The sequence below is a fragment of the Alligator sinensis genome, unplaced genomic scaffold (assembly GCF_000455745.1).
Source record: "Alligator sinensis unplaced genomic scaffold, ASM45574v1 scaffold550_1, whole genome shotgun sequence".
NCBI classification, from domain to species: domain Eukaryota; kingdom Metazoa; phylum Chordata; order Crocodylia; family Alligatoridae; genus Alligator; species Alligator sinensis.
Window position 1 is genome coordinate 2849677 of NW_005841980.1, and position 61825 is coordinate 2911501.

General features: G+C 57.6%; 3 protein-coding genes across 5 annotated transcripts in view; 1 reads left to right on the forward strand and 2 right to left on the reverse strand.

The window, feature by feature from the left end:
- Positions 1-769, reverse strand: part of SLC6A7 (solute carrier family 6 member 7) — a 21503-nt gene extending 20734 nt beyond the window's left edge. The window contains exon 1 of the mRNA XM_006021159.2: positions 737-769. Coding sequence (XP_006021221.1) covers positions 737-769 — 33 coding nt within the window. The remainder of the gene's footprint in view (positions 1-736) is intronic.
- Positions 770-10260: 9491 nt separating this feature from the next.
- On the reverse strand, positions 10261-29501 carry CDX1 (caudal type homeobox 1). Its single transcript, XM_025200937.1, has 4 exons — positions 29099-29501; positions 26368-26373; positions 11335-11480; positions 10261-10464 (listed from the first exon to the last, which is right to left on the reverse strand). The coding sequence occupies exons 1-4, from the start codon at positions 29499-29501 to the stop codon at positions 10261-10263; spliced, it is 759 nt and encodes a 252-aa protein (XP_025056722.1).
- Positions 29502-40688: 11187 nt separating this feature from the next.
- PDGFRB (platelet derived growth factor receptor beta) overlaps positions 40689-61825 on the forward strand; it is a 45375-nt gene continuing 24238 nt past the window's right edge. The window contains exons 1-2 of one of the 3 annotated variants that reach the window (XM_006021161.3): positions 40689-40856; positions 60953-61038. In XM_006021161.3, coding sequence (XP_006021223.1) covers positions 60987-61038 — 52 coding nt within the window. In that variant the 5' untranslated portion in view covers positions 40689-40856; positions 60953-60986. Of the gene's footprint in view, positions 40857-48433; positions 48902-56446; positions 56609-60952; positions 61039-61825 lie in introns of those variants that run through there. The other 2 variants (XM_014518757.2, XM_014518756.2) reach the window with 2 other exon arrangements.

Consider the following 61825-nt stretch of genomic DNA (forward strand, 5'->3'; position numbering starts at 1 on the left):
CGAATCTTTCCCTTGTCTACAGGCCAGGCCCAGCCCCGGACTTGTCACCCGGGAACTGTGAGGTCAAGGGGGTGAACCCCGTTCCCGGGAGCCTGCCTTGAGGATGGCGAGGGAAGGCTCAGTAGGGTTAGGGGTGGGGAGAGGAGGCAGGAGGTGGAAGGGTGGAAACAGGAGAGGAGGCAAGGCAGAGGGCCTAGCTTCCTGCCCACCGCGAGGTCTGCAGCTCCACTTGGCTGGATCCGGCCCTCGGCCACCCTATCCCAGTCCTCGGCCACCCCGTCCGCGCACCAAGGGCACCCACGTTCCCCCGAGCCCCCAGCATGAATCATCCTGCTGCTGACACCTGCTCTCTCGGGAAAGCGTCGGGGCGGCACAGCCAGCGGGCAAGCACGGACCCAGCCAATTAGCCGTGCGGGGATGTTTACCCAACTCGCTAATTAAAGCAAGCGAGAAGAGCTCGTTATGAAATGACACCCACCCCGCCACCCACTCTCTTCATCTACTGCTGATCCAGCCTCTTCTCCCCACTCAGCGCTTTGCCCGGACTCTCCAGGGCCACGAGCCAGGGGCTCGGCTCCCAGGGACTGACCCCTGCCCTCCCCAGGGGGAGACGCGGACAAAGCCCCTCCACCTGCCCAGTGTGCAATGGGAAGGCATCGGCATGCAAGTCAGCCCCTTACACCCCCTTATCTCCCCCTGCCCTCTTTGCATGCCAGCCACAAGCTGCAGCCCTCACCTTGCGGAGATGATGCTCCTGGACCGGCTTCATCCCGGAATCCTGTTGCTATGAGCTCCCCGCGCGCTGACACTTTAGCCGGCTCCCGGCGACCGTCTCTACGGTGATGGGGAGGGAGGAAGGGAGCACCCCGGGAATAGAGAAGGAAGGATGTGTCCCCCCTCCACCCTCTCGTTGCGTGGCTCACTCCTTGCCTGGGTGCTCCTGGCAGACAGAGGCGATGTTAAGCCTGTGCAGAGCGAGGCAGAAGGAGAGGAGGTGCTGGGGAAGTGGGGGGGGCCGTGGCAGCCAGCAGCAGGGCTGGCTCTGAGTTGGGAGCTGCCGTGCAGTTTGAGCAGGCAGTGGGAAGGGGATGGCAATCCAAAGAGCTTCTGCTAAGCGGGGGTCAGTGCCCCCTGCCCTCCTGCAAGGGAGCCACAGGCTCACCTGGCTCCGGTGAGCTCCGGCAGGGCTTGGGGTCTGGCATTAATGCAGCGAGGAGATGAGGAGGAGATCGGCTGTACCACATGTGCCATGAGCTCGCTGCAGCTGGAGCTCTCCCTGGCACGGACCCCGGGAGCCAGGCGTCTTCGGGGGTTGTCGCCACGCGGGAGGGCTCAGGCTGGGAGCAGCAGCTGCGATGCAGGTCCGGCGCGAGGGAGCCTGTGAGCCTGGGGTCTGGCGTGGTGATGAGGGGGGAGGCCTGGGGCCTGAATAACAGCTGCAGCTCGGGGTGACATGGGTGAGCAGAGCTGCACGGGGTGGCCAAGCCAGGCAGGACACTTGCAAGTCTTGTCTGGACAGACCTGCAAGAACCAAGACAGGTAGCAAGGCCCTGGGTCATTCTCCAGCCTCTCCTGCAATTAGGGTCACCGGGGACCTGCTTGCTCTTTCAGCCGGTCTGCGCCCAGCCCTGGAGAAGACCCCTGCACCTCTCCATGCGACCCGCAAGGAGCAGGGTCCGAGCAGGGGGAAGCCCAGCTCTGCAGAGGAGACACGTGAGTGCCCAACGCCGGCTGGACAGCTTCCTAGTAGCACACAGGAGAGTGTGGAGCAACAGCTGATGCCTTGGCCCCCGAAGGGAAGGGCTGGGACAAAGCTGACCCAGACTGCGCAGCAGACCCCTTGCACGGACCCTGCCGGGCTTCTCCGTGCCCAGAGACGATGCTGCCGGTTGCATTGCTGGCTCCAGAGAAGGGGCAGCAGGAAGCCACACAGGCTAAGACCCAGCTCTTGGATGGCCCCCCCCTTCCTGGAGTCCCAGTGACGCCTCCTGACACCAGCACAGCCCTTGGCCCGTGCCTGGCATCCCTGCTTCCCCTGCTGATGGATCCCATGTGGAGAAGCTGGGATCTTGTGGGATCCTGGGAGGCAGGGCTGGGGAGGAGGGGAGGATCCGCCAGGCCCTTATTGCAGGGGAAGAGGGTCCTTGCTTTCCTCCCTGCCCCTGAGTGTGCCTTCAGCTCCCTGTGGGGCACAACCCAGGCAACCAAGCGGCTGAATTGAGGGATCCTGCAAACAGCCAGGACCCCCGAGCTCCCATTCACGGTCTGATAAGGAGCCTGGTGGCAGGACTGAGCCCCTGGGACCATGCCAAGGCAGGGCTGAGTCCGTGACACCTGCAGCCTCTGCCACCCATCAGTGCGGAGAAGCCTTGTCTGCAGCCTGCAGCATCTGTTTTGGGGCAATGCTCCAGGGATGCACTGAGGCTCGGAGAGGCCCCCACCAGGGTGGGAAGCACCCATGAGGGTGAGACATTCCCCGGTGAAGACGTCCCCGGAGCAAGGGAGTGTGTTTGGAGGGGCTGGCCCAGGGGATGCCCACCGCTCTGGCCTCGCTGGCATGGTGCTCAGGGGCCAGACTCCGCATGTGGCTGCAAGGGGAGGACCATGCACCAGACCCGGTGAGCCTGCAAGACCCCAGGGCAGCCTGCCACGGTGGGGGATGCCACCCAGCCCATTCACTGCTCCCAAATGATGAGAGCAGAGCAGCCAAGCGGGTCAGACACGCCGTGTGCAGTACCCGCAAGGGAGCTCTTGGCTGCCGTCTGCTCCGATCCCTCCAGAGGCTCCGTCTTCCTCTGCAGGGACTCGGATCCGAGGCCTGTTCCTAGCAAGCGCTGCCAACCCAGCATGTGGCTGCAGCAAAATCCCAGCCAGCTGCTGCTCGGCGGCCAGGCCAGGGCTGTGCGGCACCTGGACTGGACCTCCACTCTGTTTGCAGGGCACAGGAAGCCAGTGGCTTGTGCTCAGGGGATGTCGGCCCCTCAGCCCTTCCCAGCTTCTGGGTGAACTCCCCGCGCTGGACACTTTCCCTCTGGGCAGCTCCTAGTGTTGTTTAGGCCCTTCTTGCCCAGGGGGTAAAGTGGAGGGGGGCATCTCAGCTGCATGAGTGTTAAGGCCTGTCTGCATTATGGGGCTGCTGCCCCTATAGCTTTGCCGATCTGGCTACGTGGTGGAGGGCAGCAGGAGGCTTTTCCTGCTGGCCTTGATAAATCTTTTCCCTATATGAGAAGTCACAGTGGCAGAAGGGCTCCCGGCTGCCAAGGGTCAATGACTGTAGGACCCCGCCAAGTGTCCCCACCCTCCCTTGCATGAACATCTGGGGATGGCAACAAGGCCAGAGGTGACAGGGATGCACAGTGCACGCGTGTCCTGCCCATTGCTCGCGGCTGTGGGCTGAGATCCTCCGTGAAGGTCAGCGCAGCTGTTCCCCACACCCACTCAGCCAAGTGGCTTGTCACCTGTCCCCACGAGGGCACTATCTCTGCCACCCATTGTCATCACAGCCCCACCCTTCCTATTCACCCTTCCTGCCCCCATGCTTTGTTTGCATTTCAGGGACACGAGAACACGGGAGGGAAGAAGCTGCCACGTGGTTATGAAAACTACCCCCGCGCAAGGTCACCAGAGCACGTACCTCACTGCAAACAAAGCCACATCATCTGTACTGACATCAAGCTACGGTCTCATACTCGACACGGGGAAATCTTCCTGGCAGAACTACACCTAGGCAATTATATGGCTATGGTTGCACTGATATAAATCCCAATGTGGACTCTGGTTTGGAAACAAGAACGCCTTTTAGCTTACGTTGCTTTGAAAGCAGTATCATTATGCAGGAAAAGTCTGAAGTGTCTGAGGATAAAAGAGCCCACTCACAAGTTATGTCCACATTACCTGCAGTGAGAAAATGCTACCTAAATTGATCTGCCAGGAGATTGGCCAGCTCCCAGGACATGCGACTCCATCAGCAGAGGTCCGGCATAGCACTGTCGCCCCTATGGCAGGAGCTGGAGCAGTTCGAGAGCTTGGATGCACTATCTTGCATCCATGTTCAAAGGTCAGTAGAGGTGGACTTGATACATTCAGTCTGAGATGAGAGGGGGGAAATGATCATAATAACCAAGGAGAACCAAAGCAAAGCCTGTGTGAGAGAGAGCACAGTGTGTGCAGCTCTTCTCTACCAGGCGACAGCAGCTCCTCCAAGAGCAAATGGCTGCTAAACACTGCATGCCAAGCCGGAGAGGATGGAGGAAGCAATGCATCTAAATCCATCACCCGTCCTTGTCAGAGCTGCATCCCCTACGCCCCCGGCCCCCCGCAAGCGCTCGATGCTAGGAAGCATAAGCAAGAGCATGGCTATCACAGCGGGTGGGGAAAGGGGTCGGTTCCTCTCAGCTTGCCAGCAGAGCTGGATGGGTCAGGTTGCAGTTGCGACGGGCTGGATGCAGGGCTGAGCTGAGCTCGTGGCAATGGTTTGCTCAGCTAGGCAATCCCAGCCAACTCCCCCGCTCCCAATTTTTCCAGGGGGGCTGGCACACAGCAAAACCTCTGGGGTTCACCACTATGTTTTTCCAAGGCAATCTTTGCCTTAGGGCAGCCGGGAGCCCCAGATGGACAGCAGCTTCCCAAAGACAGAGACCGTGGTCTCACTTAGACAGCAGGAAACATCATTTAGGACACCGGCGGATGGCTGAGCTCTGCGGGGGTGGAAAGGCAAGTGCTCCTCGTCCCAGCTCCGGAGGATGAGCTGTGAGACAGGGGTGGGCAGCCTGCCAGGCCAAATGAACTCAGCCTGGTCAGAAGCCAGGTTACTCATGACCCAAATTCCACCAATTGCCCACCGAATTGCCACCCACATCCCGGCTTCGTGGGCCAGATGAAATCGCTGAGCAGACTAGATCCAGCTGCAGGTCACAGGATGCCAACCGCTGCTCTAAGGCCTCAGGGGCATAAGCCACCATAGCCAAGACCCATCCCTTACCGTCAGCTGTGGAGGGGCAAGGAAGGATGGACAATGGGCCGTGTCCATCCTGGACTTGCTGGGACCCTCTGCCCCACCCACACCCTCGGCTAGGGGGACTCTGTGGTTATTACTGACCGCTCTCCAGCAAACGGAGAGTTTCAGCCTCCTCTGCAACCCCACTAAGGAGCCAACGTGGGAGTTGGAGCCACCCTTAGAGAAGGCACAAGGTCAAATTCTCTGCCCCAAAGAGCTGAAAATCTAGCGAGAGCATCCAAAGCACCTGGGTGTCTGCCTCAGCTGTCCCAGCAGCTGGAGGGGAGCCTCCTGTTTGGAGATGTGGGTCCACGCCTCGGTCTCTGCTTTGCAAGGAGGCCGATCCAGCACCGGTTCTGTTGTGCGGACGGCTGCATTCAGGGCTATTTGTTGGCTTGGGGATGCCTGGGCTAAAGCCAGGCCCCTGGCAGCAGTGAGGTGTTGAGATTGAGGCGACACTGAGAAGAGCACAGAGGAGCTCCTGTTGCTCTGAAGCCTGCAATGCGGAAATACACGTAGGCATTCACACACATGCACGAGTGCATGCATACATGTGCACTTGGGCATAGGGGAGCCCCGCTACTCCAAGCCAATCCAGAGCTCCATCTGCATCCAGCAGCGCACGGAGCTGGGAGCACCTGTCCCCTGACACTGGTCTAACCATCACTGTGACCAGCACGTGGCACCTGGACGGGGGACAGCCTTGGGCGGGAGAGCTCAGCTCCAGGCAGTGAATCAAATTGCTCCCCATTGACCAGTCCTGCCCCAGCCCACGAGCCCAACAGGTGCATTGCCAGCCCAGGTAAGGCGGGGGAGCTCGGGCGTGCGGGTGCATTTACCGCCAGTTCCCGACAGCGCCTGCTGCTGCTGACATGCACCACGGCAGGGACCCAAGGGCGCAGCTCGCAGCCCCATGGACTTTTACCCTGCTGTGCAAACAGGCCGGGCCTGATACAGTATCAGCCGGAATTTCATCCTGTCAGCGCGGTGGCGCGGGCACCCCGGAGCAGATGCATCTTGTCTCCCTCCCCGCGCTCGCCTCACCCCTTCCTTCCCAGCCCTGGGCCCCCTCCATCAGGACCCTTGGCTCATGCTCAGCACATGGGCACACACACATGCATGCCCACCAATGCACACGCACGGCCTAACACCCCCCTCGTGCATGCAGCCCCTCATCTGCCCCATGCTCACGTTAGTGACCCAGGCAATCCAGCTGAGGAGGTGTCTGTGCCTCCCCGTGACAGGGGCTGGTCCACGTGGACAGGATTGCTTACACCCTTCCGGACTCGACCCTTGCAGCTGTGAAGAGCTGGGCTCCCTCCTGCCCCTCAGCCTGCAGTCTCCCCTGTGTGCCTGCTGCATTGACCCCCTGATATCCACATCTCCGGCCCGAAAACCTCTCTCCTTTCTACCCCAGCTCCCTCCCTGCCTCCTGTCTGCCCACCACAATGATGTGTCTTTGCACCTCTGCCCACCCGACCCGCCGGCTTGAGCATGACTCACGTGTCCCTGCCCCTCTCCTTCCCTCTGGCTGCAGATGGAGAGGGGCATCAGCCACCTGGAGCAGGATTTTCACTTGGTGCCAGCCTAACTTTGGCCTTGACCCCAGGCTGAGCAGAGCCAAACTATAGGCAACCCCATCCCACAGCCGGGCCCCGAATTCACCCCTTCCCTCTTTCCATCCGCTCTGCTTGCAGGAGACCCAGAGGATCTCCTCAGCCTGGGATCGTCTGGGCACACGTGGTAGCCATGTGCTAGCGACACTGGACCAGCTGAGAGGGACTGTGTGAGGCAATGTGGCAGAAGAAACAGAAAATAGGAGGGGGACCAGGTCTTGTTCCTGCACCTACAACTTGGGTACCTCCAGTGCCAGGCTGCGCTTGCATTCGCCATCCCTCTCCATGCCGCCGGGCACCACTGCCAGCTGTTCACGCACTATCTTGCATCCCTTTGCGCTGTTTGCTCTTGGCCAGGAGAGTATTTGGCCTGCTCACAGCCACAAACTGAGATTAGGCTCTAGGAAATGCCTCTCGGAGGCTGCCAGCCTTGTTCTTTGACCCCCTCTAGCTCAAGCCCCTGCCTCACTTCTGCCCCAGACGCTGCACACTGACAGCCCAGGGTAAAGCGGCCTGGCTCAGGGGACCGGGGAGGGAGTGCCCAGCTGGGAGAGACATCCCCAAGCCATAACGGAGCCATGTGATTCTTGCCAATGCAGAGAGAAGCTAAGTCCCGGTGCACCTTTTCCCACACCTACGTGCAAGAGGTGCAAGGCACCCACCGGGTGACCCCTTATGGGCTCGGGGCATGCAGCCTATGCTCTTAGGTGAACCAAGTGTTACCCCCTGTGATAGAGGAACGCTGTGCTAAAGACACAGCCAGCTGGGCTGGAGGCAGAAAGTCTCTAACAATTAAAGAAATTTTTTTGCAAAAATCTAGTTGCTTTAATAAAAGATATCACCTCCATCATGAATCCTGATTGGAAAACGATTGCATTCAAACCCACCGAACCTGCAGTCAATCAGCAACTTCATAATCAGCCAACATATCGGACCACGGACCCCTGGGTGGGTATTGCCACGCACAGCAGCCCTGTGTTGGGAGCTCCTTCAAGGCACCTGACCTGGAATGAAACTTCCTGCTCATCTGTGCTGAGAGCCGGCGGCAGAGGAGTTAAGGCAGGTCTCGAGAAGCGTAAGTGCGAGTCCAGCTCTAGACTGGTGCCAGTCTGGCTCCCTGGGGCAAGCTGGTTGTGCAAAGCCGCCGGCCCTGATGCTAGGTGCTGCTGCCTAAGGAAGCCGACCTACCCTAGCCACCTAGGTCAGAGAGGACCGTTGACCGAGCCATTTGAGTCTATGGAGAGCAACGCCTTCCTCACATGTGGGTTTCTTGCCAATCTTTATTTTAAAGATTTCTTTAAAAAAGATACCACATCATATATACAAAAAACTGAGCCAAAACCCTGAGCAAACATCCCTAAAGGGCCTTCACCTCTGGAAGCGGCAGGGAGAGAGACACGTCTACCTCTGGGATGGGATGAAGAGCTCATATCTTGCCAGGCAGAAGCTTCTCAATGCTCAGAGGTAGGAGAGGTGCTCTTTGAAGCCCTCACGGAGATCTCGGTCTCCTGCTTGACCCCTTTGCTTTCTGGGCTGGAAGGTCAGGGCCACCGTTGTGGCATTCACCACCACCTCTTGGAGGGGGAGAAGCAGCCCCCAGCCTCCTGCCACCCCCAACAGATGTGTGGATGTGTTAGAGGGCTACAAAGCGGGTCTCCACCAGTCCTTCCTCTGTTGGAGCTTGTCCCCTCTGAACTGCAAGCCAGAAGCCTCCACCAACCCAAAGGATGACCACAGAGGACTTCACACTAGGTTTTCCACTGAAATCAGGGTGTGGCAGGGCAGGACAGATTTGGAGAGCCCATCTCCTTCTGCATTAGACCTCAGGCATTGCGCCCAAAAAGGCCGCTACATTTTTACCTCCATGCTCAAGCCCATAGTCACAGCAATCGCTCAGGAACATACAACGCAGCCCAGGTAGCATTGTTAACTATTGTTGGCTCCTCTCCTTCCTAAGGGTTGCTCCAAGTTACACTGACTGCCGGGGTTTCAAGAGGGCAAAATGACAGCTACCAATGCAGGGATCCCCTCACCAAGCTGGCAGGTGGAAGCAGGGGGAAGCGGAGCCCATCAGGTCAGTTGTGGACCCGCAAGGGTTGTCCCCAGCCTGGATGGCCGCCCTGTGACTCTATGCCCAGGTTCCTCCCGACACACAAGTCCACTCCAGACCTCGGTCTTAATGGTTTAATAAAGACCCAGACCACAGCGTGGGTGAGTGGCAGGATCTGGGGGCTTTGCAGCAAGCAACGGGGGGGCTTAGAAAAAGAAAGCCATGATTTTTGGGGACGCGCCACTTGTGCAACACAGTCACAGAGCATCGTGCGTGCAGAGGCTATTGCTGTGCTCTTCTCCGTGCGACATGAATGCCCTCTTGGGTCCCAGGCTGGTTATGCATAGACGAAATGCAGCAGCTGTGGATGCCGCCATTGTCACTGCCAAGCCCTGAAAAAGTGCCACCCAAGTCCCAGCACTTCCCTGTGGCACTTCATTTCCCCCGCAAGCTGGCAGAGCTCTGGGAGGGTGGCAGAGCTCTGTGGCCTCGACCAGCTTCAGGATCACAATGGGAAGTGGCCGATGGGTCAATCCCAGCCTTGCATCACAGCCCTGCTCTGAACTTGCCCGGGCGCATGGGTGCCAGCTGTGACTCCCCCAGCCCCCACATCGGTGGGTCATTCTGCCCTGCCGTTAAACCCTGTCCCAGTTACAAATGTTCTTCTGTATATCTAATTCTCCTGGAAGTTCAGGCTGCTCTGATGGGAGGGCGTTTGTAGCTGGTGTGTAGAAACCTCTGCATTGAAAGGCCCCGTTAGGCATAAATGAGCTACCAATGGCACACTCCCTTCCCCTCCAGCTCACACCCACAGCGGGTGGTTTCCACGTGGAGAACAGCGTGCAATCCCCTCCTCGCATGGCTGGAGGACCCAGGCTTCGTGCCTTCACCGCTGAGACCTTGTTTCACTGGAGCACGAGTGCAATGAGTCTGCTGAGAGACGGGGAGCCCTCACGGAGACTGCGAGTCACAGTGTACAACTGAGCACCCTTGCCATGTCCTCAGGAGGATGCCCAGCCTGGGGTAGCATAGGCAGGGCGGTGTGGGTGGGAGCCTGTAGATGGGCAGGGAGGGTGAGGACCACGGGCCATGGGGGGAGCCGTGTGTTGCAGGGGGCAGATAGGGTGGAAAGGAGGGCTTCTGGTCCCCCTCCAGGCACCAGCACAGGGCTTGTCCCATCAATCCTGCCCTTCCCTCCAAACCCCAGCTGGGTTCCCAGGGCCAAGGAAGGCTGCTTCCCTGGGATTTTCGGTCCAGCCCTTTCAGGGGCGCTTTCACCCAGGGGACAGGCAGCGCCGCTGATAGGGGAGCGGCTGTCCTAATGGAGACCCCCGACCTTCCCTCCCACCTGCCACGCTACCCTGCTGTCTTGCTTCTTCGTTATATAAATATGGGCGGCCGGATCAGGCTGTGTTTCCTAAAACAGAGCAACAGTCACTAACCTACTGGGTCTATACAGAGAACTGAGCCCACAAAACTTCTGCAGCGGGGACGACGGCTGGCTCAGGCCCCGCCGCGGCATGCCTTGGTGAAGGGGTGGTCGCTCTCGAGCACCGTTTGGCCGCAGGGGGCTGGCGTCTGAGTCTGGAGCAGCCGGGTTAAGGCAGGAACTCTTCCTTGATAGCCAGCGGCGACGACGAGATCAGGCCGGTGGTGCTGCTACAGATGCCGGCGATGGGGCCCGGGGTGCCGACCGCCGGCGGGGGGGGCGTCGTGGTGCTGGCGGGCTGCGTTTGCTGCTGCATCTTCTTCTTGTTCACCTTCCTCTCCTTGGCTCGCCGGTTCTGGAACCAGATTTTCACCTGGGGAGACAAGAGAGCGATGGATAAGATGAGCAGCGGGTAGCGGGGAAAGGGGTTGGTGGAGCCCCGACGGGACACAAAAGTCACGGCAGGGCAGGATGGGGGTATGGGCAGATGGAGGGGGGCAGTGTGAAGGGTTGGTATTTGCATAAGGACCGTGGACCGGGTCAGCCCCTAGGTCCACCCTGCCCAGTCTCTGCGCCCCATAGTGAGCGGGGTCTGGGCAGGGTTTTTCCCCTGCTCCTCTCTCCCTTGCAGCTCTGCATTTAGGGTCTCAGAAACTGTGATTCAGTGGCCGTGCCCCTCGCTTCCCTGCTTAATAGCGACCAATAGCCTGAGTCCAACCCCTTTGGGAAACCCTCAGTTTCCCCCTACATCTGGTGGCAACAAGTGCCACCCTTTAATGACACACCGAGTGAAAAAGGACTTTCTCGTGTTTGTTTTAAACTTACGACCTGCTCGTTTCATGTTGTGACCCCTCCTTCGTGTCTGGTGAGAGTCAGTAAGACATCCCTAGTGACTTGGTCTTCACCATTAAACCCTTCTGTTGTCCCCGCTGGAGCGTCTCTTTTCTAAACTGAACAAGCCTGGCCTCAGGGCGGCTGCCTCCGCTCCCAACTTCCCACGCATCCTTCCCACCGAGCTCTCGCCCGCTCCCCACCTGGTGTCCCAGCTCTCACAGCATCACCCGAGGGCACGGCTCCAGAAAAAGGAGCCGGTCCATACGGGTCCCCCAAGGGCCTGACCACTGGGAGCAGCCAGGTTGAACATCCCAGGCACAGACCTCCACCGCCCCTCAGCTGTCTGCACTCTTCCCAGCCCACGTCAAGTCCAGCCTGGGCCGGAGGATCCCTTTGCCCCGGCACTGACCTGCCGTTCGGTGAGCCCCAAGGCAGCCGCCAGCTCTGCCTTGCGCCGGATGGTGATGTAGCGGCTGAAATGAAACTCCTTCTCCAGCTCCAAGCGCTGGTGGTCCGAGTACACCACGCGGTACTTGTCTTTCGTTCGGGTCTTGCCTAGTGGAGAGAGCAGGGAGAAGGATGCTGTTGGCTGGAGTGGGGGCATGGAGACAGAAGTGGGTGCAGAGAGGCTGGAGAGAGTCTGAGCAATGCTGCTGGCAGAGAGGCTGGTGCATAGGCCATGTGAGGGGGGGATGAGAGGCTCCTTGGGGGAGGAGGAGATGGTGGGTTTGCAATCTCGATCTTGGAAAGACGGGCATGGGGAAGAGGCAGGAGCTGTGTTCTTCCCTGGCACACAGACTAGGACCTGACCCATGGGCATGAGATCAAATCTCAGGGGAAAGTTCCTAACTCCCAAAGCAGGACAATGAGCAATGCTGCCTGGCCAAGTTGGGAAGTCCCCTTCACTGGAGGCTTCCAAGAGGGCTTTGGGATAACATGTCCTGCATCTCTGCAGGGGGCTGGGCTGGGGTCCCTCCAAGCCCCGTGGCAGGGGAGCATTGCTACGGACCCCAGCGTGCTGCTGGAGGAAATGCCAGCTACCCACGACACAAGGGGATATGCAGAGGCAGGGGAGCACGGGGCCACTGCCAGGCCCTGGGGACCAGAGGCCAGGCACGCTGGCACACCCCTTCACAAGCAAAGCTGAAGGGAAGCCGTCCAAGCCATTCCAGCAGGCCCAAGCCCCGCAGAGGCCGACCCGCTGGAAGCAGGGAGCCGGCTGGCGACAGGCGACTGAAGAAAGGAAGGAAGGAAGGTAGCAGTAGTCTGTGGAGGAAAGAGAGCAGTAACCAGCTCAAAACGCATGCGAGGCAGGAGAAATGTAATAGAGCGAGCACGTGACTGGGAGCCAGGAGACCACAGCGCTGGTCTAGTCTCTGCCACTGAACTGCTGACTGGCCTTAGTCAGGTTACTCGTCCCTCTCATCCTGCACTTTCCACCTTAAGCTTCTCTTCTCTGAATACAGACTCAAGACAGGGCTTGGCCTTCCTGCATGCTTGGTCACTGGTCGGTGCGATGGGGCCTGGACTTGGCTGAGTGTAGACCTGCTACTATGGTGCAAATAATAACAGAGAAGAGAGGAGACCCTGGATGTGGGAGGTAGCAGCCTTGCCTCCATGATTTTACCAAGCCAAAAACCCACAGGGCCAATTCTGTTTCCACATACCGACCCAGACTCCTGGAGATGCCCGGGCACAATGTGCCCGGGTATGACATGCAGCCATGTTTGCTGGCAGCTGCCCAGGGAGGAACATGGAGAAAGGGCTGAGCGTGGCAGGTGCTATAACAAGTGTGCACCGCTGCTGCTTGAAGAGGGCAGCATCGCTCGGGGGCAAAGGTTGGCATCCAAGCAGTGCCTGCCAGTGTGGGTTTGTGTAACAGAAACCAGGGTGCGTTTCTGCATGAGCAATTCCTCATCAACCTTTGACCACTTGGCCCCAGTGTTTAGTTAGGCAAAATGGAGGAAAAGAGGCTTGTTGAGCTGGTGGAAGATGGCGCCAGCGAGAGCTTTGCATTTCTCTTTGATCAGGAATTCACAGATTTTTTTTTGATCCAGTAAGGGCTTGCTTGGAAGTCTGTTCGGAGTCTTTGGTTTGGTTTTGATAGGATTCAGGAGGGGCCTTTAGAAGCAACCGGTGTGATCTGGTAGCGATATGGGAGCTGAAATGGGCACTGGGAATAATTTATGCCAGGTGACAATGGGTTTGCTATAAAGATGGCAGACAGACCGCACTGCAGTGGTATATGCAATACACCCGGTGTAGCCCAAATCATGATACGGAGCCAAGCAGAGACGAAGCTACAAGCACTAAAACCCTCCAATGGATCCCAAATTTTGCTGCTGACACCTGTCTTTAAGGCAGCTAATTCCACGATATCGTGAAATTTTCTCCCTAGTGGTCAGATAAAAGCAGGAGATGATATCCTGGTTTTGTGCACTAGTCGGTTCCTTATATCACACTTCAGTATATGTAAAATAAGGGTGAAAGTTCAAACAATAATGGAACGAGCTTGGTAGGAGATGCTGGGGGATTTTGCAAAGTATGACCCACGCAGCAAGGAAAATGGTAAGAAACGGAGGCATCATCCATCCATTGGTCTCATGTGCAAAGGTTTTTCAGGTCATTCTGGGGTCTGAAAAGCAGCGCCTGGGCTTTGCGAGATAAATAAATAGGTGTGAGCAATCCACATCTGTAGCCAACTGACTTCCAGCGGCTGCCTGACATTCAGCGCTACAGGACCCCGGGGGTCCCCGCGGACAAATGAGTCACACACAGCAGCGTCCCTCTGTACAGACAGACCTTTATGCAGAGAAAGGAAACGCCGTCCCTACATGCACACCAGACCTTAAGCGGGCCCCGCATTTAACTTCCTATGTCCTTGGGTGATTGCGCTTGGGTCTAGGCTTCCCCACGGTCATTTTAAAACCACTCAGAGGAAGGACTGCTCACTCCCACGTCAAGTTTGCTAATGATTTGCTGTCCCAGAGAGAAGACAGCAAACCCACTTGTGTCTAGCAACACTTAAAGCCTGTTCCAGGCTGACAGGAGCGAAAGGGGTGATGCTTTCATCTGTACAGTCAACACCCCTCGAACTGGGAATCACTCCTCTTGTTTTCCCAGAAAACAAAGGATAACAGGTGTACGTGACTGATTTTTCCTAAACTTGTGCCAAGGAGACTGGAGCAATGGAGGCACATCCAGAGGGCTCCATGGCTTTCAACTGAGATGCTGCTTATTTTCAAGAGTGCACAGAAAGACAGGATTTGACCCAGTATTACTCATCCTCCAGAGGCTCCCCTGGTCTTGAGACAGCATGGAGGAAAGGAGATGACCCAAAGCTAACACACAATGGGCCAAACCCTGTCCCAGTGACACCAGTGTCAATCCGGAATAAGAGAGGGAGGGTTTCTGTTAAAGCATCTGGCAGGCAAGCAACTTGCAGGGCATTAAAGCAGGCAGGGTCTTACCGCACAGGAGCTGACCAGTGCCCACTCCTACCTTGCAGCAAGGGCATGGTAATCCAAGGCAATTTAGCCCTGTTTTCACTCCGTTCAGCTCCTGCTTGCCCTCAGGGCAGCGCAGACAGGTGGGCATTTACCCTGCATCTGCTCACCCGCTTCAACATAATCGCTTGCCCACGCCCAGAGATGGATCCTCCTGCCTGGTGGTGGCTGGTGCCACTTCCTTTCAGAGGACATAGGCATGGAGGCGTAGGGGGGGACGACCCGGTGGCCCTCAATCCTCCACTTGCATGTTTGTGCAGCTGCCTCTGCAGCTGGCTGGGACCTTGCACGGGTGGGCCCTCATGTCCGGTCCTCCTGGCAAGGCTAAAAGCACTGCTATCGCTTCTCATCTTGGTCTGACCTCTCTGCACAGCTGAGGAGGGAGACACCTCGAGAGGGAAAAACATGGTGCCCCTTTCACGCCCTCCCTGAGTGGCATTAGCCCTACTGGGGGGTAGTGGGAGTCCAGCAGAGTGGGGTTTTGCCCTTCCTTTCCCATCTGGATTGAATGGGGACATTTTTTAATTGCTTACTTAATCTGGAGAGGGGAAAGAACGGGGCTGGGCCCATTGGGATGCATTGTAGACGTGAGTGTCACAGCTCCGATGCTGGCACGGGACCCCAGAGGGACAGGAGTGGCAGCGGGGGCTATGGGGTGCATGGCCCCATGGAGTGATTTATGATGGGGCGGGGAAAACAAGCGGGAAACTGAAGCCACAACAGGTGGTGGCCAAGGGTCCAGGCACCAAGCAGCTGCGTTTCTAATGAATAACCCAGCCCGGGCGATTAGCTTCCTGCTTTCAGTTTCCCACCAAGCTGAATGTGTGTGTGTGTGTGTGTAAGCACATGTAAATATGTGCATACGTCTGTGTGCATGTGTGACTGAGACTCGGTGCATGCATGAAGCAGCTGATCCTGCTGGGACTTGACCCAAGGACCCTCCTGACACAAAAGCAGCAGCCTTCCTATTCAAGGCAGAGCAGCATTTCCATTCCTATGTCATCTCCAGGGGCTTTTGTTGCCTCTTCCGAGACCTCTGGCTGAGGACACCATTGAAGTGCATGAGTGGGGCAAGCAGAGGTGGGTGCGTTTGCACGCGCCTGCAGTGTGTGTTTGTGCCCATGGGGAAGCGTGCTCATCCCCCATGGGCAGGTATGGCATGTCGATGGGAACACGGGTTTGCAGGATCACCTGTGTGAACGGGACAGGATTTGATTTCCGAGAGCACCTTCCATCCAAATAACAACAGCGGATCCCAAAGCAACTTGCAACGGCCAGTTAAGCCTCCCGACGCCTCTCTGAAGACGGCAGCCAGAAGCAAACCCCAGTCTCCTGACTCCCACTGCTGTGGTCACTACATCGCGCTTGATGGAAAAGAGCAAACACTTTGAAACCCATTTGTCTGGTTGCTACGTGTGAGCCCGTGCGAAGACAGAGCCTAAATACGGAGAGAGACGCAGGATGATGGGGAAGTCGGGCTAGAAGGGCCACCTAGCCCAGCCCCTTGCTCAAGGCAGGATCATCCCTGGCTAAAACATCCCAGCCAAGTGTCTGCCCAACCTGCAGGGATGGAGATTGCACAGCTTCTCTAGGAGCCTGCTCCCATGCTTGACACCAGCACCGACAGCATTAACCCCGCCACTCCTTATGTTACGGATGCGCCTTCGCAACCCCGTGCTCAAAGCAAGAAGATATTTTGAATAATAAATCTTGATTTCCCCCCTCTCCCACCCCGCATCCCTCCCCACAAGGTCTACCAAATCCATTCCTTCTGTCTGCAAAGTGACACGTCGAGTGTCCAGCACTGACGGGATTTTTGCCCAGGCTTTTCACAAACTCCAAGGTGGAGCCCGCCGGCTGCTTAAGGGCTATGCAACTACAGAAAAAAAATGACTGCTTGAAGCTGCAAGGTACGGAGCCTGAAACTGCTGCACCTGCCAAGCTCCAGGAAAAGGAGCGCACGTTACTGCGGGGTAAATGAGAAGCTAGGAGTGATGATCCGGGCATGTTTCCCTGGGCCTCTGCATGCCAACAGCAATCATGTCCAGGAGGACAACTCCCCAAGGCACAGTTTGTGGGGAAAGCAGCACAAATTGCTGTAAGGCGTCAAGTGATGAACCCTGTGGGTGCAGCAAGTGAGATGGGCCGTTTCCCCGTCCGGGTCCGGACACGTGTAAACATTTACTCATTCTTTCGGGACACGGGCAGATATGACGAGCTCCAAATGGACAGATTCGTTCCGAGTTTATCAGCTCTGCAGGGTCAAGCAAAGTGTTCAGAAGCACACAAGCAACCTTGACAGAGCTCCCGAGCCCAGGACTGACTCTTGCCGAACGGATAAGCACCGAGATTCCTGCGGAGCTAATAAAAGCTGTGCAAAAGCAAGACTTCACGTCCGCCGTCTCCGTCTCTGCCTCAGCCTGTGGCAACACCAACGTGGCTTCTCATCTTCCTTTTTTCTTTTTTCTTATCGCTCAATGATCACAGATATTTTCAAAGGAAACGTTTGACATCATGTTGATTGCAAAAAAATAAAAAGATGCCCGCGCTTTCAAAACAAAACTCTTTGAATACGGGTGTTGGCAAGAACCAGTGCTGGAAAGAGAAGAAAGTCAGCTAGGATTTAAAAAGAAAAATCTGAGAGTCCAGAGACAAGACAGTTTGGAGACCTGCATGGTCCATGAATTCTCACTGGAATTATTCATCTTCTACAAGTCTGTATTCGCCGCTTGTCTTTTTGGCTGCTGTTTGCCCGTGGGTGTTAATGAATTCCTTTTGTTTCAGATGTTTAAGTCCACCGGTCAGGCCGATGAAACATGGCCATGGCGGTCCGGGGACCCGTGACTCACTGCTGCACTCGGAGTAGCGCACAGTCAAAGCCAAGCGCTCACGACCAACCCGAAGACAGAAAATAATTCCTCCTATGTCCAGGAACGTGTGCCCATTTTGGGAATGGGTTGTAAACGATTCGCAAGCAAAACACTCAATTTTGCACCCAGCAGTAATTCACAATGAATGATTCGACCACCCTGAGTGCAAATGCAGAGTTACACACCTAGCCGTGCCCTCGTAACGTTCCTGTGTCTATGCAAAAGGAAAGGAACTAACTGGGTGCATCGACACATGCATTTACACTGGCTTAAATTTACTGCGCTGTAAGTTACTGCAGGAATAGGCCAGCGCCTACATGTGCAGGCGTTAAAGTGCAGTAATGCTGTGTGTGGTCTAACTTGTGACTAAAGTTAGTCCCAAGTCAGTCCACACATACAGTGTTACTGCGCAGTAAGGTGTCTACACGCACATTGCTGCGCAGTAACTAATTGGGTGTAAATTTGATGCCTGTATGATGCAGATATCAAGTTTACACTCAAGTCAGAGTAAGTCGCCATATTTACTGCGCAGTAGGGGTGTGCATGTGTAGATGTGTGCCCAGTAATTTCAGTTACTGTGCAGTAAATGCCCACGTGTAGATGCGCCCACTGTCTCATGCCCTAAGAAGTAGACCTTTGCTTCCAGCTCTTGGATACCACAGCAGTGAGTGTGGTATAAGAGCCAGAGAGAAAGTGCCTGGCACAACTTCAGCAGGTGCTTCGGGTGTCGAGCTCTTATCTCCCAACTGAAAGCAAGAGACTCCAATGAAGGTGATAATCCATCTCATTGCCCTCAGTCAAACTGAACTGAATCCAACTGCCGGCACCTGGGACAGGAAAGCAACTTGCTATGCCAAATCCTTGGGTCCCCGAAGGCTTCACCTCAAGACACTTTTGAACCACTTGGAGAAACTATAATTATAACAGGGGACACTGAGAGCCTTTATTTCCACCCACGGCGGAGTGTGTACTGCAGTGAGCAGCCCAGACGCCTCACCAGACATCTCCACGACCACTTTCCCGAGCGCTGTTCAGACTTGGGCATGTAGCAGATGAAGCCCTCGGCAATGGTGCTAAAACACCGGCCCTCTCTGTGCCCACCGGATCCAAGGGGATCTTCTGCTTGGAGACTGACCTAGCCATGAGCGCTGCATCCTGGCTATCTCGGGGGCTAAATTTTTCTCCATCTTGTCACAACACGGGCAGGCGAGCAGCCATAAGGAGCCCTTTGGGAGGGCAGCGGGCAGGATTTCAGGAAGGGCCAATGCCAGCATGGGGAGAGGGTATCGTTATCTTTGTTAATGAATAACCCTAATAGCGCTCACCTCAGCCACGATTAGATAAGGGAATAGCTTTAATGTCCTGTGCAAACCAAAGAAGGAGTCACTTCTGAGCCGCCATGCAGGGAGACACCCACACATGGCAATGGCACGGTAATGGCAGGGGTAGGTCCAGCTGCTGGCCTGCGCCCGTTCCCCACCTGCTGCGGTGCCTTCCCATAGACGAAGCTGCAGAGGCTCAGTCTGTGATAACCCTCCCCGGAGATAAGGCACTAGCTTCAACACACGGGGTGTCACGTTATACCGGATCTCCCAAAACCATGCACTTCTTGCCATCGCTCCCTGAACCCATCTCCCTCCAGCCCATGCAGAGCCTGTAGCCCCAAACAGGACAGGCTTTGTCACTACTTCCTTCCAAAGCAGGGGAAGGAAAAGAAAAAAGGAGCAGGGATTTCTGCCTCCTTTGTTGCATGCTCTGGACTAGAGCCTTTCCCAAGAGGTCAGCGAGGAAAGCAGGAAGTCACAAGTCACCGTCGGGGCTAAAGACTAGAATTTGGCCAAGGCAATGGGAGAACGCTACCACGCATGGCCACCGAAGTGTCTTCAAGCCTGTCTCTCCAACCTGACCCCAATTTTGTTGCAAGCAATGGGAAGCCCACAAGACTTGAAGGCTCACATTGGCACAGAGTGATTCAAGGCTTTGGGGCTGCATGCTAAGGCAAGGGCAGCTCGGGTGAGGTTCAGAGTAGGGTGATGTTGGCACCTGGACGTTTGGGGACATGTGTGGGCAACAGGACTGCAGCACAAACACATGCAGAGAGGACGGGAACCGCAGCGTTTTGCTGGGTCAGGGGGTCTGTCTCCCTGCAGACAAAGGTGTGGCCGCTGCCGTGTAGACATACCTGCGGTGGTAACGAGCTCATGCCCTAATACGAGGTTGCCCGCAGCTGCACGCAGCTCAGTTCAGGCTGCCAAACCTGCATGGGACTCTGGGTCAGCTGGCCAGCTGCTCTCTGAGCTCCAGGTTGCTTTGAGTTTGCATCTAGCAGGAGCTAATCCAGCTTGTTTCAGGACAGCACACAAGCTGCCGTCCCACCTCTGGACTGCTGTGCAGACACGCTCCTGGGAACAGTGGTGAAAAGAAAAGCAGATGGGATCAGGCAGCCTGCATTGTGTGCTCAGCGGCTGTGCCACACAGGAAAAGAGCCTACTACTGCTACCCTGCGAGAAGCCTGTGCCTCTGGTTCAGAAGGCTTAGGAGGGCATCCTTGCTGACAGCCCCAGGTGGGAGCCTTTAGACACGCAGCACTGGGAAGATCACATTATGGGACTGGCAATTATTAAACCAACATTGTTAACAGCAGAAATGCCAAAGAGGTGGCGAGCCCGGTGCGCTCCCGCCTTCTCAGTGTGATTAGCCCCGATGTCCCTGCCAGCTGGCAAGTGTCAGAGCTGTGCGGCTCATCCCGTCCCACAGCACCCAAGCAGCAAGAGGCTGCCAAATGGCAGCAAAGATGCGATGCACAACTGCAGATCACGGCACGCGCTGTCAGGAAAGGCAAGCAGAGGTGACATGCCCGCACGCTGGGGCAACGAGACTCAACGCATCCTTACCGTGGGTCCTAAGGAGGAGCTCAGTCACCTTGACCCTGCAGGGTCTCAGTCCTCTTTGCACCCCGGGGGTCTGTTGTATGAACCCGTGCTTCTAACAACTCCTCCTGGCCTCTGGATCCAGAATCAGCTTAAACCAGCTGCATCCGCCATGCTTACCCCACACCTTTGGTCAAGTCCTGTGAGGTTGTCTCACCTGGAAGATCCCCAGCCCCTTACGACGTAAGCCAGCGCAGCTCCCAACAGGCCCCTCTGAACTGGAGAGGAGGGAGCTCAAATTCTTAGGTGTGCATCTTAGGATGCAACATCTTAGGATGCAACTATTAGGGTGCAACATCTTAGGATGCAACTATTTCCAAGAACCAGCAGCACCTCCCTGAGGGTGGGGGGGTGCCAATAATGAGCTTGTTTCCATCAGCTTCTGTAAAGTAGCGCAGGCAAGGATGACTTTATCATTCAGACGGCAGAGGACTGAGCAGCACAAGGAGCTAGCAGTGAAACAGAGCCTTTTGCCCCCAAACTGATGGTTCAAATCTGACTCAGGTCACTAGCAATCAAAAGCTGTTCCCTATCCTTACCTGAAATAAGTTGCAAGGCTGGGCCCTGTCTCCATGAACAAGCGTTCACAGCACAGACAGAAAATCCCCATTGCAATGGTTTCCTGGTCCACTCTGTCTGCAAAGGGGCAGGGAACCCAGGGTCTCCTTCACAGTACGACCTTGAACTTCCCCAGAGCTTTCCATCAAAGGGATCCACACACGTTGCTCACATCCATTATTTTGTTAATGAGACAGCATTGGGAAGATGCTGTCCTCTTACCCCTGGGTGGGCGATGAGTGGGGTGCCCTGGCTAAGAAAGTACACCCATCCTGCAGGCAGGCAATGGCAGGCAGGTCGCTATTTCATCCACTTTTTCTTAAATAAAAGAGAGGTTGGTGTATCTGTCAGGCCGTGCCCTGCTATAGCCCCTGCTTTTCCTACCACCGTGCTCCCCGGCACACCCTCCCTCGTACTTCAGAGCCCTCAGCTGGTAGCTTACTAGGCACCTGGCTTGTATGAAATAAAAGGGATTATAACATCCAAGGTTTATTCATTGTCCTTTATCGCATACACCATGCCCTGGTTACAGTGCCCCTCTGCTACCTCCACCGGATCCCTACGTGTAGGAACAAATGGACGCTGATTCTTAGCTCATTATCCGGACTAGTGAATATAACCCCTCTGTCCCTTAGTGAGTTAGTGGCTTTGTTTTCCTCCCTCCTACCCACCTTGCCTCTCCCAGCAGCACCCCCTGCTTCTTCATGCCCCTTCTCCACCCTTTGTACTCCCATGTCTCCTTCTATTGAGAAGCTCTCCTTCCTGCACTCGCTTCACAGCGTCCAACCAAGTAAACCTGCTGCTTATGAAAGCTGCTGCTATGCAGCCCTGATATAATGAGTCTATTCGGTGCAAATCTACCCTGCCTTCTGATTGTGTTAAATAACCCTGCTGCGTAGGGGCGAGAGGGCTGAATGTATTGTGGACACAGGGTCCTTAGGGGGGATGCTAACCTGGCTACGAACCAACCTGGCTTTTGCAAGCCCTCTCTGCCATCTGAATGAATCGGACTCCTTGTTCATTCCCTCTTGGACTCTCCCTGCAAGAAAGACAGCCGCAAAAACCAAGATGGTCGAGGAAACACTGAGGGCTGTGCCCTGTCTCTTTGAAAGGAAAGAGGAGGATGTGAGTGTGGATGCAGGAACGCTTAGAAAGCCCCTGCTGCAGGCTGCACCAGTTTCCAGAGTGGCCCAAGCCGGGTCTCAGACCCAGAAACCTGCAGGTTGGTGCCCCAGCACCAAGGGCGACTCAGGGCATGAGGAAGAAGCCAGGGCTCAGGGGTGGAGAGCCTGCTTTCTCTGCCTCCACACCTTTCCATGGGATGACTTTAACCCAACCAAAGCAAGGCTTTCTCCACGCAAGCCACAGGGTGGAAGAGACTGAAGAATGGCCATGAGATTTTGGTCCCCCCATCTGTCCTTAACACCCCTCTCCGGCACACACACACATCCCTATTTGAGAACGGTGCCCTCTTAATGTCAGGATGACGGCATTGCTGCAGCCTGGCCTCGGCCACGTGTCCAAGGGCAGGCGGTGTGTGCCCCACCCTTCACCAACAGGCAGAGCCCTTTGCTCACCGGGTGGTTTTTTCCTGGCACACGGTTGCACCAGGCTCGCTTGGGGAGCGGCTACCCCGGGGGTTTGTTGAGGCAGCAAACAGAGCGGCTTGGTCACGCGTGCCGGTTTCAAAGGAGGGGCCAATGCAACCGGGGCCCGTGGATCCCGGCTGCCCGCACCCGGCGCCACTCTGGATCCTGTCCCCTGTCTGAGCCGGAGCAGTGCCAGTAGTAAGCCGGTCTCGTGGGAAGCACTTGCAGACAGTCCCTGGAAAGTTTAACCCATGTTTCCAACATTTGGGGCTATTTTATTGCACCCTCCAAGCCGCAGTTGCATGCCAGAGAGAGCCTAATTTTCCTCCTGCTTGGCGCAGACCTAGATCAGACCTGACTCCACTCACATTATTCCTCAATGAGTTTACCCATGGAGCGACTCCTGGGTAACAGTGGGGTGGGTAGGATGGGGTCCTCTTATCATCCATTAAATCGCAATGCTAACAGAGCGCTGGGCGGGCGGCCTTGACGGTCCCTCTGCAGGAACTTCTGCCATTGGCGTGAGGTTTAAGGGTCCCTGCGCTAATCCTGTGGTCTAACCTGGCTGAGCTGGTCACGTAGGTGCCTTTAATGTTCAAGGAAAGCCCTTTTTTTGTTTTTTTGTTCAAGGAAAGTCAACTCGAAGAAAAGACAGGAGAGAAGCCCCAAATGAGGCCAGCAGCAGGTTATGGGTTAATCATTTAAACGGGGGGTTGGGTGATCTATGCGCACGTATGTGCGTGTGCGCTGCATGAGTTGATTTAACCGTGTTAAGGACTTTGACATCATATGTTGCCTACCTGCCTGGGAGACCTATATTGACTTCTTCACACGTACAATCATAAGAAATAAAAAAAATTTAAAATCCACCACTGAGAGCGTCTGCAACACTGTCTCTTCTACAAGAAGCCTATATTTGCAGAGCAAAGCCCCCTTGATAATAAGGAATTCTCCTTTTTCCTCAAGGTTTCAAGACTAAGCCCTGGACCAGGCCCATGGTTTGGGAAAAGTTTCGGCAATAACTGCTGCAATTCGTGACATTTGGATTTGATCGTGCTTGCGGCCTGGCTTTCTACCAGCATTCATGTACTCAGGCTTCCCTCCCGCAAACCCCTGAGAAAAGCGGGTTCTTAGCCTCGAATATTCCTCCACAAACGGGAGTGGAAATGGGCTGGGGATACTCGAAACCACGCCAGGCTGGTTAGTGATGCAACCGAAATGGAGACAACCTGCATAAATCCCGGGATTTATGCAGCTGAGCAGCGCCGGCTGCATTTCAGCATCTGACTAGCAAGCGAGCGCTCTAGAGGCAGGATTCACAAGGACGCCTGCCCATTGCCGACGATGAGCAACAAGCACGTGCGAGACCCCGCGCTCTGCCTGCGCAGGTTTTGCGGACAGGAAAAGCAGGGCCGTCCGACAAGGACGTGACTTCTCGGGAATTATTTCTGTTCCGTTTCCAGCTTGCTCGAACGCCGCGCGGCTCTCCAGCCACCCTGCCCCTCGAGCCCTGCAAAGCGCTCGCACGGGAGGGAGATCTCGGCGTCGTTTTCCTGCCCGGATATCGTTTGATGCTTCGGGCCGGGGGAAATCACGTAAAGAGTTAGCAGCAAACCATTGGGATGCTAAGCCCATTGAACGATTCGGGAGGAGAGAGCTCGTTATCATTAGTCGCTTTGGACTTTGGATCAGGCATCTGCAGAAACCCCCTCCACTCATACGGTGCCTGAAGTTGCCACAGCACAAGCCTTACTTAGCACAGCTCTTCCCCAGCAGCTTGCAGACTGCGACTGTTTATTCAAGGCAAGACAGAGCGGGAGGCTTCATTTGTAGCCCTCTGAAGTATTATGATTTATGGCACCCATAATGAAACTAGTGATATTTATAGCGAAAACGCTCTCCTTTTAATTTCCTATTCCCCTTCCAGCCAGTTAGGTAGTTAATCTAGCCCAACTGATTAATGTCCAGTTTATTGATTTCAATAAAACAATTCAGTTAAGAATTTCGCCCTTATCTGTGTCGAGCCTGCCTCCAGGCCGGTTAATTCTTGGCTTCATAAAGGAGGTTTCTAATGCGCTTGCAGCCTTGAAAAAACAGACCGTAGCAGGGAAGCCCTGAGGATTTAAGTCCATTTGGAGGAAAAGAGCCAGCTCTGCAAACCCTCCACGCACACGCACGAATCCCACCAAAGAACCGGCGGTGAGACAGGAACCAGCGAGCTCCAGGCCCCGTTGACTGAGCTAAGACTTCACACCATAATTTCCCAGCGTACGGCTCTGCAGGGACTAATCTTGCTGTCCTCACTTGGGCAAAACCCCCACTGAAGCCAGTTTCATACGTGGCGGCCTCGTCCAGGACGGAGGACACAAAGCCAGTTTCTGAGTGCATTGGGCAAATGTCCCTTTGGCTTCGCTGGGGATCGTCTCAAAGGGAGCTGGCTTCACTGGGAGGCTGGCCTGAGGAAGGACTGTCAAAGCAGGACCCAACCACACATCAAGCAGACGTCCCGCTGCTTCTGTATCTTGCCCGTTTTTAAAGCGGTCACAGCAGCTGGTCAGGAGTATTTCCTGATTCGCATTCAAGGAGACAATGGTTGATTTATTTGGCCCTTTGTGTGCGTTTAATCTAAGAGATATGAACTCAAGCAACTAATGATATTTTTTACCATTCAATCAATCCAGCCCTCACTCAGCTCAAGCGGAGGCACTTTCAAGCCCCTGTTTTATCTTCATTCCAGCCCTTGGGGTAAAACTCTGAGGCAAGTTTGCCCAGAGAAGATGTCTGTCGATTCCTTTTCTCCTTTATCGAGTGCTTTGAGCTTCCCTCCCCTCGAAGGACTGAGCAAAAGATCCCAAACCTAATGATCCCAAACCTGGAAGCGGGGAGCTGGCTCCAGTTTGGAGAAGGCCAGTCTCAGTGGGAACGTATCAGAACAGGAATCAAGTCCTGCCCCCGTCGCACGGGCTCTGGGGTCAGTGGCCCGGATGGCAATGCTCTGCTGCGTTCATCATCCATCGAAGCTTTTGCTTCGCAGCTTGCTGCGGGGAGACATCTCTGCCCTGCAGAAATTAGCCAAGTAACAAGCTGCGAGAGCAGAGCCTCACCCACCGTGAACAACGTGCAGACCCTGCTCTAGTCAAGGAATAAAATGCCTTGCAAATTAAGTTATAAGGTCTGCCCAAGCCTTGTGGCCCATCAAGCTAGCATGGCTAAGGCCTGCCAGCTTCTCTAACCAACAGCTGGGAAAGGGAATAATGTGGCTTGTACCGTGTCCTTGCCTTGGACACCCCAGCTTTGATGGTCAGGTACCTCTGAACACCAGGGTCGATGAAGGTAGCCTTTGGCGTGAGCCTATAGCAACCTCTGAACTCATGCCTCCGCATACATCGTGAGACACTGTAACCACATCCCTAACAGCCTCCACATCCCTAATTATGTTTGCAGTTAATTAAATTAGAGCTCTTACTGTGTGATCATCTAATTGCGATTGCTATGATTGCATTTCGCGCAGAACCTTTCATGGCAGAGGCTTCCCGAGTCCCGTTCCCAGAGCGCCGCTGAAAAGGCAGGAAGGCACCGATCAGCCTGTGCGCTATGCAGCACGATGAGGGGAAGGGGCAGATGAAATGCCATCGGCTCGTCAGGGCACTGGGGAAGGTGGGTCACATCCTGAGCTTCAGTCTCACCCACCTCCACAGCCACTATCACGGCTGCCCCCGCCATGCTGCAAGGGGGCTTGGCCCCCATGCACAGGTTTTGTGCCAAGATCCCTAGGTCAGTGCAGGTACGACTAGTGCTACCGGAGCAAACTCTGGGGTGAATGCAGAAGTGGCTTAAAATGGTGGGACGTCTCCTATTTCCGGTATAAGCGCCTATGCCCTAGTGTCATGGCCGTGCCCACTTTAGAAGGGTTGTGCAACATTAGCTTTCCTGGTACAGCTAATGTGGTGCAAGGTTTGGGTATAGATAGCAGCCAAGGGGCATGGCACCAGATCCTCACTGCACCCGGGAACATGCAGGCACCTCTGCCCACCCCCACGTGCAGCAGAGGATGCATTCAGGAGATGCTCCTGTCCCCTGGTCTCAGGCCGCACTCTCCCCCATCACACTGTAGACTGCCTGGGACACTCAGCAACGTCTTCACAGGGGAAGTTCAAAGCTTTGGGAAACTGTATAAAGCAACTAAGCAGCTCTTCAATCACAGTGAGAGCCTGAGCACATCTCAGTCCGACCTCTCTGTTACTGAGGTTCTCATCCGTCCCCGTGGAGAGGGGAGTGGAAAGGCTTGCCAGCTCGGGAGGATCCCATTGTAGCAGTGATGCATTTGGTAAAACCCCCAGAATGATGCATCTAGTAAAACCCCTGCATCCAAGTGTCTCTTGCCCATGAATTCACCTGGATTTTCAACCAGAGTCATGTGACTGGAGTCACTGGGGATTTGTGTGCTGATCAGAAGAACAACCTGGTATCAATCTGCTTTTCCAAAACGCCGAGAGTCCCACAGCTATTCAGGGGGACAGCGACTGAGACTGGGCTTGCTGGAAAATAGGCTTGTGCGACTGCTACTCAAAGAAACACCTGAATCCAGATCTGCCTTTTCCAGGTTATTGTTTTCGGTCCTGTGCAGCATAACCAAAATCACTCTCACATTGTGGGGTGCCGCCCAGACGCCCTATATTAAAGCTGAAATAACATTTTTGTCTAAAAAGCCAATGTTTCCCAGTGCTCCAATTTTCTGATGTACATTTTTATCTTTCTCTGCCTGCAATGATTTGTCTGGCACTTCATGCAGAAAGAGACAGCCGCACCCCTTTGGCTGCATCCCCACGACTTGACTAGAAACCAACTTTAAAAAGCCTTTGCAGAGGAAACAGGCTGCTAACATGTGCGTGTGCTGCCAGAGGCGGCCGTGCTGGCGCGGTTTCACAATACGAGCGGGGAACGGCGTGTGCTTGAGTGTGGGAGAGTCTTAACATTCAACTGTGCAAACTGTCCTCAAGCAGGGAACTCTTCTCCCAACTCGCCCTGCTCCCGCTGCAATCAGTGCCTGGACGTCTATGGACTCAGGACAACTTCCCGGCAGAGAGTTTTGGCCCCGCGCTTGCCGCTTTTACCCCATCCAGTAATACTGTGCTCCGTGAGAGGTCCCATCAGGACAAGGAGTTTGGAAGCTGTAATGCTTCCAAGCAGAGTAACTCCTAAAGGACAAAGCAGGGTGGACCGCACAGAGCAAAGGTGGCAGCAGGAGATAGCCCGGGGAATCAAGGAGAGCTTAAGGGGCTGAACAGGGCGGATGGAGTCGGTCCCATATGAGTAAAGATAGCTAATTAAAGGTGTGTCTGCACAGGGAAATTTCCGGGCAGGTTTGCAGGACCGGGTCCTTGGTTCTGCTCCCGTGTAAATCTAAAGGGAGCATCGTCTGCTCCCCTGCACAACTGCAGGAGTCTCCTTTGAGTCCGACAGCGGCTGGATCTTTGGCCGTGAGGTTCCTCGTGCCTTGGAAATAGGGATATTTTTCCATAGCCACCTCCCAGCCCTGCAGAGAAACAGGCCGGGCTGCATGATGCGGCCAAATCCTGTTCCCCTGCCTTGGGGAGCTGCCCATCTCAGTGCCTGTTAATACCAGCAGGATGTGACCATCCCGCGGGAAGGTACCTTCACACCCGCAAGGAATAGGAGAGGGAGAAGAGAAGGATAAACCTCCACCCAGCCTGCCCCTGCCTGGCCTGTCCGTGCCCCGAGCCATGAGCCATGCGCCCCTTTCCAGCCAGGATGTCCCAGCAATGCCACAGCTGTCCTTGCAGTCCCCTTGGATGATGTTAGCGGGGCCAGGAGAGGCAGGCGCTGGCTGTGCCAGTGCCCACCAGGGTCAAGGTGAGCGTGGAGTGTCCTGGGCAGGGGCTGGAGATGGGGCAAGGCAGCAGAGCTGGGTATAGCACCCAGGGGCAGCAGTGACCCGGGCAGTGCCCGGCCGTGTGAACCACATCAAAAGGGCTGTGCCCCTGGGACAATGGGCGAGGACAATGAGCTCGGGATCTCCATGACAAAGCAAAGCGCTTGCCGATTTGGGCTGGCCCGGAGGGGGGCACTACCTGGGAGGCCTCCCTGCCTTTGAACTGGCCGCTTGCCCTGCAGAGATATTTCCACTTTCCCACCCCCCCGCAGAGGTCAGGAGTTCAGCTGGGGCCAGGACCCCGCAGGACCAGGCTGGAGCTTCCCCCAGTCCAGGGCCACCCCCCCAGCCCTGCACACCCGCCTTCCCCACCTCCCCTTCTGCGCGTGCATCTCCGCCCCTGCGCGCCCATCGCTGTCCAGCCTGGCAGACACCTGCCACGGGCAGCCCAGCCTCAGCGCTGCAGGATGCTCCAGCCGGGACAGCGCCTGGCTCTGTTGGCAAGGAGGGGTCGCCCTTCCCAAGTGCCTCAAAGCCCCCAAAGAGTCCAAGGGGGTGCGAGACCCCTGTCCTGGGCGCCCCACCCCAGCCTTGACCCTGGACCCAGCTCCTGCCTCTCCTGGCCCTGCTGACCTCTTCCAAAGGGTGCTGCAACGACAGCACCAGGGAGATCTGGGCTGGAAAGGCACCCAGGCTGGTAAAGCCCAGGGCGCTGAGTGGCCTCTGCAAACACCTGTGAGTGCCAGCCAAGAAAAACTCAGCCTAGCCCAGCCCCTCCGGCCCTGGGTGCCCAGCAGGCAAGGAGTGGGGGGCTGGGGGTGCCTTACCGCCACTGCTGCCACTGGGGGTGCTGCGCCTCATCCACTCGAAGGGCGTGCGCCTCTGCGCGCCGGGGGACAGCTGCGGCATGGGCGGCGGGAGGAGTCCGGAGCCGGGAGGCTGCAGGGGGTTGAAATCCGGGGGGCCGAAGCCCAGCTGCGCCGGGCTGGCAGCCGAGGGCCCGTACGAATGCCAGTCGTCCTTGCTGGGTGCATAGGGAGAGCCCCAGGCGCCCGCGGGCTGGCTGTGCTGGGGGTCTCCGGGGATCCCCGGCACATGGTGGTAGCTGGCGAAGTCCGGGTACTGGGGGGGCGCGGGCGCGTAGCTCTGCGGGCTCAGGCTCAGGCTGGGTGGCCGAGCAGGGCTGGGGTACATGGCAGAGTCCTTATCCAAGAGGTAGCCCACATACATGGTCCCCCGTGGGCGCTGCGCGCATGCTGCGCCCTTCCCTGCACGCTGCTCCGCTGCTGCCTGCCTGCCTGCCTGCTGCGCCTCTCACCTGAGCTGCTCCTCGCCCTTTGCTAGAGGCACCTCCCTGGGGGGAAAAGGCTTTTTATTGGGCCAAGCGCTGGGAGCATTTGCATGGTGAGATAGGCTCGCACTTCAAAGGGCAGGAGCCGGGCTGGGGAGCCTCCACGGCTACCCATGGCCTGGCCAGAAGGAAGCCAGAAGCCGTGGGGGGGGAGGCAAAGGCAAGGCCCAGGCTGGGCAGGGGCAGCCCCAGGCTTTGGTCACCTCCATGGAGCCCTGATCTCAGACCCCTGGGAGTGGCTGGGAGCCAAGCCTCGGTAGGAGCATCTCCAGTCTCTTCCCATGCAAGCACCAGCCCTGGCCTCAGGGCTCAGCAGCCATAAGAAAGGAATTGGAAACCACCCGGAAAGTGGAAACCTAACACAAGGAAGTTCATTTTAGCCGGTGTGGCGTGGCGTTGCAGCGTGGAACTCCTTGCCACAGGATGTGGGGGAAGCTGAGAGTCCAGCCACGTTCCCAAAGGGCTTGGAGGAAAGGGGCATCGGGCGCTATCGAGCACAGGAGTGAGGGAGTCAGAACTTCCTAGCCTCTAAATGCTGGAGGCTGCGAGGGAGAGAGGAGCAGGGGGGGAACCTGCTCAGAGCCCGCTCACCCTGCCGGCCAGCCTCCGCTCCCTGCTGCCGTGTGGCGGAGGAGACTGGGCAAGACGCACCCAGGCTCTGACCCCATAAATGGCGATCCTTATGTCCTTATGACCTAGCTCCCTCCCTCCGGACCCGGCTTGGACCCCCTGCCTCCGGGAACCCACAGCTCCCCCTGAAGTGGCTGGGCTGGGACACAGGGATTGTGTCGGGGAAGGGCAGGAAGACTGGGGCAGCGCGGGGCATCTTGCCCCAAAAATAGCAGAGGTTTTTGCACATGGGATCCTGTGTTTGGACACTTTGGCCTGACAGCCTGATCCTGCGTGATCTATAACACGCCGACTTGGAGGCTGGATTCACTCCCCCTCGGGCACGCCGGGGCCGAACCAAGCTCAGCAAGGGCCAGGCGTGCACCAGGGCCAAATGAACAAGATGCCGGCGGGGGGAGCAGGAAGGTCTAGCGCAGTGCAGCCGGCGCCTGGGCTGGGAATGGACCGGCAGGTGGACAGTCAGATTGGGGACTCTCAGTCGCAGGCACGTCATCCCAGCCCAGGGAGGGCCTTGCAATTTCTCCCCCAAGCTCAGCACCGCTAGGAGCTGGGTCAGGCTGGGAACAAGGGGTCTCCCAGGCTTTGGTGTCTCCCAAAAGGATCCTGCAGTCCTGGGGTCACTGCTGGCCTGGCCCCTCCTCCCAGCTGCCCAAAGCTTGTGCCCGTGGCTCTTATAGCCCCCTGCCCCCAGCTCAGACCTCACTCTGTCCCTGGTCCAAATCCTCCAGTCCCAGCAAGCTCCTGCTTCTGCCTCACTGAGCCCCTGGTGCGGAGGGGAGTGGAGCCCCGGGTGCATGGGGGAGGTTTTCTTGCAGGTTTCTCTCTCCAAAAAAAACTTCCTGAAGACCTGAGAGCGACTTTTCCAGGTGGGGAGACCCCCTCTGAGCCATGAGGGGAAGGCAATGCACAAGGCTGCCCCTGCCCCAAGCTGGAGAGCCCCTTTGCCTGGTAAATGCAGGCACCTAGAGACCTTGCTGAGCCTCTGACCTGACCTCCTGGATAGCACCGGCCAGAAAAGCCTGAAGCCAGGCGGTTCCCAGTCCCTATGGCTAAAACCAGACAACCGGCTGGATGCAAGATAATGCATCGTCTCGATCTACGACTCGCAGCAGAAGTGGTGCAAGGCAGTGGGCTCCACGCTAGGCTGAACCGGCAATGAACCTGCATTTGCCGCGATGGCTTTGAGGCAGGACGTTCACTGGGGCATTCACAGGGACCTCATGGGGGGCACGGGGCCTGTCAGTCTGGAAGGTCTGGAGATAAGACGTGCCCATGCGACGTAAGCCCAGAGCTTGCAGCCGGTGCAGCCCAGAGCTCCTGCTGAGCTGGGACTGGGTCTCGAGCTGGGGTCCAGCCCTGGTGCAATGCAGCGGGCCGTGCTAAGCTGTCCTAAGTGATCACCAAGCCCGGTGTTTCTGCACTATTAAAAGCTTGATGATATGGGGCTGTCGTAGCCCACAAGAGACTCCCAGGATTGACAACTGGTCTGAGAAGGGAGTGAACCACCAAGCTGGTGCATGGATCTCCAGTCCTGGTTTAAAGACTGAAGCAAGAGAGTGGTTATTTCATAACCCGCAGCCCGGGGTGCACTGGGCGCAGTCGTGACAGCAGCACTGGGTGAAGTGAGCACCACCCTCCCGGCAGCGGCAGGACACTTGGAGTCTCTCTTGGGATAGTCACCCCTTCAGCCATGGTCCCAGCAAGGGCACGCCAGTGCCTCCGCCTGTCCTTCACGTACACCGTGTTCTCGTCACCGGGTCTTAAGCCAGGTCCCGCGTCTGTTTGTGAAGGGCTCTGGGGCTCCCGGGGATGCTGTCAAAGTGCAACCACTTATTTGCTCAAGGTGGGATTTCCAAAGGCGCAGCACTGCCGGGGAACAGAGCTAGGACAGCGCTTCTGAAACCCTCGCCCGCACCCCCAGCGCGATAACCCAGCCTGCCCGGACCAGAGCAGCAGGCCACAAGCCTGGGTGCGTGGGCACGTCCAGATCCGTGCTGCCGGCTGGGCTCGCTCGGAGGCCCCTTGCTGGCAGTTCCCTATGTCCCATCCTGTTCTGCTTCGATTTCTCTCGGCCCCAATTCAGCCCGAGCTTGGGCACAAATATGCACGTGGGTAAAAAGTCTGCTAGAAACCCATTTCATCAGCTCCTCTGAATGAGAAGGCATGGAGATTTGAATGGATTTGAAACACTCGGCTGGCAAAGCAGGGACGCCCGGTCCCACCCTGCCGCAGCCGGGGCTCCTTGGCTTGGAGGAAGTGGGGCAGTCTTGTCCTTCGGGAGTGTGGGGCAGGGATCAGCCACAGGCAGTAAAAGGGAGAGGTGCTGGAAGATACCGCTCCCCTCCCCAGCCTCAGCTTCTAGGAGGGAGCAGCTCAGCTGCCCCAACTCCACAGGGCGTAGGGGAGGCACGTGCCTCCGGGACTGTCCTCTCCAGTGCCATCCACAGCTCATCCCCTCCCCGCTTTCCACCCTCTCCCCTGGCCCAGATTCTGCCCGTGGGGAATAGCCATCACACGGTCTCAGGGTTTGTCCCAGGAGAGGACCGAGGTCTTCGTGTATGGTCTTCACCCTTGGCTCTAGCAGTGTAGGAGATGGGGGAGACTCATGGTGGGACAGCTGGAAGGATACAGGAAAAAAGTCGCAGCTTAAGCTGTGTGATTTGGCATGAGGAGGTCTGGGGGCATCCAGAGGGGCCTGGGAACCCTGCCCAGGGGCTCCTGTGTGTCCCATACAAGAGGCAGGGTGGTGTGGCCTGGCATAAAGGCCACTCTGTGGCTTGTGGTGACTGTCCCTCCCCTGTGTCCCTGGCTCCGTCATGCATGGGAAATGTAACCGCCCCAACCCACACAATAAATCGCACACTGTCGTACCCACTGGCTCCTGTGCCCCTTGATTGATGGGCTAATTCTGTCCCTCCTGGTTACTTCCCATAGCCCAGCCATGCTGGCAGCTTTGTTTAAACAAAAGAGCTCGTCCTCTCTTCCTCCTCCTGCCTGATCATGCAAAGAAGCCCCAGCTCCCTCTTCCCCCACAAAAGTCTGCCGTGAAAAGAGTGGGGAAATGAGGACAGCGCAAGGGAAAATTGGGCCCTGCTACACAGTGGCTGTGTCCCACCCCAGAGGTGGCTGCATGTCAGTGATAGGTGATGCGCTGTGTACACAGCCCAGCTGCAAGCTCCTTTCCGAGCAGGGCAGAGATGGAGGGGGGGTGATCCTGAAGTGCCTGCAGCTCGCAGGCAGGGACTGGGGCCTCAGGAAATGTTTGCCACAGAGACCCCAGGCTGAAACAGCTGCCTTCTGAGCCAGCGTCTGCTGCAATCCAGACAGCCCTGCCCTCTCTCCCGGCCACCCGGCACTGCAGGCGAGAGCTGCAGCCCTGCGCCCCTGTGCCAGGGGCTTGCTCACGATGCTTCCCGGGTGCTGCAAGTTCCCTCTGAGTTGAGAGTTTACCCTGGTGGGAAGGGCTGGGCTGGGGAGGGGAAGGGGGAAGACAATGGGGCCATAAAGATCCTCTTGTGATAACTTCTCTTTTGGATCCATTTTATTACCACCAGGGATTAGGCTTGGAGAAGTCTGTCCATGGAAAACAGCTCGATCTTTCTGGGCCTGAGAGCAGGGCTCTGTCTGGTTCAGCTCTCCTGAGGTCCGGCTATGCCCCTGGCCCCTCCATCTCCAAGTAGGATGCCCCTCGCTGTGGGACAAGCAACAGCCCCATCGCCATGAGAAGCGGGTCTGCACCGGGAGGGACCACTGGCTGATCCCTCGGTTCATGGGGTGTGGAAGAAGACGAGTCTCACTGGAGCCCAGCGCACGCTGTCCAGGCCCCTTTGGAGCAGAGTCACCTTGACATCATCTGGGGATTTTCCTGTGCACGGGAAATCCCTGCCTGGCGGCTTCAGCTCCACCTTCCCATTGCAGCAGTGCCCTGCGGGGCTGAGCAGGGCGGCCGCTCTCACTCCAGGGGCCTGGAAGGAAAGGCCCAGAGCCATAATCCCCGGGGTCCTTGGGAAGGGCCCTGAGCTCAGGGGCTTTCTGCTTGTAGACCCCATCCATATGCACTTCCCCGGGGAAGGAAACAAGGGACATGTGGCCCACTGACAGCAAGGCCAGTCCCCAGGGCTGATGGCCCTTCTGGCCGGGAAGGGGCACAGGATCCTCTCCCTGAGCTGGACCCAGAGCACTGCAGGCTTCAGACGTCCCGGCCAGCCCCTGGGAGGGGAAACCCTTGTCCTCATGGGTCTGCTGAGCCCGGGCAGGGGTTGCCCCTGGGTCTTTAGTCGCCTGCGCAGAACCAGCCGTGATTCTGCAAGCTGGAGCAGGGGGAGACGCTCTCCAGCAGCCAGGGCCCTCCTCAGGCCTGACCCCCTTGGTCTGGGGTTTTCATCCCCCCTGTCAATACCCCAGCCCCAGCTCTAACCCTAAGGGCCTGTCTGGTGCCCTGGCTCTTGCAGAGGCTTTTGGAGAGGGGCAGTGGGTGGTGACAAATCTCCTTGGGGGTGTGAGAGCCTCTCCCACCCGCTCCGCAGCCACCGGCAGGACAGACAATCTGCTCCCATCTCTGCTTGAAGGGAGCAGGGGATGTGGATCTGCCCTTACGGTACCTCCAGCATCACAGGGGCCATTTCCAGCCATTCCCAAGGGGCTGCTCCCAGCTCCCAGCCCAGGGCATCGCACTGAGCCTCAGCACCAACCGACGGCAAATAAATCTTCAGGTGAAACAGCTGGCAAGAAAGCCCGTGCCTCTGGGTTAGATCTGAGCACCGCAAGAGGTAACCCGGCAGCTCTGCAACCTGGGCAGGGCTGGGCTGAGCCCTCGAGGCCTGGGCAGACCCGATGCCAGGGTGAGGGGCAAGAGAAGGCAGATGGAGGAACCCATTGGCAGGGGATGGACAGGGAGGGGCTGTTTCGGGTGGCCCCCGTGTCTGCAGGGCAGGAGAAGCCAAGCCCAAGCGGGGCCAGTGCGGCTCTGCCAGCTCCAGCGCCTGGGCTGGGTCTGACTCCGGTTCATCTGTGGTCTCACGGCACCACCTGGTGGAGACGGGCTCCCCGGGGCCCTCGGACCACGAAGGAGCCGAACGGCAGAGGAATCCCGGCGCTGGACAGTGGCCCTGGCACAGCACCCTGCAGGGGAGGGAAGGGAGCGGGGGTCCAGCACCCCAGCAGAGAGGGCAGGAGCCAGCCACCTAGGCAGGGCAAAGCCATGCTCAAACGAAACCCGTGGCCACCTCGGGGCTCATCCACAGCGGTCGGGATCCCTTTGGTCCTGGACAGAGGCTGGAGAGCAGCTGGCCTGGGGAGGGGAGCCCTGGAAGTACACCCCAGGCAGAGAAAGCAGGGCTAGGCATCTGACCTAGCACTACGAGGGAGGGTTGTAAGGCTGTATACCACATGTCCAAGCTGCACTGACACTGGTTGAAAGGAAGACCGCAGCGGTGTGCCCGTACCCTGTCTGTCCGTCTGTCTGTAGCTCACGTATCACCCCAGAAGCCAAAGGCAGGCAGGCAGGGTTTTGCAGATGCAGATGGACGGCTGCCTCTCGCTGGCTGCAAGCTGCCCGCGGGGCTCTGTCCCTGGTCTCCCATCTGGGCTGTGTGCTCAGAGCCGTGCGCAGCCCCCGGCGCCGGAGCCCCATGGCACGCACACGCCGCAGGCACGCACATTCCAGCACACGCTGGAGAGGGAACGGCTGGTCCCCGCTGCCGCGCTGGGCCTCCCCACCGCCCCCAGCCCACCCCCAGCCAGGCCGCGGCCAGCATTCCCAGCGCATTGCTCTCATTCCAGGAGTCACGTGGCTCACTCTCCTCCTGCCCGGCTCCGCAGGGAAGGGGGCAAGCCATGGCAGGAGGAGGGCAGGAGCTCTGCGTGCCCTCATCTTACATCATGCTCCAGCTCTCCGGCATGATACGAATTGTCGTTTCTCCCTGGGAGAAACTTTACAGTCTTTGCATTCTCCTATGCCCGAGGAAGGGCGCATGTGCCTGAAAGCTTGCAAATAAAGGAAGTTGGGGTTTTTGCAACTGTCTAGTTGGGCTAATAAAAGATATCATCTCCACCACACTGACTGCTTGCCTTGGCAGCGCTCTCAGAGGAGGGGGAAGGAGAGAGGCTGAGGGGACATCCCAGATGGCCAGAGGCCTGGACCCAGGCTGCAAGCAGTGCCCTGCCCTGCTGGAAGCCAAAGGAGACCCCTCGCTTTCCTGGGCCCCCTGCCCCTCCTGTCCCACCTGCTTTACCCCCTACTAGTAACCTCCCCCTGTTGCCTCTGGTACCATTGTGGGGCCCAGAGCAGGCAGCCTTTGGCTCACCATGCTGCATCAGTCATGGGACAGCACCAGCACAGCCTCAAAAGAAGGGGCTTAAAAAAAAAATGCATTACTTTTTTCTTTTTAAACCAGCCTCTTTTTTTTCTGCATCCTGGTTTCCGAGCTCCTGTCCTCTCGCTCTGCCCGGCAAGGCCTAGAGGCTGCTGCAAACGCTAAATAGGGAGAGTCCGGGGATGGAAATGCAAGAGCTGGGCACTGTGGAGCCTGCCTCCATGGCACTACCCCAGCTCGCCATGGGAGGGCACTGGGCACAGCTGTAACGGGCACAGGAGTTGTCCGGACAGTGCCCAGGTATGCACCCGGCCTTTGCAAGGGGCACATTCAACATGCAAAGCCGTGGCCTGGGGGAGGTGATGTACCTCGCCACACATGCATCATGCACACACGCATAGGTGTGCACACATCTGCAGATGCTTCTCTGCACCTAGAACTGGAACCTGAAGTATCCTGGACAGGTATCTGGCTTGGACACTCGCCCAGGCCAGCCCAGTGGCTTGGATCCTCTGTATCCACTGCAGCTCTGTCTTTCCTTTACTTCTGGCCATCGCTGTCCATCCTGGGAGCCCTGCTGTGTAGGGCAGGACAGAGCTGAGCCCCTGCCCTGGGACCAGAGACCGAGGCATAGGTGGGACTCTGCTCCGCTGTGCCTCATGGAGCAATGTGCCAGAACATAGCGGTGGCTCCTAGACCTTCCTCCCAGCCGATGGGATGCCTACGGTCTTTGCTGCACAGGCCAGGGTGGAGTAGGGCCTGCCCACCCTGAGCCCTGCCCTCCAGCTCTGCCAGCACCCTCCAGGAGCACTCCGGGCTCACGGGGGTTGCACTCCCTCTTCGGCTGGCCTGGCATGGCGGCAGCAGAGCTCACAAGGGGTTAATCATTCCAGTGCCTAAGTGGCTCCAGATGTGCTGGAATGACTGGGGTGACCGGAAGCGCTGCTATTCGCATTCACACTGGAGCATGCAGCTGCTCCCACCAAGGCACCAGGCAGGAAGGGCCAGCACTGGGGGGAGCCCCCCAAAGCCTGGAGGAGAGTCAGGGATGCAGTTCAGCCCCCATCTCCCTGCAGACTCATGGGATCGTCCCAGAGCAGAATGGGCACAAGGCTCCTGTGCCCCTGGCCTGGGGGCAGCATTAGCCACCAGGACAGCGGGAAAGGTGGGGACCAGAGCTGCCCACTGCCGTCGCACTGGGGGGGCTCTGGGTTGGCCCCTCTGGGATGCCTCCTCCCCGCACCGCTGGGGCCCACCAGTTGCTGCGATAACCACAGTCATGGGAACCAGTGTCTCTGCATGGTGACAAGAGCTCATGCATCAGGGCCTCATGTTGCACCAAAGCCCACCCGGGCAAAACGGTCCAGGTAGCAGCCCCAGGCACCTGGCGGCAGTTCTCCTTGAGGCCCTGCCCTCAGCCAGGGCTTGAAATGGCCCCTGCAAAGCCATGCCGGGTGCTTGTTCCCGCTATGCCAGCCCCATGGGTGCTAGTGCCCCTGCCGCCCTGCTGTTCATCCCCACTGGCTAAATGAGCAGCAGGTGCTGGCACGACTTACAGGGTGAGCACATGCTGCTCCGTGCCCCCATGGCTAGTGATAGGGCCTCTGACATCTGTCTCACGGCCTGAGGCTTAGACCCCCACCTCATGGGGAGGAGAATCACCCGGGACAACTCTCTGCGGGTGCAGCTTGGCGGAGCAGAGAGGAATCCCCCTTTATTTAAGGAGCCGGGGGACTGGCAAGGCCCAGGTGCAGCTCTGGCATCTAGAACTGGTGCAGGCAGAGGCCAGGAGCACCTTAGGCCATGTGGGCACTGCTGAGCTCAGCATCCCTGCAGCAAACCCCAGAGCTCGGACGTAACTAATCCCTCTGAGCATCACGGCTGGCCGGAGGTCTCTTACACTGGAGCAAAGGGAGCTAGCGAGAGCAGGCAGCCCCTCTCCTCCCACATACGTGGCTTACTCCGGGCTCCCCGTGTCCTGTCCCGCAGCACCCGTAGCCCAAACACCCTGAGTTCCTAAACAGCGTGACCTTGGACAGGCGCGAGGGATGCAGCAACAAGGACTCGGAGCAGTTTGCAGCATGCACCAGGCCCTCCTTAGCACGACTTTTTCCTCTACAATGGCTACAATGGCAAGCCCTTCCCAAAGCCCCAGGGTAACAGCCCCCTGCCCTCCTCCCGAGGGGCTTCAAGACCCCGCTGCCTTTGCAAGGGATGGCTGTGGGGGCACACCTTGGAGACCCCAGCCTGCCCACAGGATGGAGGTGACCCCAGGGTCTTGGTACCGGGCAGCTGTCCCGTCAAACGGCTTGTAGCTAAAGGCGAACAGCCCCCACCCTTTCCGTCCTGCCACCCCACAGGGCTGGCCTGCAGCAGCTGGGGAGAGGTTTGAGGCTGTGCCTGCACCCCGAGGGCCCTGAGTCCGTCCCTGCCAGCCTCTCCCCCCACCACTCAGCATGCCGCGAGCAGCTTCCCATCTCAGAAAGGCCCCCAAGACTTGTCTGTCTCTGCAGCCCCTTCTCTGCACCCAGCGCGGGTGCTCCGAGGGCCTTTCCTTGCCTCCAAAAGGAATGAATCCCCAGTGCAAATAGCAGGGGAGCCTGTGCAGGTCCCTCGGCGCTGCTCCATGCCACATTTTTCGGCTTGCCACCGGCCCATTCACCTCCACAAGAGCCTCCCGCACGGCTGCCCCTAACCTGGGCTAACCCTGCACCTCACGCCTCTCGCTCCCTTCTATCACGGCACCGAAGGATGCTGTGCAAGCACAGCCCCATTGTATGGTAACAGCTCGGGATTTCCCGTGGACAGTTCCTCCCCCTCTCCCATCAGCAGTCTCTGGATAAGCCGTCTCCACTTGGTTTTTCATCAAGGAGAGGAAGAAGATACTGAGATAACTGGAGATAAGCAGCAACTTCTGAAACCACCGGGGCTGGCGACTCATCCGCCGGCTCGACTGGAAACCATCCACCTAGCAAAGTAAAATGGTGCCTCCAAGCTGCCCTTCACCTAAGGGGCACGCAGCCTGTACCCAGTCTGCTAAATATGTTTGGAGAAGGGCAGGGGATGCTTTAGAAAGGGCTTTTTGGCCTGGGGAGATGTCCCCGGACAGCGTTGCCAGCACACCTTTGTGGGGTTCTCCGCCAGGACGCTCCTTCGGGATTCAGAGCATCGTTTGGCGTCCAGTTTGAGACATGGAGAAGAGTTGTTTCCAGATAGAGAAACCTGAGGCCGAGCACAGGGTGATTTCCCCGGGGTAACGGCAGGCCAAAGACCCGCTGGGCCCAGGGGGCATTAACCTATGCTGGACCCAGGTGAGCATTTCCCAGGTTGGCTCAGTGGGTCGTCACATGCTTGCAACATGTTTTTATTCTCTGGGCTTTCCCAGGATATCCTGGTGAACCCAGGGCCTGAAACCAGCTCCAGGGACAGAAACTCACCCACAAAAGGCTCCACTAAGCCAGAAACTCACCCAAAAAAGTGTCCAGGTATGGCATCAGGCTGCCGGAGCCAGAGAGGTGCAATAGGTTAATCCCCATGTAGACAGACCCCTGCACCGGGGCGCTCAGGGAAACCCCCCGCATTTTTGCAAATTCATCTCCCTTCACAAAGCTCAGGGTGCGCATCCAGACTCAAATCCAAAGGGCCTTTGTTTGAATCCAGTGTCCACATGGGTTCCCGGTGCCGGGGGGCTAACCCGCGCCCCACCGGCAACTCAGACTCCTTTGCTAGCCCTGGTCCCTGACCCTGGAAGAACGTACTCTCCTTCCTCACTGGGCTGTGCCAGCAAAGGGGTCGTTGTGGTGGGCTGTCGAGCCCGCGCGCAAGGGGCTGCACACCTAAGGGGCCGGGTGGCAGCTGGAGAAACACAGCGGCCGGCCCAGCCTGCTGCCAGGGGCTCAGCCTGCACGGTGCCAGCTCCGGCCAAGATCCGAAGGGAATGTGTGGAGTCAGTTGAGCGCAGGCCTTCTTGAATAAAAACATGAGTCAGCTGCTGGCGTGGGCAGCGGATTCTCTAAACATCCCCTCATATCCTGAGAAAGGGGAAAAATGGGAGGGGGGCTGGAAGCCAGGGAAAAAGAAAAAAGGAGGAGGCAGGGAAAAGAGCCAGAATTGAAAGCAGACGCGGAGAGCAGAGCTAGAGCCAGCCCAGCCCGGGGAGGCAGGGCAGGGCAGGGGCTGCTCCCCGGGAGGCGGCTCGGACCTGCCCCTTGCGCTGGATGCTCCAGGCAGGACAGAGCTCGGGGGCAGCCCTGGCCAGACGGGGAAGGGCTCCGGCCGCGCGGGCTCCAGGTAAGGGCGTTCGAGTGCCCCCTCGCCCCCCAGCCCTTGCAGTTAAATCCCTGCGGCCATGCAGCTCCCCAGGTTTGGGATTGCACTGGGGAAAGGGACCCTGCTGGCTGCCCAGGCTCCGATGCAAGTCCCCAGGGACTGTGATGCAAGTCCCCAGGGAGCTGGCTGTATAGGGGGAAGTGGGTGACCCTGGGAGGGGGCTGGGGGGTTGCACCCAGAGCCGGGCAGAAGGAGCAGGCAGCCCCGAGTGGGACAGAGGCAGCAGGGTGGCACCCCGGGGTGAGAGCCAACCTCCCCTCTGCAGGGCTGGGGTGATGGGGGAAGCCAAGGGGTTTCTGCACCCCTTCCTGCTCTTGTCCCAGTGCCCCCCGCTGTGCCAGGTGCAGTGGGGACTGAGGGCAAAGCTGGGGGGGCACTGGGACTCTGTGCTGGGCATCGGTGCCTCGGCCCAGGCTCTGCCTCTTAGAAAGCAGCTCTGCGGGTGCCCGGCTGGTGAGTACTGCGCTGACCCCCAAGGCACTTAGTCAGGGCCCCGTGGGAAGACGGGGCTGTGCTTGCTCCCCAGAGCAGGGTGGCACCCATGGGAGAGCTCCTCAGTTGTGCCCTTTGGTCTCTCCACCGGCCCCACAGCAGATCCCCATGAGGGCAGTGACAGGTCTGCAGGGGCCCTGGAGGGACGTGAATGCTGGCAAGCCTCGGGTGCTCACTCTAGGAAGAATTTAAGCTTGTGTTTGGGTCCCACTGACTGCAACGTGAGGACGGCTTCCCTGTGCAGACAGGCGTCCCTCTGCCCAGGACGTCCATGGCATCATTCAGTGGGACCTTTGCAACCCCGGCTACGTCCATCCTTGTTTCATGTGGCCCTCGGCATGCGCCTTCATGTGAACGACTGCTGTGCTTACATTAGCCAGGGAGGCACAGAACCGCACCTCCCTGACTTGAAATTTGCCCCTTGCAGCGTCCAGGTGAGCCTTAGCGGATAACGTCCCCATGGAGGGGAACGGGGCAGCTCGGGTCTCTGGTGGAGCTGCAGCTTGAGGCTCAGGGTAATCTCAGGGGGAAGCAGCTGGAGCAGAGCTCTCGCTGCTGCCGGGACCTGAGAGAGCTCCTTCCCGAGTAGCCTGGATACGTACAGCATGGCCAAGTGGAAGGTTTCTTTCACAGCCATCGGCCTCAATGGAAAGCCATATTCTGCTGAATTTTAGGCCACAAAAGCCCATCAAGTCGGGGCAAGAGCCCCAAAGGAGGCCGAGCCATGCAATGGGACCTTGAATGAGTTAGTGCTTCTGAGCCCACTCATGGGAAGGGGCCCGGATGCACTGTCCAGCCTCCTCTTGGAGGGGATTATTCATCCAGCCGGGACTTTTCGCAGGGGAGCTTTGCACCTTTGCTGTTTGAAAAGACAAACCTTGAGTGGAAGCATTTCCCAGCTCAACGGGCGAGGAAAAGGCTCTTCTTGCACCCAGCACCCATCCAGCATCCCAGAGTGGGTGGCCTGTGCTAAGCAGCAGGGTGTTTCTGCTCAGGTGGGCAGCAGAGAAGGGGTGAATGGTGTTGCCGTTTGAATTTGGTCCTTAGGGACCGAGGGTAATCCTCCGGGGAGCTGAATGGACGGCACTCGGTGGTCACCCGCCCTAGGACGGGCGCAGCGCTGCACAATCCGTGTTTCATTTGCGGTTGTGAGAGTGAGAAACTGAGGCCAAAGTTTTCCAAGGAGGTGGGTGTGTTTGAGTGCCTCCAATTTGGGGGCACTCAGCTGAAGATAGTTGTTGATGGTCGTCTTGTGTAGAGCATAGATTATGGTTTTTATGGGATGCTTTGGATAGGGGTGATCCTGCCTGAAGCAGGGGGTTGGACTCACTGACTTCCGGAGGTCCCTTCCAGCCCTGCGCCTGGGAAAACCAGCCTGTTATACCCTGAGTGCTGAGTGTCTCTCTGACATCTGAGTCCCTTGCTGAGGTCTGTATCCAAAATCAGAGACCCCCCACCAATCATGCCACCGCAGGGAGTCGTGGTCCCACGTGCTCAGTGGGTGGAAACCAGGGGTTTCTGCAGACCTCACCTGCTCTGTGCTCATTGCCTATGTGCACACACTTATCTCACCAGAAGTGGGAGCTCAGCCACGGTGACTTCTCTTCCACGCAGGGTAAGGGACCACACAGCTTGACTCCCTCTCGGGGTAGGTCTGAGCATGCAGAGTTATCACCGAGCAGCTGCCACACGAGAAGTCCCCGTCCCCCCGCCTGTCAACTATCCCTATGTCCAGGTATTAAGTGAGAGCCGGCAGGGCAGGGGGAAGGCTGGGAAGAGCAGCAAGCAGTGCCCCGGTTTCCCACGTGTCCCCAGAGCCATGGGAAAGGAGGATGGTGAGCAGAGAAAGGTCTCCTGCCTGAACTGCCGTTGGGAGGTGAATCTGAGACGATACGCAAGGTGCAGGCAAGCAAGAGGGAGTCCAGCGGGAAGCAGCAGGAGGGATGAGAGGTTTACAAACCTGTTAAAAAAAAAGGCTGAAGGAACTAGGCTCCTTTAGTCTAGAGAAGAGAGGACTGACATGAGAAGTCTCCCTCTTATGTAAAAGGTTGTAGAGAGGACAGTGAGCTGTCATCTGGGATTTCCATTTTGGATGCTTATCTTGCTGGGATCCTGTGACCCCAGCTGACTTCCTGCCCTTTGGGCCGGGGGCTGGACTCGATGATCTTCCGAGGTCCCTTCCAGCCCGAATGTCTACGAATCTATGACAAAAAGAAATCATTTTATTTGCAACACAGAAGATTTAGGCTGGATGTCGGAGAAACATCCTCAGCTAGAGAACCTGGACCCTTCCTCCTTGGAGGTTTTTATGAGCGGGTGAGATGACCATGGGCCAGGGCAGTTCTCTAGGTGTATCAGACCTGCCTCCATGCAGGGGTTGAGCTGGATCATTTCTCGGGGCTCCCATCCAACCCTGCATGTCTATGATCTGTGGCCTGCAGCCGACGGCAACCTGGTGACAGGAGCTCAGTTCCCCCGTTCAGGTCTGACCTGGGTTGCAGGGTCCTGGAGAAGGATGACCCTTTGCTCCTGCTTTTTGGCTCCTACCAGCTACAGCTGCATCACAGGCTCGCCTCTGCCCTGCAAGCAGGGAGGTGACATGGAGATGAGGGAAGAAGTATCCAGCCCCATCTTGGGACAGAAGTCCAGAGGCTCCGCCGTGCAGACTTCTTACCGACATATGAAGCTGGAGTCTGGAGTCGGCCACTCGTGACTGTAACAGCCTAGTCTGCCCATGGCCTGTGCCACGGGCTGTCGTGGGGACGGCGGCCTTTGGCCCAGTGTCGACCAGAGCTCAGGGACTGCCCTGGCTCTCGGTTTGGGCCGGGACAGCAGGAACGCAAGGGAGGACTGGGACCGTGTTCTCCCGGGAGCAAATTTGTTTTTTCCCCACTGCTTGAAGCCCGGGGACAGGGTCCCCAGGAGAAGGTCTTAGAGGGAGCCTGTAAACTGGGAATTGTTCCCTGAGAGGCTGGAGCAACTCCAGGAGGCTCCTTCCGTTCTGTCAGGCAAATAGGACATAACGAGTTCAATTTTCCTCCCACCCCCAATGCCTAATTAGGCTCCCTGAGGCCAAGTGCACCTCGGCCCTCCTCCACTGTCCACCCCCCGCCAGGCACTCTTGTCTCCAGAGCTGCCCCCTCTTCCAGGAACCGAGCGGCACAAAAACGCTGCTTATTGTTTGCAACGCAGCTGGAGGCCGAGTTGTGGGTGTGCAGCCCCAAGCACAGTCGGATGTGGCACCTGACCCAAATAACTCCCAGCCAAAATAGGCAGTGGAGCAGGATCCGCTCTGTTTTAGAGGCCCAGCAGGGTGAAGTGACTTGCCCAAGGTCACACAGGAGGGCTGTGGCAGAGGAGACCGAGTGGGCCTGTGCAGCCTTGAGTGAAGCAGGCGGCTGGTGGCCTGGAGGGACTGGGAGTGCTGAGGGCAGGGGGAGCTCATTGCCCAGGAGGTGCATAGCTGGCCGTGCCCCTTCCTTCAGGGCACTGCATGGTGGGGGGAGCATGAGCCAGCAGCTGGCCCTTCCTCTCCACCGCTGCTAGCAAGCACTACTGGTTGGATGCGGCCTCCCTCCCAGCATGATGAAAAGAGCTCTATAAATGTCAGAGACTCAGAATAATGATGAGCGCCAGCGCGCTGCAGCTTAAAGGGCCCGTGCAGAAAACCAGCGCCCGAAAGAGCCGCTGACGTTCAGCGCGGCGCGGCCCACCCAGCCCGGGTCCTCCTCGGAGCAGACACGGGCCCACATTACAAGCACGGACCTCAAAGCCCCTAGAGCCGGGGGGGCGGAAAGGCTCCTATCTGCCTTCCTCCGGGGCCATTTCCCTTGGATCTCTCCAGAGTACATTAACAACCTTTGCGACAGCAGGACAGTGGCTGCCGCGGGCCCCCGGCTGTACCTGTGTGATGTCCCGTGCCTGGCTGTAGTTTTGCTAGTGGATTAGACATTGGATTTGTCCGGCAGGGCTTGGACAGGGCCGATCCAGGGGAGCGGACTAGATGTGACGTCCACAGCTCCCTGCCAGCCCCACGGCTCTGGGCTTCTGCCTCCCCGGGAGAAGAGGAAACCCTTCCCCAAAGGAGATTGGACATGCATCTAGCTGGGGTCATCTAGACCCAGCCCTCTTTCCTGCCTATGCAGGGGGTCGGACTCGATGATCTATTGAGGTCCCTTCCGACCCTAACATCTATGAATCTATGAATCTATGAATCAAAGATCTCAGCCCTCGATGGAGGGAGCTGCCCTTCTGGAAAGGCTTCCTCTCGGGTAGGGAAGGGGGCTTATTCTCCCCAAGCCCTACCCCCCGTACTGCCCCCTCCAACGGGGGTTACACGGAGGAGCCGCCTGGCAGGTGATCTGAGAGCCCGATCCCTGCAGGGCTGTGTCCCGCTGCTCCCGCCTGCGCGCCCGCTTCGCTGCCCCGGCGTCCTTGGCCCGTCCAGCCCTTGAAGGGGCTGTGACTGAAATCTTAATGCTACCGAGACACAGTAATTGGCACCAATTAAATCGCTACATTCATGTTTGAATTGCTTTAACTGGCGAGACACACTGTCTTATTTATACAGAAAATATGTTTGCTTGTGGGTTTGTCTGAACTGGGGCCAAGAGAAAATAAACCATCTCGAGCCTCTCTTTCTGAAGGCGCATTCTCCCCTTGCAGATTGGAAGTCACCTCGGTTTCAAATTCTTTGCCTCGGAAATGGCCGCGGAATAGAAGAGCCACTTGTGTAAAGGGTTGGGGGCTTTCGGGGGCTTTCGGGGCCTCACCTCCCAGCCCCAGCCCCCTTCTGCAGAGCGGCCAAGTGCCCCCCACCGCCATCCCCATCCTGGGCAGGCTATTCAGGAGGACACGGAAGTGACCGAGGGGCTGGTGGGGCTCTGCAAGCTGCCATCGGGCGACCGAGGAGGGAGGTTAAGTTTCAGAGCGGATGGACGGCGGCAGCCAGAGCCCCGAAGCGCAGCTCAGGTGCCTCCCAAGGTGCTTGTCGGGTCTTCAGGACAGGGGCGGCTTGCACACCCAGGTGGGGTCAAGGGTAGACAGGAGGGCAGCTGCCGGGCGGCTGGGGCATAAGCCCAGAGCTGTCACCTGGGTGCTCCTCCCTGCCCAGCCCAGCGGTGGGATTGGTGTCTCCTGGGGCAGCGCCAGGCTCTTGGGATGCCCCCAGCGGGTTGTCACGTGCCTCCCTCTCTGCTGCCCCTCGCAACAGAGCTGGGCTTTGGCTGGACTCGGGGCCACATGGCCACGGGAGGGGAGCCTGCCTCACGGTGCCGCGTGGGGAGGCTGGTAGTAGCAGGTGGCATCCATCAGGACAACCCTTCACTCCTGCTTTGATGATGCCTGCAGGGCGAAGGGCGATGGCGGGTATATCACAGCTCTCTGCCTGCCCTCTCGGCCTTGCTGTTATAAGGAGGCAGGGGAAATGCCCCCTGCCTTCCCTCTGCCCCACCGTGGGTAACCCTATCCTGGCATTTTGCAATGCCCCGTCCCTCTCTGACCCCATGGCACCCCCAGCACCCCGTGGCAGGGAGAGCATGGTGGGGACGAGGGAGCGCAGGGAGTAAAACGCTCTCTGCGCCTCTGTCTCCTAAAAGACAGACACCAAATTTTTCATGGGCTTCTCCTTTCCCCTTGGTCTGCCCCTGCCGACCTCCGTCTGCCTGCCCCCAGGACAGCTGTCCGTGGCTTCCCTTCTGCACCACTCACTGCTCCATCTTCCCCACGGCGAACCAGTGCTGATGGGAATAATTCCTACCACGGCTCAGACTGGCAGGAAACCTCCTGCCTACTGGTTCCAACTGGGATGTTGGGTGGTCCAGTGCTATCCCTGGGTCATGAAGGCTTATGCTAGAGAGGAAGCGGCCTTTGGGATGATTTGTGTCTCTGTGACTGCTCGGTAGGGGGTCTCCAAGTGGCTAGCGCAGCAGCAGTCTAGGCCTCCAGCCCCCCTTGCTACACCGAAGCACAGAGCAAGCTAAATTGTCCACACTATCACCCTCCTGCACATGCCCGGCCCAACTGTGCCCAATCCCCCAGGTGCCATCCTACCTGGCAGTGGCCCAGAAAGGGGGTAGCCAAGCCAGAGAGCCCATAACAGCGCTTCAGCCCCAAGACAGTGCTGCCCAACCCCTGCCATCTCTCTGCCCTGCCTACCCCCGTGTTACGCTGTCCGCGTGGCAGCTCAGCAGAGGCTCTCGGTGCCGTATCAGACCATTCCTGTTCCATTGCCCTCCCTCCTGCCTCGCCTCTCTTCTGCCTGCAGCTCCCTGCCATGCTCTTTCACGTGCCCTAGATTTTGCAAGCCACGGCCAACAGGCACGGTTGCGCCACAGGGATATCTGTCCAGCCAGCGCCTCTTCCCAATTCCTTCACGTGATGTTCCTTATTTTTAGGAAGTCTCAGCTGGGACGGAGACTCCTCTCTGTCGAGATAAACCCAACTCGGTTCTTTGGGGCACAAGGCGTCTTTTTGCTCCGGTGTCTGTACAGCGCCCAGCACCGCACAGTCTGCGACTGGGGTTCCTGCAGACCTCAAAAAGCAGTGGTTGGGGGGTGGGAACAGAGGCAGAGAGAAGTGAAGTGATTTGCCCATGGCTGCCCAGCAGTGTGGTGGCAGAGCCAGGAGCAGCAGCCGGGCTCCTGAGTCCCAGCTTGAGAGCGAGGAAGCCCCCTCCCCATGGGTTCAGAGCAGCCCTTGGATCCCAACCTGCTGGGATTTGCCCGCCTAATCCCCGGTCGACGCTCTGCAAACAGGCCGAGGCTCCCAGAGGCCTTTCCAAGCCATTCCTGCCTGACCCTAGCTCGGGTGAGCAGCTAATCCTGGACGCGAGGCCGAGAAGCCCCATAACGAACAAATTAAGCCCCAGTCCCTCGCAGCTGGAGGAGCAAATGCATCCACGGGGATTCCTTGCCCCGCCGGACCTGCCTCTCACGGAAGTTTTCCGCTCCCCGTCGTGTGCTGGGATCATGCCCTGCCAGCTGCTCCCAGCGTGGCTCGGGGCTTCATTTTTCCTTGGCATTTTTGCCTGTCTGTGCAGGGGGGGCTGGAAATCAGCAGAGGCATGTAAGGGGGGAGCAGCTCCCGTTCCTCTTCCCTCTCCCTCCGTGCCTCCCTCCTCAGAGCCTCTCTCTCCTTCGGATTCGGAAATAATTACAGCCCGTCAGGACGCAGGAGGCTCCCGGGAGTCACTGCTCCAGGTTCGACTTCGCGGCAGCGACAGTCCCGAGCTGATCACAGCTGAGGGCTTTGATGGAAAGCCTCCCACGCATGGGAGAAGGGGCTTTTTTTTTTCTCATGTATGCCTTAGAAAGGCATTTCCCTTTAATTACTAAGGGAGGACAGAGCACAGCTTTCTGGCCAGCTGACAAACCTGCCTGAGAAAAAGCCTCCGCTCCCCTCTCCCGAGGTGGCCAAGTGCCCAGCCGGAGGGACCGGGGTGGTATCTCACTTCCGGCCCTGGACCCGCCAACTCCAGCACAGAGGTTGCAATGGAAAAACTGCTCTGAGATAAGGTAGGACCCTCGAGGTGCAGGGGGAAGATGAGTAGGCCCTGATAGCAGGCCCTGCCTGTGCCAAAGGCTTAACAGGTCTCTCTGCCTTGCCGCCTGCTGTTCGGGAGAGTTCAGAGCCAGCCTTGGGCTGTGGCATACTCTGGCAAAGCAGTATTTCTCATCCCTGCTTCCCACCCCTGCTCTCTCTGATCCCACCCAGCTGGCAGGACCAGTGGAGGAGCAGCGAGATGCTCTGAAATGCAGGGCCCCTCTGAGCAGTGCCCGCATCCAGGCCGGGAGTTCACCGGCCCCTGCCCGCCTGCTGCGAAGGCAGGGCACCCAACGACTGGTGCTGGCAGTGCTCAGGCATCTCAGAGTCAGGGTCTTATACAACTGGCTAGCAATCCCTGCAGGGCAGGCACATAGCATTCGCCGGAGGGACTGAGTGGGGGAAAGCAGCAAAGTGACTTGACGAAGGCCGTGGAGAGGGGTCAGTGTCGTTGCCAGGGTTGGACCCACAGGTTTGGCTGACCCTGCCGGGCTGCCTCGTGCTGCCGAGCTGCTCCTCCATTTGTGGTGGGGAAGGACGGTATATTTGGGCTTGTAGAAGATGGGCCTGACTGTGGCTTGGAACCGCTGGCTGCAATGACTAGAGCCAGTGCAGCGGCAGGAGTCCCCAGCCAAGTCCTGCTGGAGCTAGCTATAAGTCAGAACTGGGCCGGCTGGGCCCATGGAGGAACTGTGCATGCCCCTTCCCTATTGCCCTCCCGGAGAGAGCACCCGCTGCCCACATCCGCCCACACCTCGGACCAGGCCAGGGCTTTCTGCCCCGTCTGTGACATGGGTGATGACCGCAGGAAGGCTACATGCGGTCCTCTGCCATGCGTGGCAGCGGAGTTATGCCGGGGCCCTCTGCTCCAAGCTGACCAGCAGAGGAGTGGACTGCCCTTGCGCTGCAGGAGACCTGATGGGAAATCCCAGCTCCGGTCACAAGTGAAGCTGGTGTCACGGTTCCCCATGCAGGCACCCCGCTGAGCCCGGCTTTGGCTCTCAGTGGAGCATGCTTGCACTGGCCGGGTGGAGGGACGGGGCTGGCGGGGCACTGGGTGAGGGATGGGCAGTCAGCCACGCCGTGCAACGGCCCCGCTTCGTCCCACATCTCTGCTCGGCACACGGCTTCTCCAAACTCTTCCATCCTTCCTCCCCCTTCCCTTGTTCCCGTCCCCCTCCCCAGGTGAGCCCCCAGCCCCTGCTCCGGGCTGCAGCTGCTAAGGCTACGGGACATTTTCCCACAGACGGCTCCAAGTTCCCTCGCTGTCAGGAATAGCCCAGCGAGCCCCAGGCCTGGTCTGTGTTTTGAAGGCGGAGGCGGAGGAAGCATGCGCAGCTGAGCGGGAGAGGGACGTGGGCCCGATGGGGCAGGGGAGTCGGTATTTATAACCCTGGCGCCTCTCCAAACAGATGGTTCGTTTTATTTGGAACTTGCACAGAAGAGGTCACTCGCTTCCTGCTGCTCCCGGGGGTCTGCAAGGGGTGCATGGCTCAGGGGGGAAGCAGGGCACGACCCCCTGCTCATGTCCCCTGGCGCATCCCGGAGAGCGAGGCTTTGTGCTTCTGTGAGCGGAGGCCGAGCCACGAGGCCACGTGTGGGCCTGCTTTCTCACATGCAGCTGGACGCTCGCTTCCACTCACGCACGCGCATCCAGCGTGTAACACAGCTCACCCTTCAGGGATGCAACAGGCTCAGGGGCTGCGTAGCCAACCTCCACCCCACGGCCGCCACCGAGCAAACCCACGCTGTGTGCCCTTGCATGTGCCACCCTTCCCAGCACCCTCCCCATCTCTTTCTGGGTTGTGGCCTTCATATGTGCAGCATAGAAAGAGCAGGGACCAAGCCTTGGTGGCTGGAAGCTTGTGGGGGACAAGGGGCCCGGGGAAGGCAGGTGCATTCGGAGACACTGACTTAGTTATCCCGGAGCGGAGACTTTGCAGGAGCAGCGTCCTTTCGACGAGGCCGACCTCCCCTCGGCTTCCCTTTCCTCGCCGAATTACTCTGGGAACAAGGCTAAGAGGGACAGGGCTGAATGGCGACAGATCTCATCTTTTCTGGGGCTGGTGTAGAGTTCATGAAGATATGGGATGCTAGTGGGAGTTTCTGCTGTGGGACGGTTGAGAAATGGTGTCATCAAATTGGGACCCATTGGCTCAGAGATGGCTGCCAGCCTCTCAAGTGAGAGCACCGAGGGGAGGGGAGGGGAGCATTTGGGGCACTACAACGAGCTCTGGTGAGTGCGAGGAGAGGAGGGTAAGAGAGCTAGAGCGATGCTTAATAATAACCATCAAGATTATGATGATCCAAAGCTGCCTGGCATCAGGGGAGGTCAGTAAGGGGCAGGTTAGAATAGACTTGTACAAAATGAGGGTTGGACGGGAGCTCAGGTCACGTCTAGTCCAACCCCTGCTCCAAGCTGGACCAGCCCCAGCTACAGCATCCCAGCCAAGGCTTTGTCGAGCCGGGCCTTAAAATCCTGCAAGGATGGAAGCGCTGCAGTAGCCCACCCTCCTGCCTGCTCTGGATAACGCTTGTGACTCATGCTGGAGCCTGGTTGCCAGCCAGAGCCACTTAGTCAACTCCATTGACTTCAGGGCAGCCACTTTGGCTGATACCAGCCAAGGATTTGGCCCTGGTTGGAGCCAGACGGGAGGTGCCTTCCAGTATTGTGCTGCCTGCGGAAAAGGATGCTCAGTTGATGGTGGTCTTGGCTGTACCCAGCTGGGCCTCAGCGGAGGTCCCTGATGAGGCTGGTCCCACAAAAGTAACTAGACTTGACAGTGACAATTTCCATTCTCAGGAAAGGCACCTACATCCCCGCCTCGGCACCTGAATGAAGGTCACCCGATTTCCCGAGGTGCCAAGTGCCCTGCGATCCCAGCAGCCTCGGGGTGGGATTGCTCAGCGCCCCTGTAAACAGGGCAGGTTTTATTCAGACCCTAAATATGGATTTGAAAACCTTCTGCAGCCACGTGCGATCCTTTTTGGCTCACAAGGGGATCATCTTTTATGGAGCAGTCTGATGTAGAGCTCATGAAAGGCAGGGGGTGCTACTGGAAGTTGCCGCTGTCTATGATATCCGTCCCCATCTGGGGCTGATACTCTGTGCCTTGGGGCAGACCCAGGGACTCTGGAGAACCTGCTCAGAGGTGCTAGGTATGGGGTCACTGTAATGCTGGGGGTCTCCGTTAGCTGGGCTGGAAGAGGTAAAGCATGCACCTCTTCCTCTGCTTCCAGAGTGACGTACAACACAATCACATTGGCCTACCTTGGGCCATCATTTCTGGCTGTGCAAACTCCAGCAGACCACGGGTGCCGTGGACGCCCACTTTGCCCTGGCACGAATGGCTGGCGGACCGCAGGATGACAGAGGTTTGGCCCCTGGGTGGTTCTCCAGATGGTCTAGATAGAAGCCCGGAAAGAGATTCAGCATTCATTCAGCATGCCTGGATGTACCCTGAGTCTCCCGAGACATCCCTCCGCCCCCCCAGCTCGGTTTCAGATTTCCTACCTCTGTGCTTTATCATCCCCTGTTTATGAGCCTGGAAAGACAGTCTCTCCATATGTGTGCACGCTTCCTAATTCCAGCCATGTGTTGGGAAAAAAAGAAAGGGCTCTTGCATGGTAATCTGGCCTGTGAGTAAACGCGGTGTCATGGGAGCCCGAGGACCCCAGAGGCGGGATGTTGCAATTGTGGACAGTTCCAGCCAAAAAACGCTCGGATTTATTTAGATTAAAGGGTGGGAAAGAACTGGAGTCACAGAGCTGGGGAGAGGGAGGAGAGGAAGAGAGGCCAGAAGAAAAGGTTTGCTGCAGAAGGGTTGTAGTCAGAGTTTTTAGACCTCACCTTGCCTTGCACAGATAGCCCTGCCCGGCCCCAAAGACCAGGACCCGCGCTCCTGGCAGCAGGCAGAGCCCTGGCCCGTGCGGATGGAGCCATTGCGCACCGATCATGAGATCCGTACGGTGCTTTTCGTTGCACATGAGCATCCATGATCTCACTTAATGACTCAGATGATGCCTTTAAACAAAGCAGGACTAAAGTATATTTTACTTTCCGCTAATCGGCACCAGATGTATGGCTGGCTTGGCAGAATTTCGAGGCCAGCAAAGCATTGTGGGAAAGCCTGGACTTGCCGCCCGGATGGGACCTTGTAAAAAGAGCTAGAAATAGAAAACGAGAGGAAGAGAAGCGGCGCAGCGTTCGGGTGCGAGGCCTGGCTTCTCCTCCCTTGTCTGCTCGTTACCTTGGCTTGGCCCTGCCGGCCGCGAGCATCAGGTCTGAAACCCGCTGTGGCTTAGGGCTTGATCTCAGCACCCTCGTCCCAGACTCACTGGAGCTTAGCTGGGACCCCTTCGTCTTCGGTGGTCTCCAGTGGCAGCTTTGCCCGAGGAAGGAGGAGAGGTCTGGGGCTAGCACGAAGCAATGGGGAGACAAGTTATACGGGGAAAGGTGAAGATAAAGGCAGTGATGGGAGCCACAAAACATGGCCTTCCTCCTTGCAGTAAGATGGCATACATTCAGGCTGTATTTCCTGCAAGGGTCTTGTGCATCCTCATTTTCATGGGACAGTAACTGTAGTGGCCGGGACAGAGTTCATCCCCAGGGTGAGTGGGTGGCCGGGGGCTGGTAGGGTCCCATCCCACCTCTGCCCAGCACGCGTTGCTCGGTCTTCCCATATTGCCACCAGCAAAGAAGTCGTCTCCTATCTGCTCAACCCCGGTCACTCAGTCAACCTGCTCAACTTGCAGGATTGTTTCCCAGTTTGTTCATGTTTTTAAGAATCCCATAGGATCATCACATCCTCCTCCCCCTTCCTCCAACACACACACACGCTCCTTCCCGTCTGGCATTGCAAAGTGAGCCATGCATGGCTCCTTCCCCAGTCTGGCATTGCAAAAACCCTCAATCTGTGCTGCTGTGGGCATCAGACCACAGGGGTGGGACATGCCAGGGCTTCCTTCCACCCAAGGGTCAAGGATGCTGCCTTTAGAAAGCCCCATCCCCACAACCTGACTACAGCAGCCCTTGTGCGTGTGCAGAAAAGGTGGGAAATGTGACTGGGAACACACTCAAGACCCACCAGCTGGGAGGCCGCTCCAGAGAGCCTGGCGGGCATTGCTTTATTTTAGCTCACAGGCACTCAGGAAGATCTTCCTCATTCACTTGGAGCTGGACGTCGCACACGCTGCTCCCTTCATCCACGTGTGCAGAGCAAGCGGCTTGTGGGCAGCTGCCATCTCGTACAAGCCCGAAGGCCTGGAGACATGCTGCAAGGCACACCGAGTAAAATCAAAGCACGTTCTTGTCCTGCAAAGTCTATCCCGAGCTGTCCTCCCTGAGCCGACAGCATACTTCAGGTATTAGCCAAGGCCTCTGTGGCTTAATCACATCTGCATGCAAGAGCAGGGAATGTGATAAGTCTGGAGGCTTTGGCGTAGGAAGAGCTTGATAACGCTTCTCCGCATGGTGTTGCAATGCAGGCAGGGGAGTCCGAGATGGCTGAAGGAATCAAACGTGGATCAAGGAGCATCAGGATATCATTCCCCAGGAGAGGATGCATGGCTCACTCAGCCCAGGCTGGCATGGTGTCGTGGATCACGTAGTGTCAGGATATCATTCCCCAGGAGAGGATGCATGGCTCACTTGGACCAGGCTGGCATGGTGTCGTGGATCAAGGAGCATCAGGATATCATTCCCCAGGAGAGGATGCATGGCTCACTTGGACCAGGCTGGCATGGTGTCGTGGATCAAGGAGCATCAGGATATCATTCCCCAGGAGAGGATGCATGGCTCATTCAGCCCAGGCTGGCACAGTGTCAGCCATCGCAGAAGTTCAAAGACAAGTTCACGGGGCAAGGCCTGGCCCTGGCTCCCCATCCTAGGCAGAGGGGGATGGACAAGAAGCCACAGCTGCAACCAGCCCTTGCAAGCAGGGAAGAAAGAAGAGAAGCAGCATTGAAATGTCTTTTAAGCAGCAAGCAGCAGAGCACTAACTTGGGTCCTTGTCCCAGTTCAGCCACAGACGTCCCTTCTGAGCTCTGCCCCTCCCTCCACCCTTGCCCGCTGAGATAGCAAAGTCTTTGAAGCCTGTTTCATGTCCACACAGAGCTTAGCACAAGGGGGTCCCTATCTTGGCCAGGGCTTATAGGGACTAATGTGATTCAATCACGCAGGCTGATCAATCCAAGGTGAGCTCAGGTGAGCTCCCTGTCCCAGTGCCCCATGCTGCAGGCCACAGAAGCAGGAGGCGAGGGCCAGGGGCATGATAACAGTTTAAAACAGGGGGCTTTTTCTCAGCTGGCCCAGACCAGGCCTGCTCTAGCCCTTTACCGCACCTTCCTCGACCCGGGCGCCCGAGTGGGTTTGTGTACGTAGGAGCAGCAGAGCCCAGAGCTGCCTCCTGCTGCTGTCTCGTCTTCTGCAGCCTGGCTCCCCACATCAAAAGGAGTGACAGGCCAGGGGGGCTTTATCACGGATGCTGCATGGACAGATGAGATGAGAGAGAGGAGATAAGATGTGACAATAGGGCATTGTAAAGTTGCACGAGGGGAGGGGTTGTAGCCATCCATGCTCTCTGGAAAGGTGTCGGGGCATTCAGTTCACCCGCCCCATCTCTGCCCCATCTCTGCATCACACGGAGATGCTCAGAAACCCCAAGGAAGTCAGCACAGAGACCAGAGGAAGCTCAGAGCCGTGCTCAGCACCCGTGTACAAAGATGCAACCCCCTGATATCCAGGGAGCTGTAGGGCATAGTTTCTCAACCTGTGGTACACGTACCCCTGGGGGTACGCGAGATACAGGCAGGGGGAACACGGGGACCCCAACACTCCCTCTCTCGTGCACTCTTTTCCTCTCTCTCTCCGTCTTTTCCTCTCAAAACTATGGCAAAAAATTGGGCGCACCGCGCATGAAAATTCCCCGGTAATAATTTGGCGCATCGCACTTGGCACAGCACTGGGTTCAGCCCTCCTAGCTTTGGCCCACATCACCTCTAGCCCAGGTACATACTTGAGTTGTGCACCCCTGGTGTAAAAGGTGGCAACCCTACCCACTCCAGATCAGACATCTGTCATATCACGGCCTTGTATACACAGCCCTTCTTCCAACATATAGCACGCATTAGTGTGTAAATATAAAATCCCCTGGAAAATTGAGTGTTGGGGTGCTTATTAACATTTTCAGAAGTTAGGGGGTATTTGCTACTTAAAAGGTTGAGAAACACTGCTGTAGGGTAGACTACAGCCCTGCGGGAGGGAACCAGCAGCCCCGGAGAAAGCTGCTGCTCCTGCACGGCCCCGCACCGAGCTGAGCCCCTCGCTCGCTCAAAGGCACATTGTCAGCTGGCTTGTATAGAGGCCGCCAAGTGCCTGCATTTCCAATCCAGCCGGAGCTGCATCCTGGAGCCAAGTGACCTCCCATCTCCTCTCCCAGCCAAATTCCTCTTTCAGAATAATAAACAGTTCAGCTCAAAAAAAAAATCCCCTAACAGGCTACTAACGATTTTCCTTCCCTCCCCGAGGCCTGGAGGCAGCCTCGCGCTGCTCTGGGGGGACTGGGAAAAGAGGGAAGCTTGCTGGAGGTGCGGGGAGGTCCGAGACCGCCGTGGGTTGAATCCTGCTCTCGCCCTGGCACCGGCCCCCGAGCTCAAGGCGGCAGGAGGCACGTGAATAGGTAGGGAGGCTCCAGGGTGGTTTCCCAATGAGGACCTTGCTTGATGGGGAGAGCTGGGGCAAAGGAGAAGCAAAGGGTGTCACAACCTCTGATGCCTCCTCCTTGCCTCATTTCTCCCGGCTGGAGCGGGGACGGTGTCCCGTGCGCTGGCAGCCCTGGCTCCCAGATGGGAGACAGCAGCAGGACGGATTATGAAAGCACTGAGCCGGCAATGGAAATCCCCAAGAAACAACCTGGCGGAGCTTCGCTCCGTGCAAAACTAGCTGGGAGAAGAGCGACCTAGTGGCTTGCCGGCCCGTGCTCGGAGGAGCGATGCTCGGGTTGCGGGGCAGCTGGAAGGGGGGCAGCAATGTAAGACCTACCGGGGGTCAAGGGCTGTCGTCTTCAATGCGCGACCCATGCCCCACACCACTGTGATGTTTTTAAACATAATGAACTCAGGGGCTTTTCTATGGGGTGTCTGGCACTTGGGGCAAGGTTTCAGCCCCTTCCTTGCGCGGCGCAGGCCTAGGAGCAGGGTCTTTGGGGCAGGGAGGCTGCGATCCCCACTCGGCTTGTGGCACCGGGGCTCTGGGAAGAACAGCGACTATCACGAGCCTCGCCGTAACACCCCGCCAGCGTTGGCAAGCCCGGCGAGTCACCGCAGCTCCCACTTCCTGAGCCGTTTCCTATCTCTCCCTGCGAGTGTCTGACGCTAATTATTTGGGTTTGATTCGAGGACATCAAACCTGCCAGCATTTGATGGGCTCCATGTGGCTTTTGAATGCAGCCCGGAGCTTGGCGCCGTGCGTCTGTGTCTGTGCGCGTGTGCGAGAGACGAGCAAACCCACCTTTCTGACAGCCAGACCTGGCTCTGAATAAGACTGAGCTCTCCGTCCCCTAGAAAGGAGCCATACAAATGAAAACCAAACACAGACAGCTTCTCCTCCACCCATCTTCCCCGCCCCAAGGCAGAGCAGACTGGGCCAGCTGTGTTGGGAAGAGACTGGCAATCTGAAGCATTTCCTCTGGGATGGGAAAAAACCAGTGTCTGCATGTGCGGCTTGTGCCCCGGCCAGAGCAGATAAACAAGGGAGAGGTCGCTGCAGTCAGCAAAACGTTGCCACCCTCCAGCCCCACGTGGGAAGCATCTCCCCTTCTTGCAAGCAGCCAGCTCCAGGTAGAGGGGGCAGCCAGGGGCACCAAGCGGCCCCCAGCGCCTGCGGGCACTGCTCCTCTGTGGGCAGATGTGGAGGATGACAATCGCAGCGGGGTTCGGCTGGTCAACTGGAGGCCTGGATGCTGGTGCCCTCCCCATGAGTGGTGTCTCCCAGGAGTGATACCCAGTGGTTTGGGGGCTGGGGGATGTGACTTGTGCGGAGAGGTTGAGGGAAGTGGGCTGGTTGAGTCTGCAGAAGAGAAGACCGAGGGAGATTGAATAGCAGCCTTCACCTCCCTGCAGGGGGGTTCAAAGAGGATGGAGCCAGGCTGGTCTCAGCAGGGGCAGATGACAGGACAAGGAGCAATGGGCTCATGTTGCAGCAAGGGAAGTTGAGGTTGGATATTAGGGATAACTCTCTCACTAGGAGGGTGATGAAGCACTGGAGCAGGTTACCCAGAGACATGGTGCAGTCTCCATCCTTGGAGTTGTTGAAGACCCAGGTAGACAAAGCCTTGCCTGGGATGATGTAGTCGGGGTTGGTCCTGCTTGGAGCAGGGGGCTGGACTGGATGTGACCTCCTGAGCTCCCTCCCAACCCTCCTTTTCTATGAGTCGGTAATCCTGCTAACATCAAAGGGTGCTCTTGGAAGAAGGCGCTACCCAACCCATTCAAGAGGGATCACAGTCTGGTCCCAGATATGCCAGCCTGAACCACCCTTAGATGTCTTCTTCTCTCATATACTTCATTCTCCTGCTACACATCATGAATGCGACGGAGCCACACAACTGCTTTATCATTGACACTTGCCAGGTGCTCATCCTGGGTGTGCGGGTGTGCTGCACACGCGAGGAGGTGGTCAGCCGGCTGTGGTGCATCACCACACTCACATGTTGGACTTTATAAGACACAATCTTATAAAGTTTGATGGCTGCTTTTCTAAAACAGCCTGACCAGCAAGGCCAGCTTGCTGCAGAGAGTTTGGAGTGGGGCCCTCGGGACCTCGGTTATATAAGTCAGACTAGAGGATCATCACAATCCAGTTTTGGCTTTAAAACAGGTGGCCCTATTAACAATACACCTTGGTACAGATGAGTTGTGAAACAAAATCCATTGTTTTTTGTGGATCTTTGGTTTTTTGTGGTGTTGCCTTTACTGCTCAGCTAAGATATATGAAGACATCTGTCTGTCTGGCATTCCCCCCATCCATGCCAACACACACCCATGGTGCGGCCGGTCTCTCTTTCTGTCTCCATATCTGTTCCTCTCTGCTGCTGGACCAGGTCAGGATCCTTGGGCTGGAAGACTGATGTCATCTAAGTTGGCTGCCTGAAGCCCATCTCACTCCTTTCATCTCCCCGGTGCAGGGGCTCCCTCTGGGAAATGGCCCTCTGAGGAAGCAGAAAGAATCACAAGGTTTGGGGGAAAGTTGCTGAATAAGTTGTAGACCTGGCTGGCTTTTCTGGTAAATCAGGCCTTTTCAAGCCAAGCGAAAGGATAACAAAAACATCTGACGGCTGCACGTCATTTAGAAACCATTTCCTTCTGATGTCCAGCAGACAGACGCAGCTCCAGTCCCGGGTCAGCAGGAGACGGCATCTGGAGCCGGGGTCGGCAGCGTTTTGCGTGCCTCTCGTACAGCATTTCTGTGAACGCTGGCACAGGAAAGGGATCCATCGCCAACGATATTGCAAAGGCAGCTTTTGGGGTTGTCTGTTAGATCCAGATCCAAAAGAGTGCAGTCCGTTGTAGGGGAGGCAGGGAAGGTCCAGCTCACGGTAGCAGCAGGGCTTGTCATACAGGTCAGACCTGGACGAGGACCCCAGGTTAGGCTGGGACTCAAGCCCAACTCTCACGACGCCGCGTCCGGGAGCTGGCTTCGGTCCCTGAGGTTCCTGTCTCGGTGCCATCTGTGATTTCCTTCCTTTCTTGGGGACAATATTCGCTCCAGGGTATTTACTGGGGAACTTCACTCTGTGTATGATGACTCAGTCGGGCTCCTGTGTACTCGGTCTCATGGCGTGATGTCTCCCCAAGTTTCTCCCTGTTTCTTTATGGGACACTATAGCAGTGATGGGGGAGATGGGCTGCTCCCCGCTTGCCAATGCCATGACAAGCCCCAGAGCGCAGAAGTACTGCAAGGAGACTCCAGCCCCGAAATACCTCCCAGTGCCCATGCTGGAGGGACGGGCTCCCTCCCCCAGCTCCAGAGAGCCTGGTTGCCACCTGAGCCGTTTGCTGCACAACCTCCCGGCCCCCGACTGCTTCCAGCACATCCTTCTGCTCCTTGTCTTCTTTTCCCAGCCCCTGGGTGTTGGTTTCTCAGTGCCTTCCCGTCACGTGCAATGGGACCCTCTTCCCCTGAGCTCCTTCCTTTTGTTTCTCTCCGACAAATATTTGTCCCAGCATCTGCAGAGGCAGACGGCACTGGCTGGTTGATACCCCTCAGTGGGGATAAAGAAGGACATGAGTACTATGCTGTCCCTGGAGCAGTTATAGATGCCACCGTTCTGCATAGGACGTGTGAGCCGATAGCCGGGAGGGTTCAGTCCGTTTTCTACGGAAACTATTTCGGAGGGGACAACTGGGTGTCTGAAGTGCCTGCTTTCAGCTTTGAGGTGGGGGAGTTAGAAAAGCCCAAATCCGACATTTTTTCAGCATTTCCCACCAAACAAAGGTAGACTTTTTCCAGGGAAAACCAACTCATTTCCCAAGCAGCCTTGCCACCCACCCCTGGGAGCAAAGGGAGGAGAAGCTAAGAGGCGGAGAAGTGTGGGCGAGCAAAGACAGGGCCTTCCAGCCAGGACACTTCAAAGCAAGTGAGCTTTCAAACAGGGATGAGCAACACGGGAGGCGACTCATGGAAAGACGCGGTGAAAGCCCCGCTGGCCGGAGACGGCCGCGGAGCGGATCCAGAGTGAGGAAAGCGGGGCCGGCTCGCCGAGAGCAAGAGATAAAGCAAAGGTTGCCTAGTGCTGCGGTCTCAGCTGACCGGGGCCTTGGAAAGCTGGACAGGACTGGGAGCATCCCAGCGCAGAGCCCTGGCAGCCGGGCACACGGCCCGCCTGGGTTTCTCCTTGGCTGCCACGGCCCCGTCTGCATGCTTGGGAGCGGGTCCTGCCACGCTGCCAGCCCGGCCCCAGGTGACCTGAGGGATCCGCTTTGGTCCCAGGATCTTTGCGCTCATTCTAGGTTGCTTTTGACAGGACGTGGCGCGCAGGGCAGCTGAGCCCCGTCACCATGCCTCCTCCGGCTCCGAGGGGACCCTTCCTCCTGCTCCTTCTCCTCGCAGGTGAGTGTATGATGGGGGGAGACGAACTGTAGGGGAACAGTCCGGGGGGGCCAAAAGAAATAGGAACGCAGACTCGGCACCTCCTGTGTCCGGGGCTAGTGTCACACGCTTGGTTCCTGAGACAAGGCCTGGTTCCCCTGCCCAGGGTGCTCAGGCTCCAGTTTTAAGGAGCTGAGTGAGGGCTCAGCTGCCCTCACTTGCAGGGGATGGGGCAGGCACCCCGGCTTTCATTTGGCCTGGAAAGCTGCTCCCAGATCTCCCCGGAAAGAGGCCTGGCACACTGCACGAGCAGAACCGCTGCCCCGGCGCAAACAGCTGGCCTCAGAAGTTGTTCATCGGTCCCTTTCATTGCACGTGCAACCTGGCAGGGGCCTTGCAGGCGGAGGGCAGTGCCATGCTGCAGGCCGAGCTGAGCATTGTGACCCCCCTCCGCCTGCCTGACCCCGCTCCCGACAGCGGCGCTCGGGGCAGAGGGTGCAGCGCGGAAGCTGGCAGCCGTGAAGAGCTGCCAGGAAGCGACACAGGAAGCCATTCAGGAAGATGTTGCTTTCTGTATCACTTCCAAAGGATTTCCGAGAGAGTTTACTTTCACTCCTCTTTTTTTTTTTTAACCGCTGTGTTCTTCCCTCATCCACAGACCTTGCTCCCCCATGGCCCACAGCATGCACCCAGAAGGGAGACAGTGCCCTCCCTCTCCACCTCTCACCATTACATGCAGCGCCCTAGCTCTCCACCTCTCACCATTACATGCAGCGCCCTAGCTCTCCACCTCTCACCATTACACGCA

What these genes read in the sequence shown, in the direction of transcription:
- CDX1 (XM_025200937.1), bottom strand. Translation starts at nt 29,501, where the DNA reads ATGTATGTGGGCTACCTCTTGGATAAGGACTCTGCCATGTACCCCAGC. An exon ending in TGGGGCTCACCGAACGGCAG is followed by an intron (nt 10,465 to 11,334) that starts GTCAGTGCCGGG and finishes TTGTCTCCCCAG; the next exon opens with GTGAAAATCTGGTTCCAGAA.